Here is a 72,089-nt window from a genome sequence, read left to right as displayed (position 1 = left end):
AGAATAGTCAAATTCATAGAGTCAGAAAGTACATTGGCAGATTCCAGGGGCTGGGGAATGGGGAGCTAGTGCTAATTGGGGACAGAGTTTCAGTTTAGGAAGTTGAAATATTTGGGAGATGGATGATGGTGAGTGTTGTACAGCAATGTGAATGTATTTAGTGTCACTGAACTGTACAATTAAGTATGGTTAAAATTGTATGTTTTATATTATGCAACTTTTACCACAATAAAAAAAATAAATTTGTAAAGTGGATAATAGATTTCTATTATTTGCTTTGCAACATTGTTTTATGTTCCACAGATGAATTTAATATTGATGATTTATTTTTAAAGTTACCTGCATGAAGTTGTTGGAAACTTGAACAGGTATAGTTAAGTTCACTGAAATTTCTATGCACCTGGAGTTTATTGTTTCAAAGAAAATGATTAATACAATTAACATATGGTGTTCATTAAATCACTGCCAGTTTGTTTCTTCCCATACATTTTATATGCTCAACAATTTAAATTGTATTAACTTATTACTTTAAATTATAGTAATGAAAATTTTATTCCAGTACTGAAATTTAATTCTGTATTTAAAAATTTGGGTTCATCATACATATCTACATACACATATATAATATTAATATACATATATATATAATCTTAAGATATGTATATATACATTTACATACTCACATGAATACATGTTTGTATGCATATATATAAAAACAGAAATATTTATATATGTAACAAGAGTAGTAGTTTCTTTTACTGGTATAATTTTAGGGATTCTAAAAAATGATCTCTTTCCCTATAAAATCTTTTGGTAACATGCCTGAATTTCTACTATCAAAGTCTCACTCTTTCTATTTCAAATGTTTCATGTTTTAAAGACAAGTGCTCTAAAGCAATAACAGCAGCCTATAGAGATGCCACTAATTGTTTAAACAGAATTCACCAGGTTACTTCTCTATAAAAATAGACAAGAATCAAAAAGAGAGAGTGTAAGGAGTGGGTTCATATTATGTTTGAAGTGTGGAGATATAGGCCTAATTAAGGTACCAGAATCAAGGGACTCAACATTTTGGCTATAATTTGATATAAAATGGGCTTCTTGGTAGGGAAATCCAAAAACTGGAAAAAAAGTTGATAAGGGAAATGCAAAAACTCTAAGGTTTTTGAGTTGTAATTTTCCTTTTCCATGTATTGGAATTAATATTTCACCACTTTCTGATTTAAGCCTATTCTTTGATTCTGTGTTTTCCTGTTGAGCATACTTGGGTAAATTTTTAATAACAACAACCTAAAGTCCCATCTCTTTTCATGGAATTCAGTCTTATTCTTCCTCTGGTCCTTAATTAGCATGCCAGCTCTGTTGCTACCTGTGAGCGTTCAGCAAGAAGTCCAATGACATATATGCCCCAGGTATTTTCACAATAATATTCGGCTTTGATGTTGCTGAGCATAACATCCTTTTAATATATTTTTTAAGAGGAAAGACTTTCTGTAATTTCCTCAATCTGAAATACCCATGTCTTTATTTTTTTCCCTTCTTAGCAGAATATTTAGAATATTTTCAGTCCTAGATCACGTTTCATATCTTACCAAAGCATTAGTGTTTCCTTTTTCTTATTATACTATTTCCCATTATTATGCCATTCCTCACTGTATGGCAGTAAAATGTTTATATATCTACTTCTGCTACTCATTATATATGCCACTATGGCAGGGATGTTGTTTTAGTTTTAGTGACCTTAATAAAAAAAAAAAAAGAGAATAAATACATACTACTTTTAAACTTAAGAATCATATTTAGGCCACCATGATTTCTTAAAACGCCCTTTCTTCATAAGACACATTTATTCTTTATCTATGTAAGCTGTCAATCTTTGCCAAAACATGAATTGTCACTCATCTGCATTAATGTAATTGGATTCTTGACAACTTTGTTCAGAGTTTCTTTTTTCCTATATGCAGGGAAGTTCAAGTAATTATTGCTGTGCTACAAGAATGTTCTAAATTTACATTTTAAAAAATTAAGCATGTAATCAGTAGTGATTACATGCTAGATATTACAAAAAACAAAATAAATAAATTGCAAAACAATTATTTTTGAAAATATTACTGTCCTGATTAGATCCAGCCTGAGGACAGGATATGCTTTCTTGTTGCTGCCTAGTGTCTTTTTGTTTCACCTTGAAAGACTCCCATTAGATTTCTTATAAGGCAAGTCTAGTGGCAAGGAAATCCCTCAGCTTTTGTTTATCCAAGAAAGTCCTTATTTTTCCTTCAATTCTGAAGAACCCTTTTTTCTGGATGTAGTATTCTTTGTTAGCAGGTGTTTATTTTGTTTTGTTTTAATTTTCAGCACTTTTGAATATTTCATCCCACTTCCTTCTAGCCTGTATGTTTTAGCTGAAATAACCACTGATAACTTTATGAGAGCTCCCTTACATATGATGAGTCATTATTCTTTTGCTGCTTTCATGATTCTCTCTTTGTTGTTGAATTTAGCAGTTCTGTGAAAATGTGCCTTAGTGTAGACCTTCTTGAATTTGTTCTAATTGGGTTCCTTCCACTTCTTGAAACTGTATTTCCATTTCTTCCTTCAGATTTGGATTTGTGGAATATTCAACCACTCTTTTCTTCAAATAAGATTTCTCTCTCTCTCCCTCTTTTCTCTTTCTGGGACCCTCATTTTATATATATATATATATATATATATATATATATATATATATATATATGAATATTTTGATGGTATTTCATAAGTTCTTTAGGTTTTTACTTTTTACTTTTCTTTACTAATTTTTTTCTTTTTTCCCCCTCCAGTTCACTAATTTCAAATGACTTTTTTTGAGTTCATTGATTCTTCTTGATCAAATCTACTATTCAACTTATCTAGTGAATTTTTCAAGTCAGTTATTAATACTTCAGCTATTTTTTTACAGCTAAAAAAAAAGCTGCTTCTTTTCTACAGTTTCTACCTCATTGTTGATATCTTTATTTTGTTCATGGATCATTTTCCTGATTTTATTTAGTTGTCTATCTGTGTTTTCTTGTAGTGCATTATGTTTCTTTAAAACTAATATTTTGAATTCTTTGTCAGATAATTTGTAGACCTCTATTTCCTTAAAGTCAGTTTATGGAGATTGTTTTCCTTCAATTGGCTCACATTTTCTTATTTCTTTGTGTGCCTTACAATATTTTGCTGTGATCTGTCCATTTGAAAAAATCAGTCATTTTCTCAGTCTTTTCTGACAGGCTCATACAAAGAAAGACCACCAATCAGCCTGGCTAGAGGTTCTTGTGTCCTCTCAAACCTTTCCTGTGATTACATCTTCTCTCTGTTTCTGTATATAATTTCTCGTTTAGAGAGATTTGCCAGTAGCTTTATTAAAAGCTTGTAGTCTCTTGCTCTCTCTGATGTCTGTCTGCATTGTTGCAGGTTTTTTGGTACTTCTTTAAACCACTGAGCTCTCCTTTGTTCTCACCCACTCCCGGTATCCAAAGAATGTGGTTGCCCATCACCATTAGAAGTCAAGTGAAACACAAACCAATCCTCAAGGAGACCTCTGAAGAGCCAAAATATTGCATGATTGTTCCACTCTTCCTTTACCCTCCCATGGGAGAAGCCTTGAGTTGGGTTTCTCAGGCTAACTGTGAGCTGTGCCAGCTTGGTAGAAAAACTGACATAGTTGAAATAAAACAGTTTTCTTACTCATTCTCATGCATATGTTCTTGGCTTTGAGCTTGCCTGGGTCACTGTAATTTCCTAACTGCATCTAGACTTTTCATAAAGGTTTTGTAGAACTTATATTGTTAAATCAGTGTTTCCAAGGAGGAACAAAGTCTGGGGCTTCCTATTTAATGGTCTTGCAAATACCTGGACTGATTTGGATTTTTATTTTAAGTGAAAATGTTTAGGATAGAAGGAAATTAATAAAGGTTGCTTTTAGTTGCTAAGTTTGTGATGATTTGTTATACAGCAAAAGAAAGTTATTATGAAGTGTTTTAGCTAAATAGATTCTGTTTTCTGTGTATAACCAGCTAAAATAATTTGCTTATATTTTGATTAAGATTTTATCTTTTACAGGCATTCCGTATATATTTGCAACATTAATATTTTGCCTGTTATATATGACATAAATTAATTCTCCACTTGTCTTATTGTAATAATGGTAATTTTACACATACTTTCATTCATTCATGTTGATATAATCGAGCAATTGATTTTATATCATTTCTTTTCCTTGATTTATCTTAAGAAACCACAAGATCAAAATATAATCTCTATGTAAGGATCTCACAAATGTAATGTTTATCAACAAAACAAAATACAAAGCAGCATGTACTGATTGACTCAGCATACATAAAGTTCAAAGAGAGGGTGCACTATTCTGTGTTAGAAATAAAAATAGTGGTGTCCTTTGGAGGGATAGTGACTGGGATAGGATATAAGGGAAACGTACCTTTTATGCAATTATACGCTAAGGCTTGATCCAATGTTGGTTTCCCAGGTGTGTTCACATGGCAAAAATTCAGCAAGCTGTACTCCAACAATCTGTGCACTTTTCTGCATGTTTGTTTTTAACAGTAATAATGTATACCTTCCTATTGACATGCAGTATACAATTGTATGACTATATCACAAAATATTTCCGTATTTAGGTTGTTTTATTAAAAGTAGTGCTGATATTAACATTTTTGTATGTTTTAAGTCAAGCTATGAATGCTTTTCTTTTTTTTATGTATCTTGTAGATTAACTTCTGAGTCACAGGGTTTGCATTTGTTCAGCTTTGAGTGATACTGGCAAAGAATTTTCCAAAATAGAAATATACACCCCAAGCAGCAGTACATGAACACTTCAGATATTCCACATTTAACAAATAGTGTCAATCATTTTCAGTTTAGCTATTGGGAAAAAGTGTACATAGTAATATCCCATTGTGTTTTAATTTACATTTCCCTGATGGAATGTGAAGTTGAGTACATTTTAATTTTTGTGAAGTGCCTGTTCTTATCCACTGTCATAATTTGTTGGATATTGTTGTCATTGTTGATTTGTGGAAGTTCTTTATTATAAATATGAGTCTCTGTAAGATACAGTCATTGTAAACAACTTCTGTCACCCTGGAACTTCCCTTTGTCACTCTCTTCATGGTGACTTTTGATGCGTAGTAGTTCCTACTTAAGTATAATGAAATATTTTTCCTTTTGTGCCTTATGTAATACATTTATCTCACTTTGAATAGTACTGTATTTTTACTGTTTAATAAGGTCTTTGAAAACAAGCATAATAATATTGTTTCTGAGACCAAGGGCTCAGGGTTTTTGACCATCTATATTTGAATCCTACTTTTACTACTTGTTAGCTGTATTACTTTGGGGAAATTATTTAACCTTTCAACATTTGAGGTTTTTTTTTTTTTTTAAATCTTAAAAAAGACCCTGAAATATCTCAAAGAATAGTTTTGAGAATTAAATGAAATAATCTATGTGAAAGACATAAAACAATGCTTGGCACATAGGAAAACTGCACAATAAGTTTAAACTGTTATGTACAACTTTAATTTCATATCTACAAAGTAATACAAAACATATGAAAATTAGTATTAGTTGTCAAAAAAGTAAATCTGACTTTCTGACTTAGTTTTTAATAGTCATATTATGTTAAAACTCTTGTTTATTGGAGAAAGAATAGATGATGACTGAGGAAAATAAATATATTCATTACAGCACTTAGCTGCCAACAACAGAGCCTGCCTCTGGATAATTTAAGCAGACATGGAATTCATTAAATGGATTTTAGTGAGTTTGTGTCATTGTTGGTATAGCTAATAAAACCTGGTAAAGAACTTCAGTGTCAGAAACAACAGCCAACATCATCCTGCAGAATGTTCTGATGAGGGCTCTACCAACCACAGTCCTACCTCCATACATGAGATGTGCATCTTGCTCCCTGTCAGTGTCTTGGAAAACTGATTCTTGCTGCACCTGCTGTTATTTTTGGAGCAAAAATTCTTCTTCCACAGGACTCGCTTCTTTGGATTGCTTACTTCTAACTACCTGTTATTCTCTCTCTCTCTTCTCTCTCTCTCTCTCTGGCTGTTCTAACTTTGGTGTGATAAAGCCAGCTGATGTATTGTAAGTTACCCCATGGAGAGTCCCATGTGGCAAGGAACTAAGGACAGCTTCTGCCCAGAGGGTCTAGGGTCCTCACTCCAACAACCTGTGAGGAACTGAATCCTGACAAAGCCATATAAGCCACATGAGAAGTGGATTTTTCTCTAGTTGAGCCTTGATATGATTGTACTCCCAGCTTACCATTTGACTTCAATCTCATAAAAGATAATAAGCCAGAGGAACCAAGTCTTCAATGACAAGATTCTCAATCTATAGAAACTTTGAAATCATTATTTTTTAAGCCTCTAAGTTTTGTGTTAATATTTATACAGTGATAGATTACCAATACAATGCCTATGCATATTGCATATTATTTTCTGACCATTAGTATTAAAGTTATTAAAAATAATAAAACCCAATTTTAATCAGAGTTCAGTTAACCAGAATACTCAGATAAGTAGATTTTTTTCCAGAACTTTATAATGTCCTATAATGAAACTATATTGAAAAAAAATATCAGGATAAACATTCTTGTATTAGTGCTAAGGCTTCTGCATTTATGTATATAAACATAATTTGATATAAGAAAAATGAACTTTGGATCTTAAGAGTCTCTTACCAAGTAAAGAGTAAATTTATGGTAACAGAGTCACACATTTCTTGAGTAATAAATGTTAATAAATGCATACTAAATTAATGGAAGACTCATTTCCCTCAGAGTAATAATTTTTAAGGCAAAAAGAGATATATCATAAAATAATGATCAAAATTTGGGATCAAGTAAAGTAGTTTTTGTTTTTAAATGAAATGTATTATTCCCTCAACTATTCTAATAAATCCCATCAAAATTCACCTATGTAATCCAGACAAAATAATTTTGTTACTGCAATTAATCCATAAAGTCTTCTGTTATGGAATTCTAAATTTTTGTGGGTGTTTTTGAATTAGTACATTTTCATATTAGCATTTGGAAGAACTAAACTTAACCAAATGGGATAAAAGCATTCACCAAAATGACTACAGTGTTTTATGCTTTAAAAAACTTCAACAGTCAGTGAGTTCTTTTCTTCTTTTGTTACTTTCTTTCAATATAGAATTATCTCTTTAGACAAGAGATTGAGAGAATAGAGGCAATTACTGTTCAAAAGTAACACTCTCTACTTCTAATACTAAAAAAAAATGACATTTATGAAATTTTAGAGTTAAACTCTCAAAAATAATAAAATCCCAATAACAGCATCAAAACAATGTTAACAGTATATACTGATATGCAGGATAAGCTGGCATAAAGTCTACGGTATTAAGATATGGCTTACTAAGTGAAAAGCTATTGATTAGTATTAAAGTGCTTTTAACCTTACCTCCACAAATCAGGAAATATTTCTCCAGTGTTTTTATTCTGTAGAAAAGTTTAGCTATTTCAAGTTGATGGTCTTTTGTATCTTTCAAATAAAATCCAATACCTTTTGCAAAATAACCATTTAAAATGCATCCTATTTAACATGATACTTATGTTTGATATTGAGATAGTTAATTTTGTTATTAACTTATAGAATGAAGAGGTGTAGAAGGATATACATTGGTATAATAACTGAGAGTAATTTATTTACTATGAGCTCCTCATTTGTATGATGTTATTTGGTGATACATGCTGAGGTAGAGAGAGAAAGAATGCATGGCTTCCAGACTTAAAGATCTCACTATAAGTACATACAGTTCAGCATTGTGGAGTCAGCCTCCAAGATGGCCTACAGTGATTCCCAACTGCTGGTATTCATGCTTCTATACAATCCCCTCCCACACTGAGTAGGTCTGTCAATAAGCTACTGTGAATATGGCAATGTTAGGTCATAACAGATAGTACAACTTTCTCCTTGCTCTTTGGGATTGCTTGCTCTAGAAGTAACTAGCTGCCATGATGTGAGGCCACTAAAGGTAGATCTATGTGGCAAAGTTCTGAAACATTTTGACAACTTCCAAAAAGAAACAGAAACCTCCTACTAACAATCATGTGAATGAGCCACCTTAGAAGAGCATCCAGCCAAGGTTAAGCCTTCAGATAATTACCACCCCAGCAGGCATCTTAGCTTGAACCTCATGAGAGATCCCCAAGCCAGGACTAATCAGTTATGCTGCTCTTGAATTTCTGACATACAGAAAATGTGTGACATAATACAAAATATAGTTGGGTTAAGCCTCTACATTTTTTTTTTTTTTTTTTTGCGGTACGCGGGCCTCTCACTGCTGTGGCCTCTCCCATTGCAGAGCACAGGTTCCAGACGCACAGGCTCAGAAGCCATAGTTCACGGGCCCAGCCGCTCCGAGGCATGTGGGATCTTCCCAGACCAGGGCACGAAACCGTGTCCCCTGCATCGGCAGGCGGACTCTCAACCACTGCACCACAAGGGAAGCCCATGAGCCTCTACATTTTGAGAGTAATTGGTTATGCAGCAATAAATAAATAATATGCACAGAACAGACTATATATATATAAAAAAAAAGAGACCCTAGTATTCCAGTACTAACTTAAATGAGTTTATATGTATGCCTGTGGATGCATGGGAAAGAATATGTACATATCCAAAACAATTCCAAGAGAGCATACATAAGGAAAATGTGTGAAGTGAGCACATCTTATTTCCAAAAAAGAAAGCAATATGTGTTATGAATTTTCAAAGAAATAATGAACACAATAAATTCCTCTCACACACACCATCATGCCAAAGACTGTTAAACATGGATTCTTGCCCACAGATGCACAGCAGGATAAAAATTAAAGGATGTTTAACCAGGTGTCTCCAGGGCTGTCCACCACTGCTGTCAACCAAAACAGTTCAAACGGCTCCTCTCAGACTGTTTGCATTAATGATGTCTAAAACCATATGGGATTCTGTACTCTCCTTAATTAAAATTAATTGCCCCATGAATGATTAATGCTTAATCTGAATTTTTCATAGTTTCTATATTACTGAGATACCAAACAATGGAACTCATCTACATCTTATGTTACTCTTTCAATCTCCATTAAAAAGTAATTAATTACTGCATTTGTTTTCTTTTACTAAATATGACTAATTGCTCATTTTTAAGCATTAAGTATTTGCTGCAGAAATTTACTGGAAGAAATTTCTGGCATTTCTAGTTATTTAAACTTTGCTTGGAACTATGAGTAATAGCTATCTGATACTCGAGACAGTTCTAGAATAGATTGGCTTGTTTTAACTGTCAATAAGAAGGCATATGCAATTCTTCAATCAATTTTGGAAATTAACAAATAAAATATATAAAGTACATTTAATATTTCTGCAAAACAATGCGTTTCAAAAATATTTAAATTTTTCTTCTGCTATATAACCTTGGAAAACTATCACTTCTATGTTTTCCTTATAAAATAATCATTTTCAAAAAATGTTTACTTCCATACTCAAGAGATAATGCCTTCCAAATTAGTAAATTTATTTAAAAAAAAATATCATTCTGGTAAAGCTACCATAACAATCATCTACTCTTACAAAACACTGTTCAGGACTACAAAGGAGTTTTCTGATAGAGCTTGGACTGGGTTTTATGTCCCTTGAGAGACACAGCCTCCTTATCATGGAGCTGTAGTGGCTATTAACACTTACAAAATAGTAATTGGTTCTAGGACTTAAATTTTGGGTCAATTAGTGGTGTCTTTTCAAGCATATTTTAAGCAAATTGTATTATTTAAGTAAACTAGTCAAATATATCACTTTGGCTCATTAGTTTGGTACTCTCAAACTCAGTCAACCAATTTCGATTATAGCTCATTTATAAGAAAGCTAATGAGACCAAGATTTAAGTCTTTATTTGAGCATGTTAATTTTGTACACATACAAACTCAGCCCCCATCATCCAGTTTTGCTAATGTGTACCAATTTTTATGAAATTAATATCTGAAAAGAGATAAAACATGGCCCATTATCTTTCAAGAGAAACCCACATATCAGGTTTTAAAAGGATGGGTCAGTAACTTAAAAAAGAATTGACACAATTTCTAATGTATCTTCTGCTTTTTATTTTAATTTTTCTAAAGTAATAACTTAATTTATGAAATGAAATACTTAATTTACAAAACTAAAATAGTTTTGTATGGTTTATAATTATAAAAAGTAGCCTCCTGTCCCCTAACATTAACCATTACTGTCCAACTCTTTAGAAGCATACACTTTTAACTCATTTAGCTAATTTGTCTTAGTATTTAACCTCCGTTTTTCTAAATGATTTGCTTATTTTCAAAATGTTCTTAAATTTCATTATTTCTTATATGAGAGTACTTTGTTTCCTACACTTCCCCCAACCCCAAAATTACAAATCTACACAAAAATACCCCTCCTTCTAATCCTTTCAAGAATTTTACATATGAATTTTAGTCAAATCAATAGCCAGTGTTTACATTATTATGACAATTCAACTACTATTCACTGTGGCAAGCAGAATCAATTCTAAATATGTTCCCCCAAGTTTCCTTTCCTTTGGTTTTTCAATCAAACACTAATCTAGCTACTGCTGTGAAATGATTTGGCAGACAAAATCTAAAATTGCTCATCAGCTGACATTAAAGCAGGGAGATTATACTGCATTATTTGGATAGCCACAAATAATTACATGAGATTTTAAAACCAGAAGAAGAAGGCATAAAACTCACTCAAACAGATGTAGCAGAAAGGAAGACAGAAAACATGAGGCAGAAGTAGAAGACAGGGAAATTTGAAGTGTGAGAAGGATTCAATGCACCTTTACTGGCTTGACCACAAAGAGGATCAGGAGCCAAGGAATGAAGGTGGCCTCAAGAAGATGAGAATGTAATCTATCAAAAGGAAACAAACACCTCAGTCTTACAAACAGCATAGAACTAAATTCTACCAACAACCTGAGACCCTGGAAGCTAATTCTCCCTCAAGTCCTCCAGACTGAGTATTTAGACAAGCCAGCCACCTAGGTTTAGCCCAGGGAGATATTAAACGGAGTCTTAGGACCCTGTCCTAGTCCAAGCATTTCTTCTACAGAACTGTGAGATAATAAATGGGTGTTGTTTTGAGTTGGTAAGATTGTGGTGATTTGCTATAGCAGCAATAGAAATCTGATACATTCACCATGGAAATACATAATACAATATGATTACTTTTCACCTCTAAACCATCTAAACTCAGATCACTCTTTACACCTGTCATACAATAATTACCATGGCCATTTCCTTTATATGTTCCCATGCTGGATCTATTGTTTCCCTGGATCTCAGAACTTCCTCCTTTTCTTTCATTTTTGTGGAGAGCACCCTTCAATAGCTTCCTGAAAGGGAAACTTAAAATAACTTTGTTTTCAAAACTTTGTATGAAAATAATTTTGATCAACCTATGAACATAAGCTCATTGAAAAGTTGTCTGGATATAGAATTCTAGCTTGGAAATAATTTCTCTTCAGGATTTTGAAAGGCAGTGTCTCTAGCCTTGTTGAAAAGTTCAGTGACATTCTGATGTTGCCACCTTTATAAAAAAAACTTTTTTTTCTCTATCTCTCTACAGAAGATTTTCTTTCTTCAGTAAGCCATTATATTCATCCCTAGTGCTTGAAAATTTCCTAAACTGTTCTTACTGTGTTTACATTTTACATTTAGTATGAATACTATTTTGTTAGCCCTTTCAATATGGATATTTATGTTCATCCACTCGGGAAAACTTTTTTGAATTACTTTATGCTTCTCTCATTTTCTCTGGTCTCTCTAAATTAATGAAGAATTGGATAGTCTGGTTTAATACATTAAATATTTAAAATATTTCTCTTCTATTATGTATATAAATATGTTTGTTCTGTTTTCTTGAAGATTTTTCTCAAATGTATCTAAAAACCCTCCTTTGCCATTTATATTTCTGCTTTCATGTTTAAGATCTCCAGAATTTCCTACTGCATGCATATTTATAAGATTTCTTTTTTCCTAATGCTTCCTTTATATAAAATCTGATTCTTGTTTGATTGTGGAACTATGTTCTCCTGTATCTCTAAAGAAATGTTATAATTTATCATATTGGATTTTTCTTTTGTTATCTTTGATTTTCCCTTTATATGGCAATAATTGTAGTACAATTTTCTATAGAAATAATGGAAAGTATTTCAGTCTTATTTTGTTTTCATTGTTGATAGAAATGTATTTTTTGAGTATTCATAGTTGCAATGCATAAAACATGTTCCCTTAGTCATTTTTGAAGTTTATAGAAAAAAACATAGGAAGTTTGATTAATTTATTTGCACAATTTATATTTTAAACAGAAAATACATCATGTAATTATAATTGACTTTGCCTCATTATCAGGTATTTTACTGACATGAGAAAACTTCAATTCTGAATAGACAGTGATAAGAAGAAAATATCCCCTATGTCTAATAATTGGATTGTCAACACTGGTTATGTGTTCTATATATCTGAATCTGTTACTCCTTTATTACCTACATGCTTCTGGTACTGATATCATTGGAAGCATCTGAATTATATTACCTCTGTCTCTGTACTTTGTTACCATGCCTGGTGAGTCAGCTCCATGGGCAGCACCAGTATTCCTGGAAGTCACTTCTATACCAGGGCAGCTAGCAGTAATTTAACACTACATAAACATTACCATAAACTCCATGCCTGTAATCTCTCTAAACTTATGCTAAATATATTCCAAAATTGTCTTCTTTGTACTTAGATCCAAGAAATACCTGTGGATCATTAAACACTGCCTAACAGAAGGGAACCTAGGATGAAAGTAAGTCAAAGTGAAAAGAGACAATGGTCTTACCTGATTTTAGGCTACATATTTAATGTTGAAAATCTTGCCAAAATATATGTCTATGTGTATACATTGCTGGGTTCCTCCCAAGACCTTGAAAGGAGGCCATGCAAGTGAGGGGCCCTTAAGATTAAGCTTTATAAGCTTCACGACAAATCTACTTCTGCAACAAATTTGCTATGGGTACCCATCCAGGAAACTGATTGGAAGTATATATTTTGCCCTTGAAAGCCTATGAAATAGATCAGAATTGTACCTTAAATAAATCAACTTCAAATCAACCCTGTACCTAAATCTGAAAATTCACTCTGCTGTGCAGACCAGATTGAATCCAACTGCATTATCCAATACAGCCTACTAGAAGTTAAGCAATGAGATAAATCTTCAGCATTACAGAGATTCTTTAAACTTGAATGCTAACCTATTCCCATTGTGGAATATCTGGAAAATTTTAAATTGTAAAAAATAAATCCTCTTACAAATTAAAGTCCAAATAGGTAAATTCCCCTGAAATTAAATCCTAAATTATATTACCTCAAGCTTAAGAACTAAACGTCAAAAAAAAAATAAATAAATAAAGCTAAGTGCTATAATTCCCAACTTCTATTTCTACTGAATCTCACTTAAAATGAATTCAAATCCTCAGGTAGAAATTGGCTGCCTCTTGGATGTGTAACCTGGACTATGTTTCAACTAAAGGGGAAGTTAATTCAAGGAACCCAATGTTGTGTTAAATCAAAGCATGGTCTTTTACAAATTTTACTTATAAGTAGAAACAGTTAATAGTTCACATGATGTTATTAAGCACTGACCTTATATACAACCCATTTAGAAAAATAAATTCCTTGTTCTTGGAGCAGTCATTCAGGCAAAATGATGTTCTCTGAACACAATACGTACAGTTGCCAAAATGCAAAACAATGATTCTGTCATATTGGAGTATAAAAAGACGGATGAAAAGATGTAGTTTTCAGCTTCAGTAGATATCAATCAATGTGTGCCAGCTGCTGAGAGCCCATGACTTTAGATTTAACTCAGTGTGGAACATTCTCATTGAGAGATTATTAAAGGTATTTTGTATTTACTCTATCATTCTGGGGAAGTGTGGAATGGAGTGAGGAATCTACAAGTAAAGACCAGCTTCAGAGTTAGAGGGTGATATTCTACTTGTTGGTACATCTTTGCAAAATTTAGCATGCATTATAGATTGCAACCCCAGATCCCAGGTCTTACTACAGCCGCCTTTTTTTTCCCCATAGGGCCTATTTAAAAGTCATAATGCATTTTCCGTATGAGGTCCATCATTTTGGCACTCCAGTGTTGCTTTTCCATTGTTGTTGTTGTTAGAAGGGTCTAGCAACATAGCATCTACACTCTACGCTGAGAAGTCATTTTCAATAGTGTGTCACAGTGTCTATTTCTACCACCTTTTGCCATAGAATGACTTGAGCTGAAGAAAACTGCCTGTTAGAAGATGTAATTAATTTTCAGAAGCTGTTATAGGGCTGATAATGAGGCTTAACACTAATAGCCCATACTGTTTCGTAGCACACATGAAAATCAGCAGCTTTGCAAATTAAAAAATAGCAAATACAATTTTGTACATAGAAATTTTAAAGTAATCTTGTTTCAACCCAGGCTAAAATTCCAGGGAATAATACAAGTTTTCTTTCCCAAGAAATGAGGAGAAAAATATTTTCATTGACAATTTCTCTTTCCAGCTCATCACTTATCAAAGCCACCTCTCCTATCCTGGAGAGAAGTGAGAATAAGGGTGCAGAAATACAAAGTGTTTTTCTAGTGAAACTCTCCACTAATAAGGAAGTATAAGGAATCGTGAAGAAACAAAAGTTCTCCTATGAATTGCTGTCTAATCCCTGGTAATTTATTCATATTTAAGAAGGCATCCAAAAGTTGAATGGTTGCTCTATGACAATGTTGTTTCTTTTATACAGGGTCTCAGTCATTTTATTGTAGTATGCACAAATTACCTGACTGGGGGCGGGGACATACTTTTAGGTCAATCCATTGTTTCAGAATGTATACTACTAGTTTCCTATCTTGGGTATAGTTCTGTATGTCAGTGTTCTGGGATATGAGAAGGATAACTAAAATGGGGATTATCATTATTCCAAAAAAATATTAAGTTCTAGTCTCATGCATTAATGCCATCCTTGGTGATAATATGTGTCTTTAAGTCTGAAATTTCTCTAGTTTTAATTAACCAAAGAGCAAATTTTTCCCCACCTTGTCAGAAGGAGTGGTAGGAGTTTGGCATCATGGAGAAAGAATACTGTTCTGAACATTTAATTATATACTTTCTTGTATAGTGAAATTGTACAGTGAACCTTACTCTTTTCAACATCCCTACATCCATAATTTCCACCTTCAGAAATACTGGTGCCTCCAACTCTGGAGGCTTTGAGGCTTCTATAGCAAATTTACTTGTGTCCTATTGCCTCCTGTCTTAACAGGCAGTTGAAGTTGATCATTTTATGCTCTATTAAGTCTATTATTATACATCTGTTCACTTTCCAACTTTTATAGCTTTGCTGACACTGCTCATTCATTACACCTCCATAATATTCTTCTGTTCTTTTTGGACTTATACCTTTGCTCTTATTATATTACCATTCTTTTTAAAGTATTTTTTTTTGGAGGGGGTGGAGACAAGCTAAACACTTTCAGTCAAACTACTGTGGGCCTTATGGAATAAATTATGTCTTCCCAAAATGTGTAGGTCAGATCCCTAACCCCAATGTGACTGTATTTTGAGATAAGACTGTTAAGGTGGAAATTAAGTTTAAATGATATCCTAGGGTGAGATGCTAATCCAGTAGGACTGGTATTCTCATAAAAAAGAAGAAAATATAGAAAAGAGGTCATGTGGGGATACAGGGAAGATGTGGCTGTCTGCAAGGAGCAGATATTATCAAAAGGCTTTATTAAAAACCAACCCTGCTGGCACCTTGATCTTGGATATGTGGCCTATAGAACTGTGGGAAGATAAATTTCTTTTGTGTAAGTCACCCAGTCTGTGGTATTTTGTTAAGGCAACCCTAGCAAAGTAATACAATTGCTCATTAGATATCATACAATTTTTTAACAAAACAAGTATCTCACTCACAATTCTTCTCAATCATAATTGGGGAATTCTTCCATCTCATTCAGAATATCAGAACTAATTTGATACACTAGAAAATTTATAAAGGACCTTCTCGAATTTTGTCAACATTCATCATTTCTTTATGCTTATTTATCATGTCTGCATCCTCCCTTGAAAGCATGCTGTCCTGTGACTTTATAACTTATGGATCTTTGACAGAGCAGCCTTAAAACTTATGTCTCAATCTTCCAAAGTTTATCATGCACGCATCCCCCTCAGATGTCCTACTCCATTCCAGAAATCCAACAAAGTCATGGGTTAAAGCTTTCTTCCTGAGATCATCAGATTCCTCATCTCACATTCAGTAATGGGTTTCTAAACCTTCTCATTTAACATTTTACCTCTTTTGCTCCCCTCCCTCAAAGTTATTCACCACCTCTTTATATCAACTTGTGTCAGGTAGAACAATACCAGAAAAATGATTGGGTCAGAGGTTACAAACTCAAAGTGTATATTTTGAATTTCCTCTGTAGATTTTATTTTATAGGTATTTTATTTTGACCAACACGGTATTTTATTAATTGAACCAAGTTTTAAAAAGATAGATTTTTGTACTCCCTTGAGAAATGTGTAGATCTAGCAACATGGACTAGTAATATATCTACTGGAGATAAGTAGTACTGCCAACTTTTATGTAAACTACAAGTATTTCCTTCATATAATAATTGTGAGTGCACTTACAGTTAGTCTGCTTCAATCACATAGTTTTCTGTATCATCCTTATATACCTCTAGGTTTATAAAATAATTTTTTGGGAAAAAAAATTAAGAGGTAGCAGGGCTACCAAAGATTTGCACATATCAGGCACCAAACAACCCTAGATGATGTAACACACTGAGATTATTAAGTGGATGACACTGCCTAGGTTAGTGCACTGACAACTAGTACAACTATAAGTTGTCATGCTTAGACCTATTTTTCCACTGTCAAAATCTGCTTTTGCCCTTGAAACACATATATTCTTAAGGCAAAGGGACACAAAGTCCTCTTTACTGTCTTGGAAATGAAGAGGTAAAGAGTACAAGAAAACAAAACATAAATTAATATCTCAATAAGGATTCTGTCACAGTTATATAAAAGGAAGAACATAGTATATTATCCATGAGAGTAAAATATTTAAACTTTACAAAAAATGAAAATACCTGTAAAATTACATGAAGCAATTATAGAATTATCTAGACAGAGAAGTAGTCTAAACAAAACATTGAAAAATTAGGATAGTTAATACAGTGAAGTGTACAGAGCTGAGAGCTGGGAGCTCATATTCCTATTCTTAATCCTCCTAGGATGCATCACTCTTATCTGTTAAAAAAGAGATTAAACTAAATGATTTTAAGAACTCATTTTATGTTTAGATTCTTTGATTATAATAAGTAGTACAAACTCTTTCAATTCCTAACTCCCAAAGAATATAGCATTGACCAGTGAATGCTCTCTTATGGTTGTTTTAAAAGAAGCTTTCAATGGAATGATGTTTGTGCTCAGAGCAATCTTATACTGATTTATTTCACTTGTATTCTCATTTGTGATACAAGAGTCTTGGTTTGCTTTTTTTTCTGGAAGCCACTGCAGATTTAATTTCCCTTAAGCAGTAGAGTAATAACACACTCTCCTTCACCCTGCAGCTTGAACAGATTGAGAATTTTAATAGGGAAAACATCAGTGCAGGTAGGGAAAGCCCAGGAGGCTGCAGGAAAGGAGCCCTGAATTTAGTAAGAGAGATATAACAATGATATGAGTTCTACTGTTGAGTTTCCAGGAAAAACCCATTCTTTCTGACATTCTCACTTCTCCCTCCAACCTTTTATTTTCAATCTTGTTTTCATTTCCCTGAATCCTTACCCATTCAACACTCAGGGGATGATGAACAGACTGCCACTTGCTGCCTTCACTCCATCTAAGCCTCTCTTTTACATATTCATTATCTTTTTTAAAGACAAATTCTAAATACATTATTTGAGAGAACTTTGCATTTATAGGAGTTTTTACAAGTAAATTATAATTGTCCAACATCTTAAAAGGGACAATTAAAACACATTTTGATGCACTGTATTTGATAATCACCATTAAATTCTTAAATGCTTTAGTGAGTACTCACTGCAAAATTTACAGCAACATGAAAAGAGGAAAAAATCACTATAAAGCCTAAGATCAACCAAAATAAAATGTTAGCAGGAAAAGACATCCTTTTGATGAGATGCCAATAATATCTCTGTGTTTGGACTGTGTGTTCTAGTGGAACTAAAAAGAGAAATAAAACCAGATATGGCAGAGATTCTATTCAAGAACCATGAGTTCAGGGAAACATTGAACTGGATGGGAGCAGAATACACATCACCCCAAAATATGTCTCTTTGGCATAAGAATTATTTTAGGGGGATTATTTTTAAGAAACAGCAGGCAGACAAGATCTGAAGCCAAGTAGATGTTACCCTTTTGTAACAGACATTTATGTATAGATGGGAAATCTCCATTTGTAAGGCTGTCTACCTCTCTGTACAAGGAAGAGGAGGATGTCTAAGTTTCTAGAAGTTCTTATCAATGGAGAAGGCACAGTCTTAAATCTACATACCAACCATATCTTTGATTACTGTGTTTTGCCTAGTAACTTCCCATAGCTGGCCTCCTCCTTCCCCCAACATCTTCTTTTGTCTTTAGCTAGAGTTGGTATTTAAGGCGGTGGCTTGGATTCTAGAAGTTGTTCAGAACTCACAGTTTATCTTACTAGAATCCAAATGAAAGTACAGTTGACAGTATTTTTTTTTACTACAAATGCTAAATTTCTCACGAATGAAAAGGACATTTTAATTTAAAGATTAATGGAACCACTCAACTTGATATTTCAATGTTTTTTTTTTCTTTAACTTCAATTCTTAATTTTAAATACAGCATAATTACATGGCATTCTTTGGAATGTTAATTGGTTACTTCTACTGAAATAAAAAATGCACATCATGAGAACTCAGAGTTTCAGTTTTATTTGGGGACTTTACTGAGGACTATAGCCCAGGAGACAAACTCTCAGATAGCTCTGAGGAATTGCTTCCAAAGAGGTAGGGTAGGAGCCAGTAAATATAAATTTGGGGGCTAGGAAATACATGTAATCAAGCATACATCTTGGTAAAAGATTACTGCTAATCAGACACACACACATACACACAAAAACCAAGAAACATATCTCAGGTTAAGGATTTTAGTGGTTATCTATGTATGGGAAAATTCTAGAATCTCTAGTCATTGAAATTCTTCCTTAGCTATACATCTTAACTATGTAGTGGGCCATATATCCAAAAGACAAAATGCTTCATTCTGTTTTTCATCCTCAACTCCTTTCAAGGTGTACTGTATGTAAGGGACTGCAGTGGCTAATGACTTGATCCTATGGAACTGGGTAGCAGGCAACATTCTTTGTTTTACAGTTATCAATTTAATAGAAAAGAAAAAATAATCCTACATTTTAGTAGCCATAGTAAGACCTTAATTTCTATGAAAAAAATAATAGGACACAGTGCACTCTGTACTTAGTGATGATGAAATAAAATTCATATTTTATGGAAAGACAAGAAAAATTAAAACATAAAATTTTTCTCTGCCCATTTGCACATCCTCCTTCACCCTTAGTGTGTGTTGTGCAACTGCATCAACCAGACCTCCTTAGGAGATAACATTCCTTTTTAATCTCATAAATGATAACAGCACCTTAGGTGATAACTTTTCTTAATCTTCTAAGGGGTCACAATGACCCCTCACCCACTACTCTTTGTACATGTACAGCTGGATTGTGTAAACTGTCAATAATATGCCATTTGGTGTATAACCCTTTGTCTCAAAAACTTATATAACTGTACTTTGACCTCTAATGGTTAGAACAGTCCTCAGAGGTCTATGAAAGTCTGTCTCCTAGGTTATAATCCTCAGGCTGGCTCAAATAAAAATTTCTAATTCTTTCTTAGACTATTCATTTCTTTTTTATTGATGGTGGTTAATCAATTTTGTTTTATTTCTTTTCTGTAGATTAAATGCTGCTGCTTTTAAATATTTTTCATCCTATTTCTCCAACCTAAAATCTTTCCTTATTCCCCATTCATTTTTTCTCCTTCTGTGTAATTTCTATCTGTTTTCCTGATGCCTGATTTATGATTCCTTCTTCTTCCAAGAAGCTTTCCATGAATACCAGCGCCCACTGTAGTAAGTAGCTCTTTACTATCATACCACCTATGTTCTCTACTGCTTGGCAAAGGCACTCTATTGTATAAAGTTCCAGAAGAGATGTCTTGGTATGGGGGTGCAAATTTCTACACAACCATCAAAATTTCTGATTTTCAGTCTCTAAAATTAATTGAAAAATCCTTCAATTTTCAAGTATGTTGAGAGTTGAATGAGAAAAAAATATTAATGTGCAACATGTTATGTGTGTGACTTGCATTAAAATAGAATGTGAGGATAGGGACTAAATTCCATGAATCCTTACTATTGTTGGGCCTAAATTTTTGACAAATATAAGTGCTCAATAATTATATGTTGTTGGGTTTAATCCAAAATAGAGTGTCCAAAAACAACTCTCAATCTGTTAATACTTAATATATTTTTTAATGCATGTAATAAATAGTAGATGTGCATAGCCATTATATGAAGCCATATATCATGCTACTGTCTTACCTTCCAGACTTCCTTTAGTAAGAACTTACCTCTGTAAAAATAGGGAGAAATATTTATGAAATGTTATTTATTGTACCTTCTATAAACTAACAATTTTCTGTATGAAAGGAAGATCAAAATGAAGTTGGTATTGCAAAGAAACCTCTCTAAAATGGAGCAAGGAGGCCACTTAGGAAGTGCAAACTATGCATGTCTCCTTCTGGATGGAATCTGAACTTTGACCACTTATTGTCTCAATGCAGGACTCCAGAACATCCACAAGATGTTCTAAAACCTCAAGATACTTATCAAACACTTACCTTAAATAACTCGTGACAACCTATCCCTTAAAGACAAATTTTTCCTTTTTGGTCAGAGCCAATCAGCATTGTTGAAAGACAACTTTAATTAACAACATTGTGGTTTTTTATCTTTATAAGCCCCTGACACTTTATTTTCCCAGGAACATTCTTTCATTTTTACTTGAATCTGTCTTTCCTGAATTGCAATTCCCAAGACCATAAATAAAGCACTTCATTCTTTGCAGCTTCAAAACTGATTATTTTTCTACATCTTTTTGATCATTATTTTGGAAAGGTAACTTGAGGGAAAAAAAAATTTTCTTAAGGCCATAGTGTTGCAGGAAGGGGGACCCCTTCCAGGGCCTGAGAGTGGGCTCTTGCTTAACACTTAGAAATGAATTGTCCGAGGATACACACATGCTGACAAAGCAAGATACTTTATAGGGAAGGGGTGCCCGGGCAGAGAGCAGCAGGGTAAGGGAAACCAGGAGAACTGCTCTGCCTCGTGGCTCCAGTCTTGGGTTTTATGGTGATGGGATTAGTTTTGGGGTTGTCTCTGGCCAATCATTCTGACTCAGGGTCTTTCCCAGGGTTGTGCACAACCGCTCAGCCAAGATGGATTCCAGTGAGGAGGGTTCTTGGAGGTTGGTAGGACATGTGGATTGGCATCTCCTCTCTCCTTTTGACCTTTCCCTTATTCTTCAGGTTGGTGGTGGCTTGTTACTTGTGTTCCTTACCAGGATCTCCTATCATAAAATAACTCATGAAAATTGTTACTGGCTTTGCTTGGCCAGGGTGGGTGGCTTCAGTCTGTGTTTACCTTAACAGTAGGAAATACTTAACTGAAATATTTTTACACACAATTAGATGAAATTCCTAGATGATATTGCAAATACCTCCTCTACAAATACTAACCTTAATAATCATATAAAATATAGTTTTATTTTTTTTAAAATTGTGGTAAAATACACATAACAAAATATAACATCTTAAGTATATTTAAGTGTACAATGCATGGTATTAACTACATTTATAATGTCTGTAACCATCACTACCATCCATCTCCATAACTCTTCATTTTGTAAAAACTAAAACTTTATACCCATTAAACAATAGCTCCCCTTTCTCCCACTTCCCCTATCCCCTAGCAATCACCATTCTACTTCTGTCTCTATAATTTTGATTCCTCCACATCCTGCATGTAAGTGGAATCACACAGCATTTGTCATTTTGTGATTGGATTATTTCCTTTAGCATAATACCCTCGAAGTTGATCTATTTTGTAGTATATTGCAGAATTCTTTTCTTTTTAAAATCTGAATATTGTTCCATTGTATGTATGCACCAAATTTTATTCATCCATTGATGGACTCTTGGGTTGCTTCCATGGCTTATCTATTGGGAATAAAGCTACTATGAATATGGGTGTATAAATATATCTTCAAGAGTTTGCTTTCATTTTTTTTGTATATATTCAAAAAAGAATTGATAAATTATACAGTAATGTTATTTTTAATTTTCTAAGGGCCCTTCATAATGTTGTCCACCATGATTGTACCATTTTATATTCCCACCAATTGTGCCTAAGGATTGCAATTTCTCCACATATTTGCCAACACTTGTTTTTCTTTCTTCCCTTCTTTCTTCCTATCTTTCTTCCTTCCTTTCTTTCTTTCTTTCTTTCTTTCTTTCTTTCTTTCTTTCTCCTTCCTTCCTTCCTTCTTTCTTCTCTTCCTTCCTCCCTCCCTCCCTTCCTCCCCCCACTTTTTTTTTTTTCTGATAGTGGCATCCTAATAATTGTAAGGTGGTATTTCACTGTAGTGTTGATTTACATTTCCCTAATGATAAATGATTTTGAGCATCTTTTCATGTACTTATGAGCTATTTATATGTCTTCTTTGGAGAAATGTCTATATGTGGGTGTTTGCTTTTTGGTTTTTGAATTTTAGTTGTTCTCTGTGTTTTCTGATTTGAATCCCTTATCAGATATATGATTTGAAAACATTTTCTCTGAATCTGTGGGTTGCTTTTTTAGTCCATTGAGAGTATATTTTGATCCACAAATAAATTTTTTATGATGCCTATTGTTTATTTATTTATTTATTTTTTACCCATGGCTTTGGTATTATAGCCAAAAATCATTTTAAAATCCAATGTGATAAACCTTCTGTCCAAAATTTTCTTCTAAGAGTTTTATTGTTTTAGATCTTGCATTTAGATCTTTGAACCATTTTGATTTTTGTATATGATATTAAGTAAGGGTCTAACTTCATTCTTTGCATGTGGATAACCTGTTTTCCCAACATATGCTGAAAGAAACTTTTCCTTCTCCTATTGGATGGTCTTGGCACCTTTGTCAAAAAATATTTGCACATATATGAAAGTGTTTACTTCTGGGCTGTTTATTTTTTCCATTGGACTATGTCTGTCTTTATGCCAATATCACACTTTTTTGATAATGGTAACTTTTTGGTAAGTTCTGAAATCCAACTGTGAGTCCTATAATTTTGTTCTTTTTAAAGATTTTTTGGCTATTCCAGGACTCTTAAGATTCCATATAAATTTTAGAATAATTTTTTTTCTATTTCTGCAAAATATGTCATTACAATTTTTGTAGGGACTTTAATGAATCTGTATATCACTCACGGTAGTATTGACATCGTAAAATTTTTACACTTCCAGTCCATGAACATGGGAATATGTTCCATTTATCTGCATTTTTAAGTTCTTTCAACTATGTTTTGTAGTTTTTATTGTACAGCCTTTTAATTCCTTGGTTAAGTTAATTCCTAAGTATTTCATTATTGTTGATGACATTGTAAATTGAATTATTTTCTAAATTTCCTTTTTAGACTGTTCATTTTTAGTGAAGAAACATAAAAATACTTTTTAACATCTTTATAGGAGTATAATTGTTTTACATAGTTGTATGAGTTTCTGCTTATAAAAAAAAGTAAATTAGCTATACGTATACATATATCCCCATATACCTGCCCTCTTGTGTCTCCCTCTCACCCTCCATATCTCACACCTCTAGGTGGTCACAAAGCACTGAGCTGATCTGCTATGCTAAGCAGCTGCTTCTCCCTGGCTTTCTATTTTACATTTGAAAATGTATATATGTGTAAGCCACTCTCTCACTTAGTCTCAGTTTACCCTTCCCCTTCTCTGTTTCCTCATGTCCATTCTCTACGTCTGTCTTTTAATTCCTGTCCTGCCCCTAGGTTATTCAGAAACTTTTTTGGTTCCAAATATATGTGTTAGCATACAGTATTGGTTTTTCTCTTTCTGACTCATTTTACCTTGTATTACAGGCTCTAGGTCCATCCAACTCACTAAAAATAATTCAATTTCATTTACTTTAATGGCTGAGTAATATTCCATTGTATATAAGTGCCACATCTTCTTTATCCATTCATCTATTGATGCCCACTCATGTTGATTCCATGTCATGGCTATTGTGAATAGTGCTGAAATGAACATTGTGGTACGGGTGTTTTTGAATTATAGTTTTCTCAGGGAATATGCCCAGTAGTAGAATTGCTGGGTAATATGGTAGTTCTATTTTAAGATTTATAAGGAACCTCCAAACTGTTCTCCATAGTGGCTGTATCAGTTTACATTCCCACCAACAGTGCAAGAGGGTTCCCTTTTCTCCACACCCACTTCAGCAGTTATTGTTTGTAGATTTCTGATGATGGCCATTCTGACCGGTGTGAGGTGGATACCTCATTGTAGTTTTGGTTTGCATTTCTCTAATGATTAGTGATATTGACCATCATTTCATATGTTTGTTGGCAATTTGTAAATCTTCTTTGGAGAAATGTCTATTTAGGTCTTCTGAACATTTTTGGATTGGGTTGTCTGATTTTTGCTATTGAGCTGCATGAGCTGCTGGTATCTTGGAGATTAATTAACCCTTTGTCATTTTTGTTCTTTGAAAATGTTTTCTCCCATTCTGAGTGTTGTCTTTTCATGTTGTTTATGGTTTCTTTTGCTATGCAAATCTTTTAAGTTTCATTACGACCCATTTGTTTATTTCTGTTTTTATTTCCATTTTTCTAGGAGGTGGATTAAAAAGGATCTTCCTGTGATTTATGTCATACAGTGTTCTGCCTATGTTTTCCTCTAAGAGTTTTATAGTGTCTGGCCTTACATTTAGGTCTTTAATCCATTTTGAGTTTATTTTTGTGTATGATGCTAGGGAGTGTTCCAATTTCATTCTTTTACATGTAGCTGTAGTGTTTTCTCAGCACCACTTATTGAAGAGGCTGCCTTTCTCCATTGTATGTTCTTGCCTATTTTATCAAAGACAAGGGGACCATATGTGCACGGGTTTATCTTTGGGCTTTCTATCCTGTTCCATTGATCTATATTTCTGTTTTTGCGCCAGTACCATACTGTCTTGATTTCTGTAGCTTGGAAGTATAGTCTGAAGTCAGGAAGCCTGATTCCTCTAGCTCCGTTGTTCTTTCTCAGGATTGCATTGGCTATTCAGAGTCTTTTGAGTTTCAATACATATTGTGCAATTTTTGGTTCTAGTTCTGGGAAATATGCCATTCATAGTGTGATAAGGATTGCATGGAATCTGTAGATTGCTTTGTGTTGTATAATGATTTTCACAATGTTGATTCTTCCAATCCAAGAACATGGTATATCTCTTCACCTGTTTGTATCATCTTTAATTTCTTTCATCAGTGTCTTATAGTTTTCTGCATAGAGGTCTTTTGTCTCCTTAGGTAGGATTATTTCTAAATATTTTATTCTGTTTGTTGCAGTGGTAAATGGGAGTGTTTCCTTAATTTCTCTTTCAGATTACACACCATTAGTGTATAGGAATGCAAGTGATTTCTATGCATTAATTTTGTATCCTGCTACTTTACAAAATTCATTGATAAGCATTTGTAGAATTCTGGTAGCATCCTTAGGATTCTCTATGTATAGTATCATGTAATCTGCAAAGAGTGACAGTTTTACTTCTTTTCTGATTTGGATGCCTTTTATTTCTTTTTCTTCTCTAATTGCTGTTGCTAAAACTTCCAAAACTATGATGAATAATAGTGGTGAGAGTGGGCAACCTTGTCTTTTTCCTGATCTTAGAGGAAATGGTTTCAGTTTTTCACCATTGATAATGATGTTGGCTGTGGTTTTGTCGTATTTCATCTTTATTATGTTGAGGTAAGTTCCCTATATGCCTACTTTCTGGAGAGTTTTTATCATAAATTTGTATTGAATTTTGTTGAAAGCTTTTTCTGCATCTATTGAGATTATCATATGATTTTTATCCTTGAATTTGTTAATATGGTGTATCAAATTGATTAATTTGCATATATTGAAGAATCTTTGCATTCCTGGGATAAACTCCACTTGATCATGGTGTATGATCTTTTTAATGTGCTGCTGGATTCTGTTTGCTAGTATTTTGTTGATGATTTTTGCATCTATGTTCATCAGTGATACTGGCCTGTAGTTTTCTTTTTTGTAACATCATTTTCTGGTTTTGGTATCAGGGTGATGATGGCCTTGTAGAATAAGTTTGGGAGTGTTCCTCCCTCTGCTCTGTTTTGGAAGAGTTTGAAAAGGATAGGTGTTAGCTCTTCTCTAAATGTTTGATAGAATTCACCTTTGAAGCCATCTGTTCCTGGGCTTTAGTTTGTTGGAAGATTTTTAACCACAGTTTTAATTTCAGTGTTTGTGATTGGTCTCTTTATATTCTCTATTTCTTCCTGGTTCAGTCTCAGAAGGTTGTTCTTTTGTAAGAATTTGTCCATTTCTTCCAGGTTGTCTGATTTATTGTCATATAATTGCTTGTAGCAGTCTCTCATGATCCTTTGTATTTCTGCAGTGTCAGTTGTTATTTCTCCTTTTTCATTTCTAATTCTGTTGATTTGAGTCTTCTCCCCTTTTTTCTTGATGAGTCTGGCTAGTGGTTTATCAATTTTGTTTATCTTCTCAAAGAACCAGCTTTTAATTTTTTTGATCTTTCCTATCATTTCCTTCATTTCTTTTTCATTTATTTCTGATCTGATCTTTATGATTTCTTTACTTCTGCTAACTTTGTGGGGTTTTTGTTCTTTCTCTGATTACTTTAGGTATAAGGTTAGGTTGTTTATTTGAGATTTTTCCTTTTCCTTGAGGAAGAATTGTATTGCACTAACTTCTCTCTTAGAACTGCTTTTGCTGCTTCTCATAGGTTTTGGTTTGTCATGTTTTCATTGTCATTTGTTTCTAGGTATTTTTTGATTTCCTCTTTGATTTCTTCAGTGATCTCTTGGTTATTTACTAGTGTATTGTTTAATCTCCATTTGTTTCTATTTTTTACAGATTTTTTTCCTGTAATTAATCACTAGTCTCATAGCGTTGTTGTCAGAAAAGATATTTGATATGATTTCAATTTTTTAAAATGTTCCAAGGCTTGATTTGTGACCCAGTACATGGCCTATCCTGGGGAATGTTCCATGAGCACTTGAGAAGAAAGTGTATTCTGTTGTTTTTGGATGGAATGTCCTATAAATATCAATTAAGTACACCTTGTTTAGTGTATCATTTAAAGCTTGTGTTTCCTTATTTATTTTCATTTTCGATGAAATGTCCAGTTGTGAAAGTGGAGTGTTGAAGTCCCCCATATTACTATGTTTCTGTTTATTTCCCCTTTTATGGCTGTTTGCATTACCTTATGTATTGAGGTCCTCCTATATTGGGTGCATCAATATTTACAATTCTTATACCTTTTTGTTGGATTTATCCCTTGGTCATTAGGTAGTGTCCTTCTTTGTCTCTTGTCATAGTCTTTATTTTAAAGTTTACTTTGTCTGATATAAGAATTGCTACTCCAGCTTTCTTTTGATTTCCATTTGCATGGAATATCTTTTTCCATCCCCTCATTTTCAGTCTGTATGTGTCCCTAGGTCTGAAGTGGGTTTTTTGTAGACAGCATATATACAGGTCTTGTTTTTGTATCCATTAATCCAGTCTATGTCTTTTGGTTGGAACATTTAATCCATTTACATTTAAGGTAATTATTTATATGTATGTTCCTATTATCATTTTCTTAATTGTTTTGGGTTTGTTATTGTAGGTCTTTCCGTTCTCTTGTGTTTCCTGCCTAGAGAAGTTCCTTTATCATTTGTTGTAAATCTGGATGGTGGTGTTGAATTCTCTTAACTTTTGCTTGTCTGTAAAGTTTTTAATTTCTCCGTCAAATCTGAATGAGATCTTTGCTGGGTAGATTAATCTTGGTTGTAGGTTTTTCTCTTTCATCACTTTAAATATGTCCTGCCCCTCACTTCTGGCCTGCAGAGTTTCAGCTAGAAGACCAGCTGTTAACCTTATGGGGATTTCCTTGTATGTTATTTGTTGTTTATCCCTTGCTGTTTTTAATATTGTTTCTTTGTAATTAATTCATGTTAGTTTGATCAATATGTGTCTTGGCATGTTTCTTTTTGGATTTAACCTGTATGGGACTCTCAGCGCTTCCTGGACTTGATTGACTATTTCCTTTCTCATATTAGGGAAGTTTTCAACTTTAATCTCCTCAAATATTTCTCCGTCCCTTTCATTTTCTCTTCTTATTCTGGGACCCCTATAATTCAAATGTTGGTGCCTTTAATGTTGTCCCAGAAGTCTCTGAGACTGTCCCAATTCTTTTCATTCTTTTTTTCTTTATTTTGCTCTACAGTAGTTATTTACATTATTTTATCTTCCAGGTCACTTATCTGTTCTTCTTCCTCCATTATTCTGCTATTTATTCCTTCTAGAGAATTTTTAATTTTATTTATTGAGTTGTTTATCATTTTTTGTTTGCTGTTTAGTTCTTCTATGTCCTTGTTAAACATTTCTTGTATTTTCTCCATTCTGTTTCCAAAATTTGGGTCATCTTTACTATCATTACTCTGAATTCTTTTTCAGATAGACTGCCTATTTCCTCTTCATTTGTTGGGTCTGGTGGGGTTTTACCTTGCTCCTTCATCTGCTGTATATTTCTCTGTCTTTTCATTTTGCTTAACTTACTGGGTCTGGGGGTCTCCTTTTCTCTGGCTGAAGGTTTGTTGCTCCTATTGTTTTTGGTGTCTTCCCCTAGTGGGTAAGGTTGGTTCAGTTGGTTGTGTAGGCTTCCTTGTTGTGGTGACTGGTGCCTTTGTTCTGGTGGATGAGGCTGGATCTTTTCTTTCTTGTGGGAAAGACCATATCTGATGGTGTGCTTTGGGGTGTCTGTGAAGTTATTATGATTTTAGGCAGCCTGTCTGCTAATGGGTGGGACTGTGTTCCTCTCTTGCTAGTTGTTTGTCATGGGGTTTCCACAACTGGAACTTGCTGGTCTTTGGGTGGAGCTGGTTCTTAGCTGTGAGATGGAGATCTCTGGGAGATCTTTTGCCAATTGAGATTACATGGGACCAGGAGGTCTCTGGTGGTACAATGTCCTGAACTCAGCTTTCTCACCTCAGAGGCTGAAGCCTGACACCTGGCCAGAGCTCTAAGACCCTATCTGCCACATGGCTCAGAAGAAAAAGGAGAAAAAAAAGAAAGATAGAAAAAGAAAAAAATACTAAAGTAAAATAAAGTTATTAAAATAAAAAAAACAAAAATATTAGTAAAATTAAAAAGTAATTAAAAATTAAGTAATTTGAAAAAATAAGAGAGCAACCAAACCAATATAAATCCACCAATGATAACAAGTGCTAAAAACTAAACTAAGATAACCATGTAAATGAGAACCTAGTCAGTCGCCTACAGCAAACCCCAACTCTACAGTTGCTCCCAAAGTCCATCTCTTCAATTTTGGGATGATTCATTGTCTATTCAGGTATTCCACAGATGCAGCGTTCATCAAGTTGATTGTGGGGATTTAATCTATTTCTTCGGAGGCTGCATGGAGAAATTTCCCTTTCTCTTCTCTATTTCACAGCTCCTGGGTTTCAGCTTGGATTTGGTCTCACCTCTCCATTTAGGTTGCCCTCTGGCATCTCTTATTTGCCCAGAGCAGAAGGGGTTAAAGGAGTGGCTGATTAGGGGGCTCTGGCTCACTTAGGCTGGTGGTAGGGAGGGGTACAGTGCCAATGATGGCAGAGGCCAGCATGATGTTGCAGCAGCCTGAGGTGTGCCATGTTTCCTCCTGGGGAAGTGATCCATGGATCACAGGACCCAGGCAGTGGTGGGCTGCACAGGCTCCCAGGAGCATAAGTGTGGATAGCGGCCTGTGCTTGCACACAGGAGCCTTGGTGGCTGCAGCAGCAGCATTAGCGTTTCATGTCTGTCTCTTGTGTTCACGCTGATAGCTGTGGCTCATGCACATCTCTGAAGCTCATTTAGGTGGTACTCTGAATCCCTTCTCCACACGCACCCTGAAACCATTATCTCTTGACACTTAGGCAGTTCCAGATTTTCTCCCAGATTCCCTCCCAGTTAGCTGTGATGCACTAGCCCCCTTCAGGCTGTGTTCATGCAGCCAACCCCAGTCCTCTCCCTGAGATCTGACCTCTGATGCCTGAGCCTCAGCTCCCAGCCCCCACCCATCCCAGTGGTTGAGCAGAAAAGCCTCTCAGGCTGGTAAGTACTGGTTGCCACCAATCTTCTGTGCAGTAATCTCTCTGCTTTGCCCTCTGCATCCCTGTTGCTGTGCTATCCTCTGTAGCTCCAAAGCTTCTCCCCACCCCCCACCCCCTGTCTCCAGCAGTGAAGGGGCTTCCTAGTGTGTGGAAGCCTTCCCTCCTTCACAGCTCCCTCCCGGAGGTGCAGTTCCCATCCCTATTCTTTTGTATCTGTTTTTTCTCTTTCTTTTGCCCTACCCAGGTACATGGGGAGTTTCTTGCCTTTTGGGAAGCCTGAAATCTTCTGCCAGCATTCAGTAGGTGTTCTTTAGGAGCTGTTCCACGTATAGATGTATTTTTGATGTATTTGTGGGGAGGAGGGTGATGTCCACGTTTTACTCCTCTTCCATCTTGAAGGTCTTCCTGAAAATAATTTTTAAAGTTTGGTTTTGCATCTTGTTACTTTGTTGGATTAAAAATTGTATTTTTTTTTGGTGAAATCAGTAGGGTTTGCTACATATAAGAGAATATCAAATGCACAGAGAGATAAGTTTCTTCTTCCTTTCCAGCTTGGATGCCTTTTATTTGTTTTTCTTGCCTAATTACTGTGGCTAGAACATCCAGTACCATGTTGAATAAAGGTAGTGAAAGCAGGCATCCTTACCTTTCTCCTGATCTTAGAGGAAAAACTTTTTGTCTTTCACCATTTAAGTGTTCATCATTGTTATCTTTGTTATTATTATTATTTTTTAAATTTATGGCTCTTATTATGTTATGTAGTTTTCTTCTATTTCTAGTTTTAAGAATGTTTTTATTATAAAAATGTGTGGAGAGACTTCACTGGTGGTGCAGTGGTTAGGAGTCCACCTGCTAATGCAGGGGATACAAGTTAGATCCCTGGTCTGGGAAGATCCCACATGCTGCAGAGCAACTAAGCCCATGTGCCACAACTACTGAGCCTGTGCTCTACAGCCCATAAGCCACAGCTACTGAGACCATGTCCCACAACTACTGAAGCCCATGCTCCTAAAGCCCATACTCTGTAACAAGAGAAGCCACTGCAATTGGAAGGCCACACACCTCAACAAAGAGTAGCCCCTACTTGCCGCAACTAGAGGAATCCCACGTGCAACAATGAAGACTCAACACAGCCAAAAATAAATAAATAAATTTATTTTTTTAAGTGTGGAATTTTATTAATTTTTTTACCTCAGTTCAGGTGATCATATATATTTCACTTCTTTCTGTTAATGTAATGTATTAGATTAACTAATTTTATATGTAACCATCCTTGAATGTCAGGAATAAATTCCATTAGATCATGGTGTATAAAAGTTTTTAATTGCTGCTGAATTGGGCTTACCAAGATTTTGTTGAGAACCTTTGCATCAATGTTCATAAGATATACTGGTCTGTACTTTTCTTTTCTTGTTGATTCTTTGTCTTGTTTTGATACCAGTCTGCAATTTTCTTTTCTTGTAGATTTTTAGTCTTGCTTTGATTTGTAGAGTAGTGATAGCCTCATAGAATGAGTTACAAAGTGTTCCTTCCTCTTCAGTTGTTTGCAAAAGTTTGAGAAGAGGGCTTCCTTGGTGGCTCAGTGGTTGAGAGTCCACCTGCTGATGCAGGGGACACGGCTTCATGCCCTGGTCTGGGAAGATCCCACATGCCATGGAGTGGCTAGACCCGTGAGCAATGGCCACTGAGCCTGTGCATCCGGAGCCTGTACTCTGCAATGGGAGAAGCCACAACAGTGAGAGGCCCACATACTGAAAAAAAAAAAAGTTTGAGAAGAATTTGTATTAGTTCTTCTTTAAAAGTTTGATAGAATTCACCAGTGAAATCATTGGGTCCAAGGCTTGTCTTTGTTGGGGGATTTTTGATTACTGATTCAATATCTTTACTAGTTTTAGGTCTATTCAGATTTTCCATTATTTCATAATTTAGTCTTGGTAGGTTTTATGTTTCTGGGAACATTTTCATTTCATCTATTTTATCCAATTTGTTGGCATACTGTTCTTCCTACCACTATCCTAAAATCTTTTATATTTCTATAGAATCAGTAATAATGTGTCCATTTTTATTTCTGATTTTAGCAATTTGAGTCTTTTCTCTTATTTTTTAACATCTTTATTGGAGTATAATTGCTTTACAGTGGTGTGTTAGTTTCTGCTTTATAACAAAGTGAATCAGTTATATATATGTTCCCATATCTCTTCCCTATTGCATTTCCCTCCCTCCCACCCTCCTTATCCCACCCCTCTAGGTGGTCACAAACCACCAAGCTGATCTCCCTGTGCTATGTGGCTGCTTCCCACTAGCTATCTATTTTACATTTGGTAGAGAATGGACTTGAAGATATGGGGAGGGGAAAGGGTAAGCTGTGATAAATTGAGAGAGTGGCATGGACATATATACACTACCACTTTTTTTTTTTGTCAATGTAAAGTTTGTTAATTTTTGTTGATCTTTTGACTTCATTGATTTCTCTATATTATTTTTCTAGTTCCTGTTTTATTTTTCTCTGCTCTAATTTTTATTATTTCTTTCCATCTGCAAGCTTTGTGTTTAGTTTTTCTTCTTTATTTAGTTCCTTGAGGTGTAAAGTCAAGTTTATTAATTTGAGATCTTCCTTGTTTTTTTCAATGTAAGATTTTATAGCTATGAATTTTACCCTTAGCAATGCTCTCACTGCATCCCATATGTTTTTCTATGTTGTGTATTAATTTTCATTTGTCTCTAAGAATTTTCTAATCTTCCTTGTGATTTCTTCTTTGGTCTATTGTTTAAGAATGTGCTGTTCATAATTTTATGAATTTTCCAGTTTTACATATGCTATTGATTTCTAATATCATTCCATTGTCATCAGAGAAAATATTTTGTATGATATTGATCTTTTTAAATTTATTAAGTGTTAATTTGTGTCCTAAAACCATGTCTATCCTGGAAAATGTCCAATATGCACTTCAGAAGAATGTGTATTCTGTTGCTGAGTAAAGTGTGCTGAATATGTCTAACAGATCTAGCTGGTTATTATGTTATTTAAGTCCTCTGTTTCCTTATTTAACTTCTGTCTGGTTTAACTATCCATTATTGTGAGTGGGATAGTGAATTCTCCAAATATTATTGTAGAACTGTTTATTTCTCTCTTCAATTATCTCAGATTTTGTTTCATATATTTTGATGGTCTCTCAGTAAGTGTTTAAATGTTTATAATTTTTATTTTTTCTTGGTTTATTGAAACTTTTATTAATATGTCATATTCTTTGTTGTCACTTGTAAACTTTTTTGACTTAAACTCTATCTTGTCAGATATTATTTTAGCTACTTCAATCTCTTTTGGTTACTATTTGCAGAGAATATCATGCTCTGTTCTCTCATTTCCAAACTATTTGTGTCTTAGGATCAAAAGTGGGTCTCCTGAAGATTGTATGTAGTTGGATCATATGTTTTCATCCATTTTGACAATCTCTGTCTTTTGATTGGAGAATTTGATCTATTTAAAGTTGAGAGACTTACTTTCCTCATTTTTCTATATGTTTTCTATATGCCTTATAATATTTTTGTCCCTCTTTTCCTATTTTACTGTCTTCTTTTGTGTTTAGTTTAGTTTTTCTGTAGTGAAATATTGAAATTCCTTTCTTATTTCCATCTGTATGTTTTATAGCTACTTTCTTTGTGGTTCCCTTGGAGGTTATATTTAGCATCCTAAAGTTAAAACACTAATTTGAATTTTTACCAGCTTAACTTCAATAATATAGAAAAACTCTGCTCTTTTACAGCTCTGTACCCAACTCTTCTAGTTGTTGATATCACAACATTTCATCTTTATATACTGTGTGTCCCAAATCATAAACTAATAATTCTTTTAAATGTAGTTGTCTCTCAAATTATGTAGAAACCAAGATTTGGAGAACAAGTAATGAGATACAGTGATACTAGCTTTTAGACTAATAATAGTTGATCTTTAAATATGCTAGTCTCATATCATGTAGAGAACAAAACTTGCAGTTATGAACTATTATTACAAAAATACTAGCTTTTATAATCTTTCATGTATTTAACAAGATTTTAATTTTTCCACAAGCATAAGTTACCATCTAGTGTCCTTTTATGTCACCCTGTAGAATTACTTTGAGCATTTCTTGCAAACAGATCTAGTGGTAACAAAATCCCTAAGTTTTTGTTTATCTGGGATTGTCTTAATTTCTCCCTCACTTCTCAAGGACAGTTTTGCTGCATATAAGATTCTTGATGGACAGTTTTTTCTTTGAGCACTTGAATATTTTAGCACACTTCCTCTGACCTCCAAAGTTTCTGATGAGAAATCTGCTGATAATCTTATTGAAGAATACTTTTATGTGATAATTCACTTCCATCTTGCTGCTTTTAAGATTCTTTGTCTTTTGAAAGTTTGATTATAATGTTTTAGAATGAGCCTTTTTGAATTAATCTTGGAGCTCATCTTAACTATTTATATTATGTCTTTCAACAAATTTGGAAAGTTTTAGGCCATTATTTCTTCAAACTTTCTCTCTGCACTTTATTCTCTCTCTCTCTCTCTCACATCTCATTCTGGGACTGCCACAATGCATATTTTAGTTCTTTTAATCATTCCCAGAGGTAACATAGACTCTGTTCACTTTTTTCTTAAACTTTTTCTTTCTGTTTTTGATATTTGATCATTTCTAATTATCTTTAAGGTATTTGATTCTTTCTTCTGCCTGATCAAATCCTCCTATGAATTCCTCTAGTAAATTTTTATTTTGCCTCTAATTTTCACCTCCAGAATTTTTCCTTTTGGTTTTTTGCTAGGTTTTCTTCTCTCTATTAAAATTTCCTTTTTGTTCATATCTTTCTTTTTTTCTAAGCATCTTTAAGATAGTTGTTTTAAAGTTTTTATTTATTATATCTGCTATTAGACCCTTTTCAGGGTTATTTCTATTGGTTTATCATTTGCCTTTGTTTTTTTTTTGTATGCTTTGGAAATTTTCACAGAAAAATTAGACATTTGAATCTAATAATGTAACTCTGGAAATCAGGTTATCCCACTTTCCCAGAGTTTGCTGTATTTATTTGTTTGTTTGTTTGTTTGTTGTAGGCTGTCTTGGTGCTGAGGATCATCTTGAGTATAAATTTATTTATTTTTTTAATATATTTCTTTCTTTCTTTAGCTAAGTCAGGTCTTAGTTGTGGCATGTGGGGTCTTCATTGCAGTGTATGGGATCATTTACTTGTGCCATGCAGGATCTCTAGTTGTGGCATGTGGGATCTTATTTGTTGCATGCAAACTCTTAGTTGCAGCATGTGGAATCTATTTCCCTGACCAGGGATCAAACCCAGGACCCCGGAATTGGGAGCATGGAGTTAGCCACTGGACCACAAGGGAAGTACCCTGAGTATAAATTTAAGGTCTTATCAGGTCTTTCTGAGCTCTTCCCTGAGTATGTGTGGTTAGTTTATAATTTTCCCCCATATTTGCAGTTGTTTTGTATAATCTGGTCTTTAATATCTGACTCCTAAAGAGAAAAAGAGAAAACTAAAATGGAGAGGGTAAGATGCTGGCCCTTTCAATCTGCTGCAACTAATTTTAGTCAGAGGTGGAGGGGCTTGAAAGAATGGAGGAAAGGGTAACAATGACTACCTACCTTTGTTTGCACCTCTGTTATCAGAAGGAGCAATCAGTGATCATAACACAGTTTCCCATTATTTGGAAAACAAGGTTCTTTTTATCCACCCTGGCTTTCATAATTTGTGTGCAAGCAGCTCCAGGGACATATGAATAGATGCCTGCTATGTGGCTGCAGATGGAGGATGGATAGCTACTACTCTGCTAAAAGCTAAAATTCATGGAAATTAATCATAATTTATGACCCAAGTATTCCCCTGGAAACTGTAAGCCTTCAGTAGATTGCAGAGTTCTAAAATGATTACATCAGATTGATCCTGCTAGTGTCATTGATGCCAACATGGGGATATAGATTCCTCTTACCTCCTACTATGCCATCTCCTGAAAACCCTCTAATATAGTTTCTTATAAAAATTTTTTTCTTTTGCTTTTTTGATGTTGAACTAGTTCCAAAAATCCAATTAATTATGGTCCTTCTATTTATGAATTTCTATGTAACTAACTTATTTTGCTTAACATGAATGGCATTGACACTATCTGCCATGAATTAACTTCATTCTTGTCTCAGTTCTTCTTATGAGCTCCATATGAGCAGAGAAAAGATAATTTTCTCCTTAGTGGATGTGGTGGTTTAAGTAATGCCTCCTCCCAAATTAATTTACATCCTAAACCCAGGACTTGTGAATGCTACCTGATATGACAACAAAGACTTTGCAGATGTGATTAAGTTAAGGATCTTAAAATAGGAACACCATCTTGGATTATCTGAGTGGACCTTAAATTCAATCACATATATCCTTTATAAAAAGGAAGCAGAGAAATATTTGACCACATAGAAGACAAGGGTAATGTGATGAGGGAGATTGTAGTGATGTAGTTGTAATTCAAGAAATGCTGAAAGTCATAAGAAGATAAAAGTGACAAGGAAGAGAATCTACCCCAGAGCCTCTAAAGAGTGTTCAGCCCTGCCAAAACATTGATGGTGGCCCACTGATACTGATCTCAGATTTTGACCTTGATAAGTGTAAGGGAATATATTTCTGTTTTTGTCACCAAGTTTGTGGTCATTTTTTTTTAATAGCAAAAAATGAAACCTTATAGTAAACAAAAATGTGTTGTTTTGTTTTAGTGGGAAAATACCTGGTGTTCTTTAGAATTCCATCTAACAGACATTTCTCTGCTCTCCTTTTCTTAGTTATACCACACATCTTCCCTGGACAATATCATCTAATTTTTTAATTTCAAAATACATCCATACCAGATGGCTCATAAATGAGTCCTTAGCCCTGATCTCTCTTCTGGGCTCTGGATCTTTACATTCAACAAGTTCAGAAAATCTACATTTTGAAATCACCTAAATATCATAAATTCTACATGCTGAAAAGAGGATGAGTTATGTTCAGCAAACTTCTCCTGAGTTCCATATCTTAGTGATTAACACAAATATTCAACCATAACCCAAACAGGAAACTCAGTGTCAGTCTTAATTCTTCATTTTTCTTCACTTCCTATGTCTATTCAGTCTCTAAAGTCTTTGGATGCTTGAACCTAAAATTTTCTCCAATATATTTACTTCTATAATCTCCTGCCTCTAGCCTTGTTCAGAACACAATTATGTCTAACAAGGGTAATTTAAAAAGCTTACCAACTTTACCTCCATCATTTTTTACTATAATCCTGCTCTCATATAGGCAGAGGGCAAATTTGCTTATGCCATTCCCTTGATTAAAACAATTAGATGATGCCCCATTGTCCTTAGAATGAAGTCCAAATTACTTTAAGAACTCTACAGTTTCCTTGTGTATCTGAGTGTGTATATATCATATCTCCAGATATCTTTTCACATCTTCCCTTCAAAATCCTGCTCTCCAGCCATATTAAATTTCTATTAGATACAGCGATGTTCTTTTCTACCTTTAGAATATTGCTTGTGCTATTCTACCTGTTGGGAATGCTCATCATCTTCCCAATTCTCCTGGCTACTCAATCTTCAGATTTAATTATACATCATGACCCAGCACATGACCCACCATATGACCCAGCAATCCCACTACTGAGATATACCCAGAGAAAACCATAATTCAAAAAGACACATGCACCCCAATATTCACTGAAGCACTATGTACAATAGACAGGTCCTGGAAGCAACCTAAATGCCCATAGACAGATGAATGGATAAAGAAGATGTGGTACATATATACAATGGAATATTACTCAGCCATAAAAAGGAATGAAATGGGGTCATTTGTAGAGACGTGGATGGATCTAGAGGCTGTCATACAGAGTGAAGTAAGTCAGAAGAGACAAACAAATATCATATATTAACACATATATGCAGAACCTAGAAAAATGGTACAGATGAACCAGTTTTCAGGGCAGAAACTGAGACACAGATGTAGAGAACAAACGTATGGACACCAAGGGGGGAAGGGGCGGAAGGTGGGTGTGATGAATTGGGAGATTGGGATTGACATGTATACACTGATGTGTGTAAAATGGATGACTAATAAGAACCTGCTGTGTAAAAAAATAAATAAAATTAAATTAAAAATTAAAAAAATAAAACAAATACAATATTAAGTCTACTTTATATATTATATGTAAGTATACAACATAATTTTAAAGTATCAGTTTGTTGAAGTTTGCCTTGGGTTATATGCCTTGTGTATTATATTTGTTTTAAAATTGGAAAATAATTAATTTTTATCTTAAAAACTTTTTAGTAATTGAAGAATTTGTAAAATACATAAAACAATGGTTCTTATTCCTGACCACTCATTAAAATAATTTTAGAAGCTTGTAAAAAATAAAAATGTCTGTCTTAAAAAAATATATATATATATATATACATCGTGTTTCCTCTGTGAAACCATCTCTGACACCCTGTAGACCAAATGGGTGGCTTCCACCATGTATTTACAGCACACTCTGTGTTTCCTATAGTAACACTGATCATAATTTATTCTATTCAAATGGTATCCTTGTCTGTCTCTTCTAATAGACTGCAAGGATTGTAAGAGCAAGGATTACCTCTGTAGTCCCATTCTGTGTCTCACCCATAATGATCAATTAGTATATATGTGTCTGTTTAATAAATATCTATGGGTAAAGAACAAACTGAAAGGTTGTAGGGGCAGCTGCAGCATTTATATACTCCCAAGAGAATCCCAGAGCTTCAGTATTCTATTTACTCATAGAAATTTGCTTCAGATGTTAAAAACAGCATGGGTTGACATTTGACTCAACATTTTTTTAAATTTTAAAAACATATTTTAATAAAATAATGGAAAACTTCACCATAAGTAGTGATATGATAGATTTTTCTTTTACAATTGTATTTTATACAATACATACTTTTCAACTCACTGCGATAAATTAAATTTAAACGTGTGGATCAGCTATACAAAATTTTAAGCTAACATGAAATGAAACTTTTTGCCAGCCGAAGTTTCAGTTTCACAGGCTTACCTTCTTGGTCCATGTTTATTTACTCAATAACTTGGATTTTGACCATATTTTGATTTTATTATCTCATAAAATTTCCATTGAAAAATGAACTTGATAATGCCAGCAATCCTAGTTCTAAGTATTATTATAGACACACTCACTCTTATCAGAACTGAATGCTCTTTCAGGAGAAGTGAGGCATGCAGCCAAATGCGAATGTTGTTTGATAGAAGCCAGTAGTGGAGTTCTTATTCTCCACCTCAAAGAGTAGTTTACACATATGACCCAGATAAATTCACAGAGGTGATAAAAAATATTTCTGAAGGACTTATGGGAAAATGGACATGAGGTACAGGTATTCCTTTTTTCTGACTTGGGGCATTTTTATTATTATTATTTTCTGAAATGATATGTTGATTGGAAACAGCTGCAGCCATCATGTGGCCCTGAGGAAAATGTCAAGAAAATCGCACATGGGCTCATAAGGAATGTACTGATTTTACTGGGCTGCTGAAAAACAAACTTAGATGTACCCTACTTCAAGATTTCTTAAATAAGTAGATACAATTTTTCCTCACTCTTTGATTTCTGATGACAGATTGAAATTATAATGGAGTAATCACAGTCCAGACATATAAAAATAGAGTCAGGCGAACATCAGAATCTGGTCTCAGACACTTCTTTGTACCACTGAGAACTTGAATTTTCTCTGAACAGTATCAAATCCAAGGACACCACCAGCTGTATTTAGAACAACATACACCAGCTGCAATGTAATATTCTTAAGGTTCCCCCTTGTAGCTATGCAACAATTTCTGACCCCAACCAATCCTTGCTTTACAAGCACCATGACATCTTGCCAGCTCCAACTATAATTCTTGACAGGCAAGAATTATGTAACTTAGGGCTTCCCTGGTGGCACAGTGGTTGAGAGTCCGCCTGCCAATGCAGGAGACACGGGTTCGTGCCCCGGTCTGGGAAGATCCCACATGCCATGGAGCACCTGGGTCCGTGAGCCATGGCCACTGAGCCTGTGCGTCCAGTGCCTGTGCTCTGCAATGGGAGAGGCCACAACAGTGAGAGGCCCATGTACCACAAAAAAAAAAAAAAAAAAAAGAATTATGTAACTTATGCAACCAACTGTGGCCTTGAGGTTTTTGCTTTTTTAAGCTTCCTCCATTTGTAGTTTGGTGGAACACAATTCGAATGTTTCTTGAATCTGTGGTTCCCAGACCATAGTCCTAACAAAGCCCAAAATAATACCTTCAAGGTCTCTACTTCAAAATTTTGGCTAACACTTCTTTTTATGAGTGTTTCTCTTGCTTTTAGTGTTCATAAATTCATCTTAATTTAGACAAAGATAAAAATTAATAGGCATGGTACAAACTGTAAAATTGTAATCCCTAAAATTAAGACCTTAACTAAAATTAGTCTATCAACTCTGTGTTCAAATGTGAAGAAAAAGAATTAGATTTAAGACCATATGTAAAATATTAAAATAACATTAGTATTTGCATTTAATATCCAAAATATATTACATTTATTTTATCTTCTTCTTGGATGGATCCCTCGATCATTATATAGTGTCATTCCTTGTCTCTTATGATAGTCTTTCTTTTAAAGTCTATTTTGCCTGTTATAAGTATTGTTACTCCAGCTTTCTTTTGATTTCCATTTGCATGGAATATCTTTTTCATCCCCTCACTTTCAGTATGTATGTGTCCCTAGGTCTGAAATGGGTCTCTTGTAGACACCATATATATGGGTCTTGTTTTTGTATCCATTCAGCCAATCTGTGTTTTTGGTTGGGGCATTTAATCCATTTACATTTAAGGTAATTATTTATATGTATGTTCCTATTACCATTTTCTTAATTGTTCTGGGTTTGTGGGACCTAATGAAATTTAAAAGCTTTTGCACAGCAAAGGAAACCATAAACAAGGAAGCAACCTAAGTGTCAATCGACAGATGAATGGATAAAGAAGATGTGGCACATATACACAATGGAATATTAGCCATAAAAAGGAATGAAATTGAGTTATTTGTAATGAGGTGGATTGACGTAGAGTCTGCCATACAGAGTGAAGTAAGTCAGGAAGAGGAAAACAAATACCGTATGCTAACACATATATGTGGAATCTAAAAAAACCCCAAAAAACAAAAAAAAAAAAAACAAAAAACGGTACTGATGAACCTAGTGACAGGGCAGGAATCAAGACACAGACATAGAGAATGGACTTGTGGACACAGTGGGGGAAGGGTAAACTGTGGCGAGGTGAGAGAGTAGCATTGACATATATACACTTCCAAATGTAAAATGGATGGCTAGTGGGGAGCCACATAACAGGGAGATCAGCTCAATGCTTTATGATGACCTAGAGGGGTGGGATAGAGAAGGTGGGAGAGAGGCTCAAGAGGGAGGGGATATGGGGATATATACATACATGTAGCTGATTCACTTCATTTGTTGTACAGCAGAAACTAACACAACATTGTAAAGCAATTATACTCTAATAAAGATATTAAAAATATACATATTATAAATTTTATATTATTTTTAACTTCATTGTGAATAGAAACTAATTTCTAGTAAGTAAACATTTTTGACCTCTACTCTGTCCACTTTCACATATACATTTAGAAATGCATAATTATGTAAAAGTAGAAGCCCATAATAAATTATCTTTATTTTAATTATCTAAGTTTTTATTTTGTGTAGGTGATTATAAAAATATGTATTTTTTGAGAGTGAATGCAATTGTTATCCTTTCTACTTTCCATCTTCTATCATCATTTCTCCAATGTTTATAAAATTCTGTAAGTAGTAAGTTTGTTCTTCAGATAATCTGATATCAGATTGTTAAACAGAATAAAAATCTTCTGCAGTCATTGTATTGTACATAATGAGTGTAGATAATTTTGATTATCTAGACAAAGTGATGCATTTTTCTCTATGTATTCAAGTATATAGGTTCTTAAGATCAAATGAAAAGGTATAAAGAACCACTACTTTTTCCACGAAGGCTATTTATTCAGAATGTTAAAAACTACAATCAGGAAAAGTTTCTTTAACCATTTATTAAATCAGTCACTTTCAAATTCCTATCCAATATTTTGAAAAGTACTTCTAACCAATGAGCTTTATTACTGCTTTTTGGTTCAGGCTTTGGTTTATGTTTTCCCCCAGTATTATAATTATTATCCTTTTGTTTCTGAACCTTTGGGGAGAAAATTTTATGTGTTTCTCTTTCTAACTGGGTTCTACGTCTATTGTTTAATAAAACCCAAAGTGAAGAAACCTCATTCATGTTACTCTGCTTGGGTGTTCCAATTCACAGTATTGAAAGTCAGCTTGTCTGAATTTTCTTTAAGGATCTTACTGCTCTAATGAACACTCAGGTGTAATTCACTAGAAGAAGTTTTCTGGTGGAATTTTTTTGTTACTTATAGTTAAAATGAGCATTCTACACCAACCCCAAATGATTTATTACAATTTTTTGCAACACCAGCAAAATTATTTATACTTGCCAATTTTTGCTTTATGTACAAAACTTTTTTAACAGAAGTCACTGTATTCTTTATATTACTTATGGTAGAATTTCCAAACAATATAAATTTTATATTAATTCGGGTGAAACTTATATATAAATTTCACCCCAATGAAAAAATTTAGGGTGCTTCTTAAGACAGTTTTTTTGGGGGGCGACATGACAGTGGTATAAATCTTTTCATAAATGTTTGTTTTACTTTACTTATAATCATATTTTAAAATATCCCCCAATCCAATCTACTAGAGAAGTTGGTTCTATTTCAAAATATGAATAAATATACATGTACTTTCTATTAATGAAAGTTAAACTGACTTTACCTACACAGAAATATGTTGATATGATATGACACAACACTGTAAAGCATTGTTTTACACACACATATTTTTAACTGAATATTTCACAGGCTTTCAGTTTCACTTCCTTAGATTTTGGATTGGTCTTTGTACATCCTGTGTTAAAAATGTTTTTCTTGACACTTGCATTGGACTCATATATATAATAGCATACCTCATTTTATTGTTTTTGTAATACATATAATAAATATCTCAGTGGTAGAAAGAACTCAGTTTGCCATTTTAAAGAAAGCTGGATGTCACTTTTGTCCTGGATAGTTCAGCAGGCAATATTAAAAATAAGCTTCTAAAGGAGCACTAGTAACATTCTGTTTGCTGCATTAGGCAAAATTCTATCAACTGAATGATAGTTTCCACTGTATTTTATTACCCCAAACACATGAAACTTGTAGTTTAACCAAGAAGAATCTCTTCAAAATAAATTTCTTTGCTGGAATGAACTTTTCAGTGTTGTGTACTCTACTCACAATAACTCTGGAGCTTCTTGTGGAAAAGGTTAACATGGACCTACAGACTTAAAGGAATTAGAATCACAGTTTTATATCTCCCTCTCTAGGGTGATATAAACACCCTGCTTAGCATCAATCCAGGAACCTACATTTGACTACTCTAGTCTAAGAGAACACACTAGCTACTGGAGTGGTTGGCTCACCACCATCAATGAGTGGTGATGTGGTTGCTCATCTTGGAGACCAGAGTCTTAACTGGGCATCAGTAATGTCTAATGTTGGTACAGTTTTGACTTTGATTAGCTTTGAGAGAAGAGCACTTTGCTTCATTTCTCTGGGCTTCAGCTCTGGCCAGTGTAATTAGGGAATTGAGCTAGATGATTTCTTGTCAAAATCCCTTGACATGAAATTTGATCAGTTTTCAATATGTTTTATTCTCTTAGAAAATATCATTTTATTAAAGTTATTGGATCTATTTATATGCTGTGAGGAACAATATATTTCGTCCCCGCTAGGTTTTGAATCACAAGAAAGCTAACATCATTGACACAATACTTAGAGTAGGGGACTATAATCTTTATGACATTAAATATATTTATCTGTTTCATTCACTGATTTTTTCCAGTCTAGAAAATGTTAAACATGTAGCTAGAAGTTCAATAACTATGTTGAATAAATGAATTAATGAATGATCCATCACACAAAGCTTCCTACTCATTAACGATAAAGCCAGCCTGCTCTTTCTCAAAGAGTCATTCTTTATTTGTCCATGGATTGGAAAGAAATACAGATCTTCCTGGACTTATGATCAGGTTATGTCCAAATAAACCCATTGTAAATTGAAACTATCATAGGTTGAAAGTGCATTTAATACACCTAACTTGCCAAATATCATAGCTTCACCTAGTCTACTTTAAACATGCTCAAAACATTTACATTAGACTACTCTTGGGAAAAATTATCTAATACCAGGCCTATTTTATAATGCCACGTTGAATATTTCAGTTTATTTAGTTTTGTACTGAAAGTGAAAATGGAATTGTTTTGTGGATACATATGGTAGTAAGTGTATCAGCTGTTTACCTACCATCATGATCATGTGGCAGACTGGGAGCTGCTGCTCGCTGCCCCTGCCTGGCATCACTAGAGAGTATTAAAATGCATATTGCTAGCCTGAGAAAAGATCAAAATTTAAAATTCACAGTATGTTTTCTATTGAATGAGTATTGCTTTAACACCATTATAAAGCTGAAAAGACATAAATTGAACCATCCTAAGTTGAAGACCATCTGTACTGATTTCCTTCCGACCCACAAATCGCCAATGTGATCTCAGCAAATTTTGGTCACAGGATGGGAAGGTCTTTGCATTATACAATCCTTTAGATGGTGGTGATGATGATGGTGGTGGTGATGACATCTAATCATAAAGATGCGTCCAAATCACTTAATATCCTTACAACAATCCTATGAAATATGTTGTTTTCTTACCACCACTTTTAACAAAAGATGAAACTGAAGCACACACAGCTTAACTTGCTCAAGGTCATAAAACTTCACAGATCAAATACTTGCCAGTCTTCTCTACTTATAAGACTCCTTCCATTACACACACACACACACACACAAACACACACCTCCAAATATCATTCCAGGTAACTCTGTGTTTAAGGAAGCTTTACCATGTAGACATATGAACTACTCATAGCACCACCTTAAATTTCAAATATAAGAAAAGGAGTCAGAACTCAGAATCTTTGCTCTAATTCAAGGAAGAATTATTCATTTTGTAGCTGTCAATGTACCAAACGGAGTCAATCAACATGTTCTGCGATTCATTGAAAACAGAAGCAAAATTTCACAACTTAGCATAGTTTTTCTTTTGCCTTTTGAAATAAATATATTTTTATCCATAACATTTTTTTGAAATTTGTAAGGTACATTAATCACTTAAAAGATTGTCAGAATAAAAAAAAAATATTAGTCATATCAGACTCAGTGATAATGTTCTTTGTATTCATTTCCTAGGGCTTCTTTTACAAAGTATCTCAAACTAGGAGGCTTAAATGATGGAAGTTATTTTTTCACATTTCTGGAAGCTAGAAGTTGTTGAAAATTAAAGTTTTGGCACTGTTGGTTCTTTCTAAGTCCTCTGAAGGGGCATCTGTTTTATGCCTCTCCTGTAGCTCCTGGTGGCAACCAGCAATCACTGGTATTCCTTGCTTTGTAGATGCATTACTTTAATCTCTGCTTCTATTCTTACTTGCTACTTTTGCTGTGTGTTCTGGTGTCCAAATTTCCCTTTTCTTATAAAGCCATCAGTCATGTTGTGTAAGGGCTCAGTGCTAATGACCTCATCTTATCTTAGTTAAATCTGCAAAGACCTTACTTCTAAGTAAGGTCACATTCAGAGAAACTGGTGTTTAGGAATTTGAAGTATCTTTTTGGAGAACACAGCTCAACCTATAATGCCATTTTTATGAAATAAACATTTTCTCCACAATAATACTAAACACTAAATTGACCTCATTTTTAAAACATTATTTTTAAAATTAATCTTTATATAATGGTTAATATATGTCATGTATTTTGCTATACAATTTACCTATACCAGCTCATAAAATTGATACCCCAAGTTCAGATAGTAAGGATTTGGACCAAGGAAGTATGGCAACAGAACCTACTCTACTGATCTCATACCACATTCCTCCTTCAGGCTGACACACTCCTGCATCTTTATTTTTCTTTCTTCCTTTCCTCTCACTCTACCATCTCAAGATTCTTCCAATCTGTCCTACAGGTCATCTTCTATGTTTCTGCCATATGCATTCTAGACATTCTTCCCATTATTCCTCATTGCTCAAAACAGACAAAGTGATATTATTTTGTGATTGCCAAGGTTTCAAGAAATGAAACTTAAACTAGCCTGCTGAAATACATATGAATAATAATGAGTATATAAGTTATCCTTTCTAGGTTTCAATTTTTAAAGCTTGGAATATATATATATATATATATATATATATGTATATATATATATATATCCTAACCAAAAGGACTAGTAATTATTTTAGTAGAAATTCAGAAGTTTGGATTCAAAAAGATTTCATACTGAATTTTTGATCTGCTGCAAAGTAAGTGATTAATTAAGTAATTAAATGTAACACTGAGTTACATGTAATTTGTGTAAAATAGGGATATATAAAAAGCAAGTTAAACGTATTATTATCTTTTAACAGACTAGAAACCTGGGGTAAATGAAGGTTGGGCAACTTGCTCCATCTAATAAATAGAAGACATCTCAATTCTGCATTGAACTATCCCATACTACTTTTGTAATATTATTTATAAGAACTAAATGAGATAATACATTCATAAATCATCTTTCTGTGAATTTCTTCATCGTATGTTTTCCTGTTTTTTTTTCCTTAAATTATGTTTGTTTGGCATAAAACAGCACATTGCATTACTTAGTCACACTACAATTTTCCTAAAGACCTCCCTGCCATTGCAAATCATATATCAACGGTATATACTTTTATCTGTAAGTAGTCCTAATATCCCCTTGTCAGAACTAAACCCAAATTGAGAACAAATGAATGAATGGAAAAAATGTTTACTATTGTAAAATATATTTTAAAATATGCTTGATTTGTGGATATAGAAAAATCCTTGCATCCCTGGGATAAATCCCACTTGATCATGGTGTATGATCCTTTTAATCTATTGTTGGATTTGGATTGTTAGTATTTTGTTGAGGATTTTTGCATCCATGTTCATCAGTTATATTGGCTTGTAAATTTCTTTTTTTGTGTGGTATCTCTGTCTGGTTTTGGTATCCGGGTAATGGTGGCCTCATAGAATGAGTTTGGGAGTTTCCTTCCTCTGCAATTTTTTGGAACAGTTTCAGAAGAAGAGGTGTTAACTCTACTTTAAATGTGTGATAACATTCACCTGTAAAGCCATCTGACCCTGGACTTTATTGGGAGTTTTTTAAATCACAGTTTCAATTTCAGTATTTGTGATTGGTCTGTTCATATTTTGTATTTCTTCCTGGTTCAGTTTTGGGAGATTGGACATTTCTAAGAATTTGTCCCTTTCTTCCACTTTGTTCAATTTATTGGTGTATAGTTGCTTTTAGTAGTCTCATGATCCTTTGTACTTCTGTGGTGTAAGTTGTAACTTCTCCTTTTTCATTTCTAATTTTATTGATTTGAGTCCTCTCCCTTTTTTTCTTGATGAATCTGGTTAAAAGTTTATCAATTTTGTTTATCTTTTAAGAGCTTTTAGTTTCATTGATCTCTTCTATTATTTTCTTCATCTCTATTTCATTTATTTCTGCTCTGACATTATGACTTCTTTCCTTCTACTAACCTTAGGTTTGATTTGCTCTTCTTTCTCTAGGCACTTTAGGGGTAAGGTTAAGTTGTTTATTTGAGATTTTTCTTATTTCCTGAGGTATGATTGTATTGCTATAAACTTCTCTCTTAGAAATGCTTTTGCAGTATCCCATAAGTTTTGAATCATTGTGCTTTCATTTTCATTTGTCTCTAGATATGTTTTGATTTCCTCTTTGATTTCTTCAGTGATCCACTGGTTGCTCAGTAACATATTGTTTAGCTTCCACATATTCCTGTTTTTTAGTTTTCTTCTTGTAGTTTAGTTCTAATCTCGTACCAAAACCAGACAAGGATAACACACAAAAAAGAAAATTACAGGCCAATATCACTGATGAACATAGACACAAAAATCCTGAACAAAATGCTAGCAAACCAAATCCAACAACACATTAAAAGGATCATACACCATGATCAAGTGGGATTTATCCCAGGGATACAAGGATTCTTCAATATATGCAAATCAATGTGATACACCATCTTAACAAATTGAAGAATAAAAACCACATAATCATCTCAATAGACACAGAAGAAGCTTTTGACAAAATTCAACACCCATATATGATAAAAAATCTCCAGAAAGTGGGCATAGAGGGAACCTACCCCCAACATAATAAAGGCGATATAAAACAGACCTATAGCTAACATCAGCCTCAATGGTGAAAAGCTGAATGCATTTCTGCTAAGATCAGAAAAAAGACAAGGATACCTATTGTCACCACTTTTTTTTTTGTTTGTTTGTTTGTTTGTTTTTTGCGATATGCAGGCCTCTCATCATTTTGGGCTCTGCCGTTGCGGAGCACAGGCTCCAGACGTGCCGGCTCAGTGGTCATGGCTCACAGGCCCAGCTGTTCAATGGCATGTGAGATCCTCCCAGACCGGGGCATGAACACGTGTCCCCTGCATCAGCAGTCAGACTCTCAACCACTGGGCCACCAGGGAAGCCCTGTCACCACTTTTATTCAACATAGTTTTGGAAGTCCTAGCTGTGAAAATCAGAGAAGAAAAAGAAAATTGTAAAGAAGTAAAACTGCCACTGTTTGCAGATGACATAATACTATATATAGAAAATCCTAAAGACACTACCAGAACACTAATGGAACTAATCAATGAATTTGATAAACTTTCAGGTTACAAAATTCATACACAGAAATCTCTTACATTTCTATACACTGATAACAAAAGATCAGAAAGAGAAATTAAGGAAACAATCCCATTTACCACTGCAACAAAAATAATAAAATATGTAGTAATAAACCTACCTAAGGAGACAAAAGACCTATAATCTGAAAACTATACAATGCCGATGAAAGAAATCGAAGACAACACAAACAGATGGAAAGATATACCATGTTCTTGGATTGGAGGAATCAATATTGTCAAAATAACTATACTACCTAAGGCAATCTACAGATTCAATGCAATCCATATGAAATTACCAATGACATTTTTCACAGAACTAGAAAAAAATATCTTAAATTTTTTATAAAGATACAAAAGACCCTGAATAGCCAAAGCAAGCTTGAGAAAGAAAAACGGAACTGGAGGAATCAGACTCCCTGATATCAGACTATACTACAAAGCTATAATCATAAAAACAGTATGGCACTGGAACAAAAATAAAAATAGAGATAAATGGAACAGTATAGAAAACCCAGAAATAAACCCACATACCTATGGTCAATTAATCTATGACAAAGGAGGCAAGACTATGCAATGGAGGCAAGACAGTCTCTTTAGTAAATGATGCTGGGAAAACTGGACAGCTACATGTAAAGAAATGAAATTAGAATGCTCTTTGACACCATACAATAAAACTCAACTCAAAATGAATTAAAGACCTAAAAGTAAGACTGGACACTCTAATACTCTTAGAGGAAAACACAGGCAGAACACTCTCTGACATAAATCACAGAAATATGTTTTTCAGTCTGCCTCCCAAAGTAATAGAAATAAAAACAAAAATAAACAAATGGGACCTAATTAAACTCAAAAGGTTTTGCACAGCAAAGGAAGCCATAAACAAGACAAAAAGGCAACCCACATAATGGGAGAAAATATTTGCAAATGATGTAACTGATAAGGGATTAGTCTCCAAAATTTACAATCAGCTTATGTGGCTTAATATCATAAAAGCAAACAACCAATCAACCCAACCTAATTAAACTCAAAAGCTTTTGCACAGCAAAGGAAGCGGTAAACAAGATGAAAAGGCAACCCACAAAATGGGAGAACATATTTGCAAATGATGTAACCAATAAGGGATTAGTCTCCAAAATTTACAATCAGCTTATATGGTTTAATATCATAAAAACAAACAACACAAACAACCTAAACAAACAACTCAACCCTATTGAGGAAACCTCAATAGACATTTCTCCAAAGAAGACAAAAAGATGGCCAAGAGTCACATGAAAAGATGTTCAACATCACTAATTGTTAGAGAAATGAAAATCAAAACTACTGTGAGATCTCACCTCACACCAGTCAGAATGGCCATCATCAAAAAATCTACAAACAACATATGCCAGAGAGGGTGTGGAAAGAAGGGAACCCTCCTACACTGTTGGTGGGAATGTAAATTAGTACAGGCATTGTGGAGAATAGTATGAAGGTTAGTTAAAAAACTAAAAACAGAGCTACCATATGATCCTGCAGTACCACTCCTGGACATATATCTGGAGAAAAACATGGTCTGAAAGGATACATGCACCCTAATGTTCATTGCAGCACTGTTTACAATATCCAAGACATGGAAGCAACCTAAATGTCCACTGAGAGAGGAATGGATAAATAAGAGGTTGTAAATACATACAATGGAATATTACTCAGCCATTAAAATGGATGGAATAATGCCATTTGCAACAACATGGTTAGACCTAGAGATTGTCATATTGAGTGAAGTAGGTCAGACAGAGAAAGACAAATATTGTATGATGTTGCTTTTATGCAGAATCTTAAAAAAATGATACAAATGAACTTATTTACAAAACAGAAAGAGACTCACAGACTTAGATATAGAACTTATGGTCACCAGAAGGGAAGTGGGGCAGGATAATTAGGGAGTTTGGGATTGACATATACACACTACTGTATTTAAAATGGATAACCAACAAGAACCTACTGTATGACACAGGGAACTCTGCTCAACATTGTGTAACAACCTAAATGGGGAAGGAGTTTGAAAAAGAAGAGATACATGTATATGTATAACTGAATTACTTTGCTGTACACCTGAAACTAACACAACATTGTTAATCAACTATACTACAGTATAAAATAAAAAGTTAAAAAAAGAACTGTAATGTAGTCATTAAAAAATAAAATATGCTTATGTTTCCTATTTAAATAAGAAACTAAATAATTAGCATTTTATGTTAAATGTGAATAATATTATGTGTTATATATGTTTGAAAATGTTTATGATGGTCTTAATCAGCTTGGGTTGCCATAATAAAATACCATAGATGAGGTGGCTTAAGAATCAGAAGTTTATTCATCAAAGTTCTGGAGACTGAGAAGCCCAAGGTCAAAGTGCGAGCCAATTTGGTTACTGATGAGAACCCTTTTCCTGTCTTGCAGACAGCTGCCCTCTTGCTATTTACCTACATGATCTTTCCTTGGTACATCCAGAGGGGAGAGAGACAAAGAGGAAGAAACAAAGAAAGAAAGAGTTCTCTCTTCTTCTTCTACAAGGTCTTCAATCCTATGAGATTAGGACCCTACCTTTATGACCTCATCTAAATGTTATTTGCCTCATAAAAGCCCTGTCTCCAAATACAACCATCTTGGTGGTTGGAAATTCAAAGCATGAATTTGTGGGGGAGTACAATTCAGCCTATAGATGAATTCTTACCATTTTTTACTTAAGATAATCCATATTTAGATAATATGAGACCTTGAAAGCAAGGAAAATGTGAAGTAGAATGTGAAGTAGAATTTAAAATGTATCATAATAAATTAATTCTAATTTTATAATCTATAGTAATAATGATTTAAGCATCAGATTTTCTTAGCTTTTCTTTGGATATCTATACTTAGATTTGAATTTTCTCATAACATTAGGTAGAGATTGTTTTTGCTGTAGTCATAAAAACTACAAAAGTTGTTGTCATAATCTTGTTGTAATTAAATTCTGATTTATAGATATTCTAGTGTTTGAACTGAAAGTGTTCTATTTCCATAAAACCTCAGTATGCAGAATCTTATAAACCATGTTACTACACAAATGTTAAAAAGCTCAGAGTGTGAAAATATGGTTGTATAGTCAATTTCCATTTAAGCAAAGAGCTTTAATAGAAGCATCAAATGTATAATGCTATTTACTGCATTATACTTTTCCAAGTCTTCTTGAAAGAAAGCTTTTACCTTCCTGTTTTACAACTATATTAAGGGCAATTATGGAAGAGCTCACTCAATCTTTAGATCAAAACTCTTTGCCAGTGAGTCAATTATCCTGGTTAAATAGTGCTCTGAAAGGAAAGCACTGTGCTTAGGGGGTATTAAGAAAAAAAATTTATAGGAGGGGCCTCCCTGGTGGCATGGTGGTTGGGAGTCCGCCTGCCGATGCAGGGGATATGGGTTCGTGCCCCAGTCTGGGAGGATCCCATATGCTGTGGAGCGGCTGGGCCCATGAGCCATGGCCGCTGAGCCTGCGCATCCGGAGCCTGTGCTCTGCAGCGGGAGAGGCCACAACAGTGAGAGGCCCGCATACCTCAAAAAAAAAAAAAAAAAAAAAAACTTTATAGGAATTTTAGAAGCTTCAGGGCCTCCCCTACAGTGTGAGCTGGTCATGTGGTCCAGGCATCATTAGAACACCAGATGCATGTACTTTCTCTTCCATTTTCCATACCTGTACCTCCTTTCATCAGCATCGTCAGTAAAATGGGAAATATCAATTGAAATGTCCAAAATAAAGAAATACATCATTCTTTATATGCTATAATTTATAATTGCTTATTAACAAGGCTTACTATTTAAGGATTTTATTTTATTCATCTATGTGGGAGTGGTAAAATTGCTTTGAACAACCTACATTCTTCCGTGTGTGTGTGTGTGTGTGTGTGTGTGTGTGTGTACAGAGAAAGAACAAGAAGGAAAAGGAGAGATAAAGAAATTACTTTATGTGCCAAGTACCATTTAGGTAGTGAGAACATCCAGATCAACCAGTTCTTTCTCTCTAGGAACCCACCATCTGGCAGAGGAGACAGAGATATGAGCAAGCAACTATTAAACTGTTGGTTTGTATTAGTTTGTTTATAATACGAAAATAATATACTATGCCTTAGTAGCACAGATAAGGGCACAATAAATTCTCCTAAGGGATCAGAAAAGAAAGTCAGGAAGGGCTTCACAGAAAAGGTGGTTCTGTAGCAAAGAATGAACTTTACCCAAAGAGAGTTCTGCCCTGTATCCCACATACTTGGAGATAACCTCTAAACCCTTGGAACTTCCCAAATTATATGAGTGTCTTTGTTATTCATGGTGGGCTCCTGGATCATACCTAGTAGTTTATGCTAACCAGATGACTCTCATTGGGAACTGGCTATACCAGGAAAAACAACCATGTGATTGGAGGGTTGGGGTTTTGTCAACTCCATGGAAAATTACTTCATCAATTGTGCCTATGTAATGAAGCTCCAGTCAAAACTAAGGAGATCAATGTTCAAGTGAGCAAATGCATTGTCAATACTTCCTGCATCTTTTCACACATAGATGGCAGAAGGGTAACAAATGTCTCATTCCTGAGGATATGGAACCTTTTTATTTGAACCCTACTAGACTTCACCCTATATGTCTTTTCTTTTGCCAGTTCAGACATGATCCTCTAATCATAAGTATAGCACTGTATAGCACTTTTCTGAGTTCCTTGATTTGTTCTAGTGAATTATTGTACATGAGGGTGACTATAGAAACCTCTGAATTTATAGCTAACTGGTATGAATTAGGGTGGTCTTGGATAACACCAAACTTGCAGATGGTTTCTTAAGTGAGGACAGTCTTGTGGTGACTAATCCCCCATGGTGTTTTTTGCCTATCTCCTAACTGTGACATTTAAACTTGAACGGATAGACTTGTGAATCTGAAAACCTCAATGGATATTCCTATGGAGTATGAGTAATCCTCCTGTGAAATAATTCACTCTGAGCTTGACTTAACAAACTTTTAAGTTGTTGGAAGGAAGGGATGTACTCAGAGTAAAGCATTCTGTTTTATACTCAATTACATTTTTTCATACTCAGACCCATATTCAATTCTCATTTGAGTCATATTGAAACCAGAGGGAGAAATTAGAATCATAGCAAATAAAAATTGTAAGATATTTTTCCACAAAAACTATTTAAGTTCTTGGGGCAAAAATAGCACTCCCTTGGGGCTATTTTGAACAGACAAGTTGTATTAACTCACATTCATTTTGACCTCCTCCTACAATGCCTTTTTGTACTGTAGATCTTGTAAAACTAAAAGTCAAATTTTATGTTTCTCTTATAACTAGAAGTCTAAATGTAACTTTGATATAACTGTGTAAATCTTGATTTGCAAATTAATCAAATGGGTGAGAAACAGGGAACGGGCAGTTGATTATTCAGGTGTTTAGTTTAGCAGCACTGCCAGAAGCTATGATTATGGCTTCTCCCTTTGCAGGTCATGATTCTGGAGCCAACCACTGTACTGGTATTTTCATTTTCCACAGGTAATGTCTTGACTTTATGAGTACAATAAGCTCCCTTGGGGTACACTTCTGAGGTGACCTTCTAGAAATTATTCCTAAGGGTTCTATATAGAGTTTGTCTGTTTAGACTAAATGAATCTGTCAGTTGATTTTAACCTAACTCTTAACCTAGTTATGTTCTGCAACTAAACCTTAAATAATAAACTATGACAACCTTCTAAGAAAAGGATACAAAAACACCAAAATGGGAGTCATGAAATCCCTAGATAAATATGCTTCAACTGGGAGCTTGTTAGACATGCAGAATCTCAAAAGCAACCCAAGACCTACTAAATCAGAATCTACATTTTAACAAGTTTCCTATTGATTCTCAATTATTTTTTCCCATCAGAGAAGGAGATAAAATGAAGAAGTAAAACAAAAAATTCTGTGACATTTGCAAGGTGATGATGTTATCACAGAGTAATGGAGGCAGGGTGGTCTTACTTTAAATATGTTTTGTCAGTATAGAGCTCTCAGGGGCTCTAACATTTGAACTGAGACTGGTAGGATCTTAAGAGTCCAGGCATGAGAAGATCTGGAGAATATCTCGGACAGATCTGTCAGATGCAAAGATTTTGAAATAAGAATAATTGACATGTTCAGAAAATAGGAAGGTTATTGTGACTTAAATATGGTAAGTAAAGAGAAAATGAATGGTCAGAAAGGTAAGCATGAACCTGTCATTAAAAGGGAATATTGGTTTATATTAGCTTCATTTGGAAGAACAATTAATGGACTTTAATCAAACAAATGATATGATATAATTTAGCTTTAAAAAGGACAAGCTGTGGAGAATAGCTTATAGGCCTCAATAACTGGAAGCAGGGAGTCTACTTTAGTCCACAGGTGAAATATGAAAGTAGCTTGGGCACTAGCAGTGACAGTAGGAATGGAGAAGAACTGGACAATTTCAACATTTTGTACATTATTTCAATAGGACTTTGTAATTGAATGGATGTGAGACATGAGGGAAAGACATAAATCAAGCATAACTCTGAGGTTTGGGGTTTAGCCAACTGGTAGGATGATTCTGACATTCTTGAGATGAAGAAGGCAGGAATAAGAAAAGTTTAGTTGTGGGGTTATTAAGAAATCCATTTTTATTGATGGAGCTAGAGATTATCATACTAAAAGAGATAAGTCAGACAATGACAAATATTATATGATACAACTTATATGTGAAATCTTAAAAATAATAAAAATGAATTCATTTACAAAACAGAAACAGATTCACATACACAGAAAAAAAAAAAACCTTATGGTGACTAAAAAGGGAAGGGGACAGGACGGGATAAGTTAAGAGTATGGGATTAAAAGATATACACAACTATATATAATATAAGTAAACAACAAGGATTTACTGTGTAGCACAAGGAACTATATCCGATATCTTATAATAACCTATAATGGAAAAAAATCTGAAAAAAATATGTATAACTGAATCATTTTGCTGTATACATGAAACTAATACAATATTGTAAATAAACTATACTTCAATTAAAAAACAAAGAAGTCTGTTTTTGAATATGTAAAATTTAAGATGTTAGAACTACAAATGAAGAAATGAAGATGGTAAATGGAAAGCTTGGAATGATGCTCAAGTTCAGGAGAGAAGTCAGAGCTACAGCTGAAATTTGATGATCAGTCTGCACGGGCATTGTTTTCAAAGCCAGAAACATGGATGAAACTCCCTAGTAATTAAAAAAAAATGTATAGAGATAATTAAGAATATTCAGAACAAGTCATTGGGGTTTCCCTTGCATCCACAGAATAAGTAAATGAGGAAGAGACAGAAACTTTGGAAACTAAGCAGATAAATTAGTGAAATTAGAGGAAAAGCAAACATATCTGGTATTTTACTCAAGAGAAAAGGAGCTGGATCAACACTGTCAAAGACTGATAGAATATCAGAAGAGAAGAGCAGTTATTTTCACTTTTGACATAATGGGGATCAATAACTATGTTACCAAGAACAGTCTGATGGACTGATAGTAATGGAAGCCACAGTAAAGTGGGAAAAAGGAAACACAAGCAGCCAGTCCAGGCAAATATGTTGCAAGGTTTTACTAAGAACAGGGCCAGAGGATTGGGGCAGTAATAGGAGCAGAATATAGACTTGAAGTTAAGGTTTCATTTAGTTTTATCTAATGGAAGATAGTAAAGGATGTTTGCATGTTGACAGGTTAATATTATTGTAATAAAGAGAATATATGCATTAATTATAAAACAAAGTCCCTGACAAGTTACAAGTGATGGGATCAGGAAACTAAGATTTTTGGGGGGATAGAAAAAAGACTTTTTATGCTTCTTTTGTAATACAAAGGAACATAGAGAATTCAAGTACAGATAGAGGTAGGTTTTAGACATGGTGGTAGGAAGATGAGGAATTTCTTATTTTTTCAACTGATTTATGAGGAGAGATAAATGTCAGGAATTGTTGGATGACCATGTAGTCTTGCTGTTACTGTGGTAACTGAGGCAAACCAAAAAGTAAAGCATGATAGAATTAGTTCGTTAGTCTTTTGAAGGAAGATGACCAAGTAGTTCAAGCTAGAATTCAGAATATTTAGCTTAACATTACTGGACATGTGTGCAATATTCTAAGCCTAAAGATGGTATGGAGGACATGAGTTTAAAAGTCTTATTTAAATCTAGATGTAGCCAAATTTTTAGGGGAAGCACTGACTGAAACCACGCACCTTAGCCAGGCCCTATAGTAACCACTTGCATGAGTTATCTTACAACAGGAGGTCCTGGTAAGGGATGCAGAACTAACAAGCTACTACTAACTGGAAGAATTTGGGAAAGGTCAAAATGAGAGAGGAGACATTAGTCCATATGTCCTACCAAACTCCCAGAATCCTTCTCGTGGGAATCTATCTTGGCTGAGTGATGCGTGCACCACCAGGAAAGACCCTGAGTGAGAATGATTGGCGAGAGACAACCCCCAAACTAACCCCATTACCATAAAACCCGAGACTGAGAGCCATGTGGCAGAGCAGTTCTGCTGGGTTCTCTCACCCTGCTGCTCTCCACCCAGGCACCCCTTCCCAATAAAGTCTCTTGCTTTGTCAGCATGTGTGTCTCCCCAGACGATTCATTTCCAAGGATTAGACAAGATCCCACTCTCAGGCCCTGGAAGAGTCCCCCTTCCTGCAGCAAAATGACTAACTTCTGGCAAATGAGATTGCAATGATTTCTGAGACTAAATACATGGATCCAGACCAAACTCCACAGGTTAAGGGCATAGTCCTCCACAAGACTGTTCACCTTATTTCAGATGCCAGCCACAATCCCAAAGGTCCTCTCTCTGATCATGGGCTACAAATTTAAGAGTTCTTACTCAGGTTTAATACTTTACTAGAATGACTTACAGAACTCAGGAGAGCACTATACTTATGATTAGATTTATTATAACAATACAAAGCAGAACCAGCCTAAGGGAGAAATGCATAAGAGGTAGTCTGGGATGGTCCAAAATATGTAACTTCCTTGTCCTCAGGATGTATTAGCCTTTGGACACATCAACATGTGACAGTATGCAGAGTATTGCCAGCCAAGGAAGATGACTCAAACATCAGTGTTCTGAGTTTTTCTTAGGGTTTCATTATGCAGGTATGATTGATTGAATCATTGTCTATATGGTTGAATTCAGTCTCCAGGCTTCTCTTCTTCCTGGAGGTCAGGATGATATCACATGGCTCAAAGCCCCAAATCTCTAACCACATGTTTGTTCTTTCTATTAAGGATAGTCCACATTCTGAGTCATCTCATTAGCATAAACAGGTTTGGTCTCAGGGGGCCACCATGGATAATAAAACCACTTCTTTCACTAGGGAAATTCCAAGGAATAAATGTTACTTCCAAGGAACTGGAGATAAAGGCCAAAAAATTCTTGATTCTAAGAATTTAGTTATCATTTTAGGGACAAAGAATAGAGATCTGTCAGATTGTTTATTAAGCAGAGATGTAAAAAAAAGTGTTGTGCAGGTCTTCATTGAAAATCAATTTAAAGGGAGCTGATTCTACTGTGAAGGAAACCCATTTAATACATTATTGTTTGCAATTCTTCTGGCTTTCACCTGGAATATTACACCTAGACCTCTAACAGCCATCTTGAGTCATGAATTGACCTTGCAGATAAAAGCCACATTCCAGAAAAGAAGTTGGTATAATTATCACCTAAGAGCTAAATCCAGCCCACCACTCATTTTTGTCTGTACAGTTTTATTGGAAAGCATTCATATCTATTTTAGTAGTTATTGTCTAAAACTACTTTCATGCTACAATAGCAAAGTTACTTTTTGTGACAGAAGCAGAGTTGATAAGTTTTTGATAGAGACTGTGTGGCCTGCAAACCTTAAAATATTTCCTGCCTGACCCCTTAAGAAAAATTTTTCTACCTGTGATCTAGAATAACAAGAGAGAAAAGAAAATGGGTATGTGTCCCTGGTAATAGTGGAACTTCTGTGCTGGCCCTGGACTACTTACTTCTGGGCTTCTTTCGGGTGAAAAAGGAACATACTTCCAACTTGCTTAAGCCACTGTCATATTTATTTTTTATTGTATTCATGTCTTTATTGATAAATGCAGCCAAATCTAATCCTTAATGATAAATCTGGTATTTAGCACAGACTTGATAACTTTTAAAAAGCTCTTTATGTTAAAAACTAATACATTTAAATGTTTACCATGTCAACATTTTGCCATACGTCATTTATTTTACTTTGAGAGGTTTTAAGAACTTTTTTGGCAATTTATGTCAAAGTATCATTTTGTTAGCACTCATTAGAAAAGTGCTAATTAGAAGAAAAATTAGTTAGAGCAAGAATTTTAAGACAACTATTAATATCTTTCCTCTTCCTCTAACACAATTTTCTTGATTTTCTGTGAGCCAATATTTGCTGTGATCCAAAAGTGTTCTGAGAATGTAGTCATTACTGTAAATATCCCACAGCAAGATATAAATTCTACTAATTACCATATGTCAAGATTTCGATCTCCCCACTTGGTAACAAGTTATCAATTTATTTTTCTGTGCTTAATGCCAGAGATAATATTCCTCATAAAAATACTATGACTTCATTTAATACAATTATCAGAATGTTGACTAAGTTTTCTAACATTTTATCTAAAATATTAACATCTAGAGGAATCTTCTTTGATATTGAACAAATGTTACGTTAATTTTTAGTGTTATTAAATCTTACAGTAGATCAAATAACATCCCAATCTACAACAGGCAAATCCATGGTTACAAGAATTTACAATAGTATCTCAGTATAGTTACATAATTACACATTTATTTAACCAATTAAGCATGAAAGTGGCATTATTGTCAGAGATATGATATATGACCTGAACATAATTTAGTTAATGAGGAACAAGAAATGCCTGCTAACTGTGGCAGGTGTTCTGTTAGCAGAAGACTGATAATTACCCTTGACATATGTCAGATTAATGGTCTTATGTAAAAATATATATATATATTGCTGAGTGGGGAAATCATGTTGAAAATAGTTTCTTTATTTATAAAATGTTTTTAAACACTTAGCTTTAGAAAGTTGAAAAAAAAAACTTTGCTGTAGACAGTAGTGCAGATATTGTGCAAATTCTCCTGTGTACTCAGTCAATGATAAATAACCACTGTCATTTCACATTTTTGTCTGTTATGAACTTCTAGAGGAAAAAATCTTTACTTCCAATTTCTAATTATCTAGATTCCCAAATGTATCCACCTGCAGAATCCCCTGGTTTAAGTTGAATCCAATTCTTAACTCCTAAAATCACTTTAACTCCCTCAACTCTTTCTCCTTTCTTATAAATAATAAAGACAATCAACATTTTGCATGAGGATGGGAAAAATGATGAAGACAACAGATTTTTGAACTCCTGTTGTAGGATTTCAATGAAGTTCCTTATTGATGATTGACAAAGAATTAATAGAAATTAGAATTAATAGAAACATAGAATTCAGGATGGGGTTTCAAAGGGAATTACAGCTAGGAAATGTAAAATGCCAGATAAACGTGGCAATTATGAATTATGGAATAGTCATCTTTATTGATAAAGAATAGGAAAATTCTGATGACTCACTTTGCAGTCCCTGAGATAATTCAGTATGATTTGTGAACTTAAATTTGTGGCTCTAAGCAACCTGCATTAAAACGTATGAAAATGGCCCATATAAAAATTTAATTATAAACTCTTACCTTTTGCTTTAATTATTTTTTCATGTGTAATTAGTCAACATGGCTGGTTTTTAAATGCTATCTTAAGGATGGAGTGTAAAATAGAGTAGAGGTTATAGTGTCATACAGTTCTTATACCTACTAAATTTGTCATATTGGTCAGTTTAAATAGCTTCTCTGAAACTCACTTCATCATAATGAAATTCTCTATATTAATATTAATCCCATAAATTTATCACACAAAAATGGTACTTAACATTTACATATAATATTCCTCTGCTTGTCCCTACTGCATACCTCCTTCCCATCAACTTAAAAAGTGTTTTCTCTTAAAAATATAGTATATTCAATTTATGGAAAACATGCAGTGGGCTACATAGGAATTAACAGAATATGCCAGCCTCACAATTTGTCTAGAATTTAGTTAAAAGCAGTAAAATTATTTTGACAAAACAATATATTCTTTTCATTTTTTCCAGGTTTACACATTCAATTTTGGTTAGATTGGTTAGTATATAGAAATAATTATGAAGTATTTGAAAAATGTTAACCATAATTCAAATTTAAAAATGATTTAAATATTACAATTTTCAAATACCTTGTTTTATCTTTGGCCCTTTTAAATTAATATTTTCCCCACTGGTAAAAATCATTAGACATAATCCAATAATTTTCTTTCATATTTCTTTAAAATAAGGGCAGGTAAATATGACCAAAGAAATTCAAAAATATTTTTTGCCACTAGTTTTCTTATCTTACATAAGTTGGAAATATTGAAGACTTAATACTTTTTTATATAACACATAATGCAATTCCACATTGGTGTGTACAGTTACTATTGTGTATTAAAACTTCAAATCATTTATAATTAAGTTATAGTTTATGAAAAATGTAGTGTGCTTATCTGGTAAGTAATAAAGGCATCAAACTCTGATTTCTTAAATTAAAAAAAAGTCTTCCTAGTGTTCCTTTTCTTGTGATAAATTAAGAAAATTGTGTTCTGAACTCTTTCCATTTATTAGTTCCCAGACATAGTTTATTGAAAATCTGACTCATATCTTGGCACTATATCTGAGATAAGTTAGTTCTAGCTTGTCTGAAAACAAGTTCACAAGTATCAAGTTTTGTCTGACTTTCACGAAGAGTAAACGTTATGTGAATTTTTAACTACCTGTACAGTCTGGCCCCACCCAAACTATTCATATTTATCTTATACCACTTTTCAGCCAGATTCTCAGTTCTAGGAACTCTGACAGTCAGCACAAAGATTCTGGATTCTGATCATTCTAGCTTCCATTCTCATGCTCACATTTTATATTTGCCTAGAATTCCCTCCATACTAATTTTAAATCACGCTAATTTTTGAAGATATTTTGTCTCATTCTTCTTGGAAGCATTTGTGGCTACTCTGCTGGATATTTTCATTCCCCAGTACTCTATAGAAATTAAAATTTGTCTTCATGAAATTCAACAATGAATCATTTAATTTCATATCTCTTTCAGTATTTGTTTCATAATGAATACAGGTTTATCTCCCAAATCGTTTATGGTTTCTGGGAGGGGCGAAACAGCCTATTATTCTCTTCTATCTCCCACATTTATAATTAGAAAAAAGTGTGGCCAATCATTATGAATTAAATAATTAATTTCCAAGTGCTTCTTGTGTGATGGTTTGCTAAGCATTCAACATGGTGCCTGCTGGACACCCTGACTATGAGGGCTTAATGATTGATAGCCATTATTATTGTCATTATTATCCCCTCTTTCTTGCTCTCTCTCTTTTTTTTTTTAAATCTACATCTCTCAGTTTCCTGTTAAAATAGTATCAATTTTATACAAAGTGGATTTTCTTCTCTTCTACACTTTTACATGTTGATATGTCCTGGGGTTAGTACTCTTTTCATCTCTCTCTATACCTCCTCATTTATTTTCACAAAATTCTTGATAGAAAGAGAGATTGGTATGATTACACACTGGATAGGATAGTCACTATTTTAAGTTATATCCTATTTTTTAAGATGGGAGAAATGTAGAGATTTATTAAAGGAAAGGGTGTGAAAAATGTAAATGTAGGTGTTTATGAAAGGTAAAGGAAAATGTAACATTGAGGGAGATGATAAAGGATGGCCTCAATGTTCTTAATGATGCAAAAGCAAGGTAGTCATCACAGAAATAGGTGAGAAAGTTTGTATAGGTGTCTTAAAATTTTTGAAGACTTTTGCATGGTCACTGAGTAGAAAGAAAGGTATCCGACTTTAAACAAAAATAAGAATTAACTGGCAGTACTGGAGTCTTTGTTGAAGTTTTGAACTTAAGCACTTTCAAATAAACCTCTCCTTACATAAATCTAGGTTGTTTTTTATTTCACACTTCTCTGTAAAGTTTGACAAAGCTGATCTTTTCCTGATCTGTGTTCCCAGGAAAACAGCAAAATAGACAGGTAAAAAATGCCCCACCTTTTTGAGTTCCATGCCCTTAAAGAAAAATTGAACCAGACGGAGTTAATCAGGTAAGAAAACTTTATTCAAAACTATTACAATAGGGGAGAGAGATTGAACACACTTTGCTGAAATAAAAAGTAGGAGACATTTTAGATGTTGGATGAGCTAGTGGAAAATTACTGGAGGATGTTAGGGAGAAGTTGGTCAATGTGATTAGGCCTTCTGTGTTTGCTAATTGGTCTTATCTAACTCAGGCTTCTACCTTTACACAGAGGACTAGAGATAGGAACCTTTTTGAATTTGATTACATTTCAAAGTGATGGTTTTGCAGTCCTTGAGAAAGAAATTCCTGGGAAGAGTCTTTTTTTGGCAAAAAACTGGCAAGAGTCAGAGAAAAGATTTATATCTCAAAGGGGCAAAGAAAGAATTTAAAATTGCAAGTTTTCTAAAGTAAATGCTCTAATGAAAAGAAGGTCAGGATCTATAACCATGGAGAAAGCTGTCTAAAGTGTAATTAAGCTAAGGAGAATAATAAGGCTATCATGGTAACCTTGTGTATTCTGTATATTTTGAGATAAACCCACCTCTATCTTTCTTCAATGACTCAGATAAGAAGCTTCTTCTTTCTTTCTGTTGTCTGCCATAAGAATCCAGTATGACTTCCTACTGTATCTGTCTCTGTAAAACCCTAAGGCCTCCATTCTTTTCTTTGGGTCTTTCCTGATTCATGAATGTTCTCCTTAAAAATTTTTAAAAATTTCTGGTACATCTTGTCTTTCACATGATAATATATGCTACATTAATTCATATTATAATAAAAAATGAAATGAGTTGATGTAAACAAAGCACTTAGCATTCCTGCAAACAATTAATTTTATTTATTTTTTTATTTATTCATTTTTTATTTTATTTTAACATCTTTATTGGAATATAATTGCTTTACAGTGTTGTGTTAGTTTCTTCTGTATAACATAGTGAATCAGCTATATGCATACATATATCCCCATATCCCCTCCCTCTTGCATCTCCCTCCCACACTCACTATCTTACCCCTCTAGGTGGTCACAAAGCACCAAGCTGATCTCCCTGTGCTATGTGGCTGCTTCCTACTAGCTATCGATTTTACATTTGGTAGTGTATATATGTCAATGCTACTCTCACTTCATCCCAGCTTATCCATCCCCCTTCCCGTGTCCTCAAGCACATTCTTTACATCTGTGTCTTTATTCCTGTCCTGCCCCTAGGTTCACCAGAACAATTTTTTTTTAATTCCATATATATGTGTTAGCATACAGTGTTTGTTTTTCTTCTTCTAACTTACTTCACTCTATATGACAGACTCAAGACCCATACACCTCACTACGAATAACTCAATTTTGTCTCTTTTTATGGCTGGGTAATATTCTATTGTATATATGAGCCTCATGTTCTTTATTGATTCATCTGTCAATGGACATTTAGGTTGCTTCCATGTCCTGGCTATTGTAAATAGTGTTGCAATGAACATTGTGATACATGACTCTTTTTTGAATTATGGTTTTCTCAGGGTATATGCACAGTAGTGGGATTGCTAGGTCATATGGTAGTTTTAGTTTTAGCTTTTTAAGGAACCTCCATACTGTTCTCCATAGTGGTTGTATCAATTTACATTCCCATTAACAGTGCAAGAAGGTTCCCTTTTCTCCACACCCTCTCCAGCATTTATTGTTTGTAGATTTTTTGATGATAGCCATTCTGAACGGTGTGACATGATATCTCATTTTTAGTTTTGATTTGCATTTCTCTAATTACTAGTGATGTTGAACATTCTTTCATGTGTTTGTTGGCAATCTGTATATCTTCTTTGTAGAAATTTAGGTCTTCTTTAGGTCTTCTATTTAGGTCTTCTGCCCATTTTTGGATTGGGTTTTTGTTTTTTTGATATTGAGCTGCATGAGCTGCTTGTATATTTTGAAGATTAATCCTGTGTCAGTTGCTTTGTTTGCAAAGATTTTCTCCCATTCTGAGGGTTGTGTTTTCGTCTTGTTTATGGGTTCCTTTGCTGTCAAAACGTTTTAAGTTTCATTAGATCTCATTAGTTCATTTTTTGTTTTTATTTCCATTTCTCTAGGAGGTGGGTCAAAAAGGACCTTGCTGTGATTTATGTCATAGACTGTTCTATGTTTTCCTCTAAGAGTTTTATAGTGTCTGCCCTACATTTAGGCCTTTAATCGATTTTTGGTTTATTTTTGTGTATGGTGTTAGGAAGTGTTCTAATTTAATTCTTTTACATGTAGTTGTCCTGTTTTCCCAGCACCACTTATTGAAGAGGTTGTCTTTTCTCCATTGTATATTCTTACTTCCTTTATCAAGGATAAGGTGACCATATGTGCATGAGTTTACCTCTGGGCTTTCTATCCTGTTCCATTGATCTATATTTCTGTTTTTGTGCCAGTACCATACTGTCTTGATTACTGTAGCTTGGAAGTATAGTCTGAAGTCAGGGAGCCTGATTCCTCCAGCTCCGTTTTTCATTCTCAAGATTGCATTGGCTATTTGGGTCTTTTGTGTTTCCATAATAACTGTGCAATTTTTTTCTAGTTCTGTGAAAAATGCCATTGGTAGTTTGATAGGGATTGCACTGAATCTGTAGATTGCTTTGGGTAGCATAGTCATTTTCACAATGTTGATTCTTCCAATCCAAGAACATAGTATACCTCTCCATCTGTTTGTATCTTCTTTATTTATTTATTTTTTTTCATCAGTGTCTTACAGTTTTCTGCATACAGGTCTTTTGTTCCCTTAGGTAGGTTTATTTCTAGGTATTTTTATTCTTAGGTAGGTTTATTTCTAGGTATTTTATTCTTTTGTTGCAGTGGTAAATTGGAGTGTTTCCTTAATTTCTCTTTCAGATATTTCATCATTAATGTATAGGAATGCAAGAGATTTCTGTGCATTAATTTTTTATCTTACTACTCTACCATATTCATTGATTAGCTCCAGTAGTTTTCTGATAGCCTCTTTAGGATTCTCTTCGTATAGTATCATGTCACCTGCACACAGTGACAGCTTTACTTCTTCTTTTCTGGTTTGGATTCATTTTATTTCTTTTTCTTCTCTGATTGCTGCATCTAAAACTTCCAAAACTATGTTGAATAATAGTTGTGAGAGTGGGCAACCTTGTCTTTATCCTGATCTTAGAGGAAATGGTTTCAGTGTTTCACCGTTGAGAATGGTGTTGGCTGTGGCTTTATCATATATGGCCTTTATTATGTTGAGGTAGGTTCTCTCTATACTTACTTTCTGGAGAGTTTTTATATAAATCATTGTTAAATTTTTTCAGAAGGTTTTTCTTCATCTACTGAGATCATCATAAGGTTTTTATCCTTCAATTTGTTGATATGATGTATCACATTGATTGATTTGCATATATTGAAGAATCCTTACATTCCTGGGATAAATCCCACATTATCATGGTGTATGATCCTTTTAATGTGCTGCTGGATTCTGTTTGCTAATATTTTATTGAGGATTTTTGTATCTATCTTCATCAGAGATATTGGCCTGTAGTTCTCTTTTTTGTGAAATCTTTGTCTGGTTTTGTTATCAGGGTTATGGTGGACTTGCATAATGCTTTTAAGAGTGTTCATTCCTCTGCTATATTTTGGAAGAATTTGAGAAGGATAGATATTAGCTCTTCTGTAAGTGTTTGTTGCCCGTGAAGCCGTGTGGTCCAGGGATTTTGTTTGTTGGAAGATATTTAATAACAGTTTCAATTTCAGTGTTTGTGATTGGTCTGTTTATATTTTCTATCTCTTCCTGATTCAGTCTCAGAAAGTTGTGTTTTGCTAAGAATTTGGCCATTTCTTCCAGGTTTTCCATTTTATTGGCATATAATTGCTGGTAGTAATCTCTTATGATCCTTTGTATTTCTGCAGTGTCATTTGTTACTTCTCCTTTTTCATTTCTAATTCTGTTGACTTGAGTCTTCTCCTTTTTTTCTTGATGCGTCTGGCTAGTGATTTATCATTTTTTTGTTATCTTCTAAAAGAACCAGGTTTTAGTTTTATTGATCTTTGCTATCGTTTCCTTCATTTCTTTTTCATTTATTTCTGATCTGATTTTATGATTTCTTTACTTCTGTTAACTTTGGGTTTTTTTTTTGTTTATCTTTCTTTAATTGCTTTATGTGTGAGTTTGGTTTGTTTATTAGAGATGTTTCTTGTTTCTTGTGGTAGGATTGTATTGCTATAAACTTCCCTCTTAGAACTGCTTTTGCTGTATCACATAGGTTTTAGGTCATCATGTTTTCATTGTCATCTGTTTCTAGGTATTTTTTGAATTCTTCTTTGATTTCTTCAGTGATCTCTTGGTTATTTAGTAGTATATTGCTTAGCCTCCACGTGTTTGTATTTTTTACAGATTTTTTCCTGTAATTGATATCTAGTCTCATAGCTTTGTGGTTGGAAAAGATACTTGATATGATTTCAATTTTCTTAAATTTACCAAGGCTTGATTTGTGATCCAAGGTATGATCTACCTTGGAGAATGTTTCATAAGCATTTGAGAAGAAAGTCTATTCTGTTGTGTTTTTTTTAATAGAATGTCCCATAAATAACAATTAAGTCCATCTTGTTTAATGTGTCATTTAAAGCTTGTGTTTCCTTATTTATTTTCATTTTGGATGATCTGTCCATTGGTGAAGATGGGGTGTTGAGGTCTGCTACTATTACTGTGTTACTGTCGATTTCCCCTTTTATGGCTGTTAGCACTTGTCTTATGTATTGATGTGCTCCTATGTGACTGCATAAATATTTACAATTGTTATATCTTCTTGGATTGATCCCTTGATCATTATGTACTTTCCTTTTTGTGTCTTGTAATAGTCTATTTTTATAGTGTATTTTGTCTGATATGAGAATTGCTACTTAAGCTTTCTTTTGATTTCCATTTGTATGGAATATCTTTTTTCATCCCCTCACTTTCAGTCTGTATGTGTCCCTAGGTCTGGAGTGGGTCTCTTGTAGACAGCATATGTATGGGTCTTGTTTTTGTATCCATTCAGCCAGTGTATATCTTTGGTTTGGAGCATTTAATCCATTTACATTTAAGGTAATTGATCATATGTATGTTCCTATTATCATTTTCTTAATTGTTTTTATTTATTTATTTTTTTGGTCTGTCTTTTCCTTCTCTTGTGTTTCCTGCCTAGAGAAGTTCCTTTAGCATTTGTTGTTAAGCTGATTTGGTGGTGCTGAATTCTCTTAGGTTTTGTTTATCTGTAAAGGTTTTAATTTCTCCTTCGAATCTGAATGAGATCCTTGTTGAGTAGAGTAATCTTGGTTGTAGGTTTTTCCCTTTCATTACTTTAAATATGTCCTGCCCTCCCTTCTGGCTTGCAGATTTTCTGCTGAAAAAGCAGCTGTTAACATTATGGGGATTCACTTTTGTTATTGTTTTTTCCCTTGCTGCTTTTAATATTTTTTCTTTGTATTTAAATTTTGATAGTTTGATTAATATGTGTCTCTTCATGTTTCTCTTTGGGTTTATCCTGTGTAGTACTCTCTGTGCTTCCTGGATTTGACTGACTATTTCCTTTCCTATGTTAGGGAAGTTTTCATATATAATCTCTTCAAATATTTCTCAGACCCTTTCTTTTTCTCTTCTTCTTCTGGGACCCCTATAATTCAAATATTGGTACATTTAATATTGTCCCATATGTCTCTGAGACAGTTCTCAATTCCTTTCATTCTTTTTTCTTTGTTCTGCTCCTTGGCAGTTATTTCCATCATTTTATCTTCTAGCTCACTCATCTGTTCTTCTGCCTCAGTTATTCTCTTATTGATTCTTTCCAGAGTACTTTTAATTTCAGTAATTGTGTTTGTCTGCTTTTTAGTTCTTCTATATCCTTGATAAATGTTTCTTGTATTTTCTCCATTCTGTTTCTGAGATTTCCTTATTATCATTAAGATTATTATCATTAATCTGAATTCCTTTACAGGTAGGTTACCTATTTCAACTTCATTTATGTGGTGTTTTAGGTTTTTATCTTGCTCTTTCATCTGTAACATATTTTTCTGTCGTTTATTTATTTATTTATTTTTTTGATGGGTGGTGCTGTATTCCTCTCTTACTTTCCTTGGCCTGAGACATCCAACACTGGAATTTGCAGGCAGTTGGATAGAGCTGGATCTTGATACTCAGATGAGGACCTCTGGAAGGCCTCACTCCAATTGATATTCCCTGGAGTCTGAGGTTCTCTGTTAGTCCAGTGGTTTGGACTTCAAGCTCCCACCACAGGAGCTCAGGCCTGACATCTGGCTTGGAAACCAAGATTCTGCATGCTTTGTGAACTGATTAAAAAAAAAAGAAAAAAGGAAGAAAGAAAGAAAAAAGGGGACTGTACAATATCAAATAATAAAAAAATAAAATATAATTAGAAAGATAAAAATATATTAGGAAAAATAATACTATAATTGAAACAACTGCAACAAAGTAAAATAAAACCACAACAGAAAAAAAAAAGGAAGTGGGAGGGAACAAGCCAAAAGGAGAGAACAATAACAAAGTATAAAGAATAAACTAAAATTTAAAAAATAGATTTATTAGGAAAAATAAAAATATAAAAGAATCAACAACAATGAATCAACAAGGTAAAACAGAATCCCTATCTAAAAGATGAAAAAATAAAAATAAAAATAAAAACAAAGCCTTGGCTATTGGGAAGAGTTTAGGTGGGTATGGAACTTAGGCAGGGGTGGGGTTTAGGGTGGGGTGGGACCTAGGTGGGTGGGTGGATGACTTTTGAACATGGGGCAGTGCCTCTGCTTAGGAATTTCATGGAAGGGGAGAGGCAGCATCTCTAAAGTAGGCCCTCTGGAGTGTGGAGTTCTGGAGCTTGGATGTAGGGTCCTGACTAAGAGTGTGTGCATGGGGTTTAGGCCCAGTTGTTTGGAGGGGGTATCCAAGTGTAGAGGTAAAGCCCTGGGTGTGGTTTAGGCACAGGTCTTGGCTCTGTGCAGCAGGAGAGAGGCTCCAAGGGCAGAGGAATAGGTCCATGAGCCCTACAGGCTTCTGGTGCCTAAGTGGACAAGGAAAGCACTGACCCCATTCCCTTCTGTTCCTTCACGCCCCACCCCACTATCTCCCTCAGGGTCTTCCCCATCACTGCTGGACCCCTAACCGTGGGTGTGTCCCTCCAGTGTAGGAATTCCTCCCCTCTCCCTGCCACCTTTTAGGGGTTCTGGTCCCTGAGTTCCAGCCTTTACCTTTGCTCCCCATTCCCTCCCTGCCACTCCCTTAGGACCCATAGCTGGAGGGGGCTTAGATGTGTAGAGGATCAGGCCCAGGATTTCAGCAGGTTCCTGGGGGCCCAAGTGGGCAGGGGAAATCTGGCCACACTCCCTTTTGATCCTCTGCCCTCCCAATGGTTCCCCAATTTACCTCTTTGGGCGTGGGATCCCTTCCCCTCCCCCAATCTCCCCTCAGGGATGCCAGTCCCATCCCACCTCCACTTCTCCTCCTCCTTCACTCCCCCCAAGCCCCACATCCTACCCAGTCATTGGGGTTCCTCCCATCCCCTTAGGTGTCTGTGGTGCCCCACCAGTGCCTGATACATGCTCTATTTGGAGACGCAAATTCTGTGTCCTCCTAGTATGTCATCTTGACTCTGCCCCCAACATGGTTACTTTTAAATACTCAAATCTGCAAGTAAAATTATTGTGAGTACCTAAGAAATTTGTCCTTTAAACAGCATATAATTCTATAGGTAAATATCACTACTTCTCACAATTAGATTTAGATAGGGTTATGTCTCCCATAACAAGGTGATAGGTTGAAGTGAAAGCAAGTTTCAAGTGAGTAACAATACAGGGATAAACATTCCCAACAAAGAAGCACAATTCCATCATATAACTTTCTTTCCTAAACTGTTCCAACTCACTTTCTTCAAGCATTATAAGTATCTTGTAAGGGAAGTTCACTCTGAGTTTGAAAGAATCATATTCTGATGACAGTTCAGGCAAATATGAGTTTGAAAGAATCATATTCTGATGATAGTTCAGGCAAATATCTGGTGAAATCAGACAATAGAATCCTCCTTTAATAACTGCGGGGATGGTACACATAAGACCAACCAGAAATTTTGACCTAGATATTAGTTCCATATGGCCCAAGCTGCAGGGTCTGATGGATTCTTATACTCTCTTACATAAAAATATTAGGGCTCCTATAGAGTTTCTATGTAAACTATATTTCTGAATTTATTTCACCACCCAAAAAGTATACCTAACATTACTCATGCTAATTACTGAACCTTCTGTGCAAAGCTGGATGAAATATTTAGGTCTTTTTTTTTTTATAACCTTTGGAGTATGGATTCCTGATTGGAGTATTTCCAAC

This window comes from Mesoplodon bidens (genome assembly GCF_964165515.1).
Source record: "Mesoplodon bidens genome assembly, chromosome: 1".
NCBI lineage: Eukaryota > Metazoa > Chordata > Mammalia > Artiodactyla > Ziphiidae > Mesoplodon > Mesoplodon bidens.
This window is presented reverse-complemented; position numbering follows the sequence as displayed.